General features: G+C 48.8%; 2 protein-coding genes across 4 annotated transcripts in view; one reads left to right on the forward strand and one right to left on the reverse strand.

Annotated features, from left to right (window-relative positions):
• The first annotated feature begins 24,389 nt into the window (after positions 1–24,389).
• Positions 24,390–47,692, forward strand: LOC103110047 (twinfilin-2). Of its 3 annotated transcripts, none has more exons than XM_060204560.1 (9): positions 24,390–24,537; positions 28,538–28,615; positions 31,978–32,156; positions 32,959–33,054; positions 33,203–33,307; positions 33,464–33,589; positions 36,278–36,428; positions 37,117–37,269; positions 44,553–47,678. In XM_060204560.1, exons 1-9 carry the CDS (start codon positions 24,513–24,515, stop codon positions 47,648–47,650), a joined length of 4,011 nt encoding a protein of 1,336 aa, XP_060060543.1. In that variant the 5' UTR covers positions 24,390–24,512; the 3' UTR covers positions 47,651–47,678. The 3 variants fall into 3 exon arrangements, with proteins under 3 accessions (XP_060060543.1, XP_016041943.2, XP_060060542.1); XM_016186457.2 differs by lacking the exon at positions 44,553–47,678 and adding an exon at positions 37,589–38,193 and having other exon boundaries at positions 24,394–24,537; positions 37,117–37,238; XM_060204559.1 differs by lacking the exons at positions 24,390–24,537; positions 28,538–28,615; positions 31,978–32,156; ... (3 more) ...; positions 36,278–36,428; positions 37,117–37,269 and adding an exon at positions 42,363–42,489 and having other exon boundaries at positions 44,546–47,692.
• A 16,097-nt stretch (positions 47,693–63,789) lies between these two features.
• Positions 63,790–70,380, reverse strand: part of ALAS1 (5'-aminolevulinate synthase 1) — a 20,309-nt gene continuing 13,718 nt past the window's right edge. Inside the window, exons 8-11 of the mRNA XM_060204563.1 lie at positions 69,928–70,092; positions 66,559–66,827; positions 65,567–65,729; positions 63,790–64,110 (exon numbers count right to left, since the gene is read on the reverse strand). Coding sequence (XP_060060546.1) covers positions 63,950–64,110; positions 65,567–65,729; positions 66,559–66,827; positions 69,928–70,092 — 758 coding nt within the window. The 3' untranslated portion in view covers positions 63,790–63,949. The remainder of the gene's footprint in view (positions 64,111–65,566; positions 65,730–66,558; positions 66,828–69,927; positions 70,093–70,380) is intronic.

Here is a 70,380-nt window from a genome sequence, read left to right on the forward strand (position 1 = left end):
TGGTAACAAACAAAACAAAAACAAAGCGCAAGGACCTGCGCAAGGATCCCAGTTTGAACCCCCAGCTCCCCACCTGCAGGGGGGTCACTTCACAGGCAATGAAGCAGATCTATAGGTGTCTGTCTTTCTGTCCTCCTCTCTATCTCCTCCTCCTCTCTCAATTTCTCTCTGTCTTATCCAATAAAAATTGGGGGGAAATGTCCACCATGAGCAGTGGATTCATAGTGCTGGCACAGAGCCCCAGCAATAACCCTGGAGGCAAAAAAAATTCCAACTATAACACCATCTCCCCAGACAATACCTTGGATCCACCTGCCTGTAAGCTGTCAGACTCAGAGGCAAAAACTAGTAAAGTCATGGACCCCCTGGAATATACCTACTAGCTTTTCCAAAACAGAGACCCCAAATCTTCATCTGCAATATTCTTGCCTTTAGGTTCATGATTAGTCAACAATTTGTTCTGCTTTATATCTTAACTCTTTTTCAGCCACCAGGTTCCAGAAGCTACCATGATGCCAACCTGACTTCCCTGGACAGCCAACCCCACCAGTGTGTCCTGGAGCCCTGCCTCCCCAGAACCCTGCCCACTAGGGAAAGAGAGAGACAGGCTGGGAGTATGGATCGACCTGCCAACACCCATGTTCAGCAGGGAAGCAATTATGGAAGTCAGACCTTCCACCTTCTGCACCCCATAATGATCCTGGGTCCATGCTCCCAGGGGGATAAAGAATAAGAAAGCTTTCAAGGGAGAGGATGGGATATGGAGTTCTGGTGGTGGGAATTGTGTGGTATTATACCCCTCTTATCCTATGGTCTAGTCAATATCTCTATTTTATAAAAAAAAAAAAAAATGTAATGGGCCATAGACACACACGCTGTGTTGATTCAGTAGGTGAGGTCTCCTCCTCATCTCCACCCAACACTGGCTCGGTGTCTTCTAAAGCCTAAAACTGGGAGTTGGGCGGTAGCACAGCAGGTTAAATGCAGGTTGCTTGAAGTACAAAGACCAGCTTAAGGATCCTGGCTCGAGCCCCCTGCTACCCAACTGCAGGGGAGTCACTTCACAGGCGGTGAAGCAGGTCTGCAGGTGTCTATCTTTCCCTCCCCGTGTCTGTCTTCCCCTCCTCTCTCCATTTCTCTCTGTCCTATCCAACAATGATGATATCAGTATCAACAACAATAATAACTACAACAACAACAAAAAAGGGCAACAAAAAGGGAAGAATATATATATATATATATATATATATATATATATATATATATATCCTAAAACTAGAGGAACCAGTGCAAAACACAGTCATTCCCCCGTGATGATCAAAACTGAAGGTCTTATAGGCAGAATTTAGAAGCAGACCAACATTTCTTCTTGCTTTTTTTTTTTTTTTGCCTCCCCGTGCCTGCACTGTGAATCCACGGCTCCTGGAGGCTATTTTTTCCCTTGTGTTGCCCTTGTTGTTTATCATTGTTATTATTGTTGTTGTTGTTATTGCTATTATTATATTATTGTTGTTGTTGTTATTATGTCGTTGTTGAATAGGACAGAGAGAAATCGAGAGAGGAAGGGAAGACATAGAGGGGGAGAGAAAGACGCCTGCAGACCTGCTTCACTGGTTGTGAAGCCACCCCCCTGCAGGTGGGGAGCCAGGGACTTGAACTGGGATCCTTATGTGTGTCCTTGTGCTTCGTGCCTGTGCACTTAATCCACTGTACCACTGCCCGGCCCCCTCTTCTTGTTTTTTAATGTGTGGGGGGGGTGTTGACAGTGTCTTTTTTGACACAGGGTACGATTTCTCATCTCCCAATGCATCATGCAACAGACCTGAACATTCCCTCCACTGCCTCCCTCCTTCTCCTCTCCCGAGTCTTGTGACTCGGTTTTTGGCTGTCTCTATCCAATAAATAAAGATAATTAAAAAAAAAAAAAAAGACTTAGAGGGAGTTCGGGCGGTAGCGCAGCAGGTTAAGCACACGTGGCGCAAAGCGCAAGGACCGGCGCAAGGATCCCGGTTCCAGCCCCCGGCTCCCCACCTGCAGGGGAGTCACTTCACAGGCGGTGAAGCAGGTCTGCAGGTGTCTGTCTTTCTCTCCCCCTCTCTGTCTTCCCCTCCTCTCTCCATTCCTCTCTGTCCTATCCAACAACGACAATAATAACTACAACAATAAAACAACAAGGGCAACAAAAGGGAATAAATAAATAAATATTTTTTAAAAAAGACAAGAAATCCGATGAAATAAAAAGCAGATAGGCCTTGACGCCCAGTTCCTCCACTCCTGAAGCTTTGCCCTTGCAGGTGGGCACTGGGGGCTTGCATGTGGGTCCTTGCTCGCGATGATGTGTGCGTGCTCCCTGGTGCACCACCACTCGACCCCTAAACGTTGTTGTAATTAAAATAATAATACTAGGGAGTCAGAAGGTAGTGCAAATTTGTAATAGCCAAAACCTGGAAGCAACCCAGGTGTCCAACAACAGATGAGTGGCTGAGCAAGTTGTGGTATATATACACAATGGAATACTACTCAGCTGTAAAAAAAATGGTGACTTCACCGTTTTCAGCCGATCTTGGATGGACCTTGAAAAATTCATGTTGAGTGAAATAAGTCAGAAACACAAGGATGAATATGGGATGATCTCACTCTCAGGCAGAAGTTGAAAAACAAGATCAGAAAAGAAAACACAAGTAGAACCTGAAATGGAATTGGCGTATTGCACCAAAGTAAAAGACTCTGGGGTGGGTGGGTGGGTGGGGAGAATACAGGTCCATGAAGGGTGATAAATGACATAGTGGGGGTTGTATTGTTAAATGGGAAACTGGGGAATGCTATGCATGTACAAACTATTGTATTTACTGTTGAATGTAAAACATTAATTCCCCAATAAAGAAATAAATTTAAAAAAAAGAAGAAGGTAGTGCAGTGGGTTAAGCGCATGTGGTGCAAAGCACAAGGATCGGCATAAGAATCCCGGTTCGAACCCCTGGCTCCCCACCTGCAGGGGAGTCGCTTCACAAACGGTGAAGCAGGTCTGTCTGCAGGTGTCTGTCTTTCTCTCCCCTTCTCTGTCTTCCCCTCCTCTCTCCATTTCTCTCTGTCCTATCTAACAATGATGACCGCAATAACAACAGCAATAATAACTACTACAACAATGAAAAAGAACAAGGGCAACAAAAGGGAAGATAAATAAATATAAAATAATAATAATAATAAATAAAGGCGGCCAGGTGGTGGCGCACCTGGTTGAGTGAACATGCTACAATGCGCAAGGATCTAGGTTCAAGCCCCCGGTCCCCACCTGCAAGGGGGAAAGCTTTGCAAGTGGTGAGGCAGGGCTGCAGGTGTCTCTCTGTTTCTCTCCCTCTCTGTCTCCCCCTTCTCAATTTCTAACTGTCTCTATTCAATAAATAAATAAAGATAGTAATAATAAAAAGAGGGCGGGGGTAGATAGCATCATGGTCTGCAAAGAGACTCTCATGCCTGAGGCCCCAAAGTCCCAGGTTCAATTCCCCGCACCACCATAAGCCAGAGCTGAGCAGGGCTCTGGTGAAAAAAAAAAAAAAGTGCTGGGAGGTCACTTGGCAGGTGGAGCACAGGGTTCGCACCCATAAGGCTCCAGTTCAATCCCCAGCACTGCATGTCGGAGTGACACTCTGGTCTCTCTCTCTCTTTTTTTTTTTTTTTTTCACAAAAATGCAGCCTCTAAATTGGTGCAATGGATGAGTGTTTGTTTGACTCGAAAGCTTGCGGTCCTGGGTTGGATGGTTGGCGGTGCATATTCCAGCGTCACCCTCAAGTTCTTTCTTCCTCCCTCCATTAATAATAAAAGTCTCTTTGTTTTATTATTTATTTATTTATCTTATTTATTTATTGGATAAAGACAGCCAGAAATCGAGAGAAGGGGGTGATAGAGAGGGAGAGAGACAGAGAGACACCTGCAGCCCTGCTTCACCACTTGTGAAGCTTTCCCCCTGCAGGTGGGGAGCCGGGGGCTTGAACCCAGGTCCTTGTGCACTGTAACATGTGCTCAACTAAGTGTGCCACCATCCAGCCCCTAAACAGTAGTTTATGGTTTTGTATTTTTCTCATTGATACACTGCCTGCATTCTAAAAATCTATGATAATATGATATTCTAGATTTTTCATTTTCACTTATGGTCCAATTTGCCTAGAAGATAAAGTCTCAAATTTTCTCCAGGATTTTTGTCTTTGGACTCACATCTACATTTCTGACAAATAAATCAAGGGAAACTTTCTTTTTCTTTTCTTTCCTTTTTTTTTTTTTTTTTTTTTTTTGCCTCCAGGGTTATTTCTGGGGCTCGGTGCCTGCACTACAAATCCACTGCTCCTGGAGGATATTTTTTTCCCTTTTGTTGCCCTTGTTGTCATTGTTGTTGGATAGAACAAGAGAAATCCAGAGAGGAAGACAAAAGGGGGAGAGAAAGAGAAGAGAGAAGACACCTGCAGACTTGTTTCACCGCTTGCAGAGCGACCCCCTTGCAGGTAGGGATCCGGGGCTCAAATGGGGGTACTTACGCAGGTCCTTGAACTTCACGTCACATGTGCTTAACCGGCTGTGCTACCGCCCGACCTCTGTGTAATTCTTTATAATGTACTCTTTAAATAAAAATAGAATTTTTATGAATATATTAATTTTTATTTATTAAAAAAAATAATAGCATAAAGATCCCAGTTCGAGCCCCTGGCTCCCCACCTGCAGGGGAGTCGCTTCACAGGTGGTGAAGCAGGTCTGCAGGTGTCTGTCTTTCTCTCCCCCTCTCTGTCTTCCCCTCCTCTCAAGATTTCTCTGTGTCCTATCCAACAACAATGACATCAATAACAACAACAGTAATAACTACAACAATAAAACAACAAGGGCAACAAAAGGGAATAAATAAAAAGATTTTTTAAAAAGTAAATAAATAAATAAACCATGCAGCTATTAAATAGAACAATGAAGCCACCTTCTCTGACACATCTTGGATGGAACTAGAAGGAATTATGTTAAGTGAGCTAAGTCGTAAGGACAAAGATGAGTATGGGATGATCCCACTCATAAACAGAAATTGAGAAAAAAGAACAGAAAGGGAAACTTGAAACAGAATCTGACTGACAGACCTGCTTCACTGCCTGTGAAGCGACTCCCCTGCAGGTGGGGAGCCGGGGGCTTGAACCGGGATCCTTAGGCCTGTTCTTGTGCTTTGTACCACCTACGCTTAACCCACTGCGTTACCGCCCGACTCCCTATTTATTTATTTTTAAAGCCTATTTTTAAAAAAAAATTATCTTTATTTGTTTATTTGGACAGAGATAACCAGAATAGAGAGGGAAGAAATGATAGAGAGGGAGAGAGACAGAGAGACACCTGCAGCCCTGCTTTAAGACTTGTGAAGCTTTCCTTCTGCAGGTAGGAACCGGGGGCTCGAACTGGGTCCTTGTGCACTGTAACATGTGTGCTCAACCAGGTGCACCATCACCTGGCCCCTCTATTTATTTATTTATTTATTTTTTTCCCTCTATTTATTTTTAACCAGAGCACTGATCAGCTCTGGTTTATGGTAGTACTAGGGATTGAACCTGGGACCTTGGAGCCTCAGGTACAGGAGTCTCTTTGCATGACCATGATGCTATCTGTCACCACTGTCTTTTTATTTTATTTTATTTTACTTATTTTATTGAGAAAAAGAAGTGACACTTCAATGACTCCCTTTTATTTTAGATAGAGGTGGAGATTATGAGAGAGTCCATAGCATTCAAACCTCCTTCAGTGTGGTAGGGGCCAGGGCGGGCCACTTCCCCAACCCTCAGTGACTCACTCTTGCTGTTGATAAGAGGCCTGCAGGGGTGGAGCACCCAGCCCGCCTCGTGCCACTCTGGTTCACCCCTACATTCACGTGAGGAGCCGGATGCTGCCGTCTCACTTTTCTGTCTGAAACTAGAGCTCTGTCAGAGATGGAGCCTGTTTGGACGCCGTCAGCCTTGGGCTCCATCTCCCAGGAAGCTGTCTTCTCCAGTTACACCTTCACCACTGAGCTGTGTGGTTCTAAGGGGAGCAGTGACGGTCACCGCTCAGCAGGACGTCTCCCTGTGGCTCTCTCAACTTCTCAGACAAAGGAGACTCAAGTTCTTTCTTTCATTTATTTATTTTAAATGTTTTTATTATTTTGTTAAAATATTTATTTATGTATTTAGATTTAATTTTTTTATTTTTTATTTTACCAGCGCACTGCTCAGCTCTGGCTTATGATGGCAGTGTAGAGGACTGAACCTCAGTCCCCATTTTCTCTCTCTCTGTCTTTCCTAACATGTTTTTGTGTCCAATAAAGTTTAGAATTACCTGGATAATCATGCTCTTCAATTCATTGTACAGATTATGCATGGCAAACTCTCAGAATGGGGGAGAGAGACCATCCCCCCTTATTTTTTTTAACAAAAGGATCAGGTGGTGAGTTGCCCCTGGTTGAGCACACATGTTGCAATCCACAAGGACCTAGGTTCAAGCCCCCAACTCCCACCTGCAGGCAGAATGCTTTGAGTGGTGAAGTAGGTGGAGACTTGAACCTGGATCCTTGAGCACTATAATGTGAGCATTCAACCAGGTGCACCACTGCCTGGCTCCTTAAGACATTTTATTTATTTTATTTTATTTATTTATTTGCCTTCAGGGTTATTGCTGGGGCTCAGTGCTTGCACTACAAATCCACTGCTCCTGGTGGCCATTTTCCCCCCATTGTTGTTGGTGCTTGTTATTTTATTTTATTATTTTTTCTTTTTTTAACATATTTATTCATTCATTCCCTTTTGTTGCCCTTGTTGTTTTATCGTTGTAGTTATTGTTGTTGACCTCATCGTTGTTGGATAGAACAGAGAGAAGTGGAGAGAGGAGGGGAAGACAGAGAGGAGGAGAGAAAGATAGACACCTGCAGACCTGCTTCACCGCCTGTGAAGTGACTCCCCTGCAGGTGGGGAGCCGGGGGCTCGAACCGGGATCCTTACGCCCGTCTTTTGGCTTCGTGCCATGTGCGCTTAACCAGCTGTGCTACCGTCGGACTCCCCAGTGCTTGTTATTAATAAAAATTAATAATAATAATAATAGGCTATAAAAACTGAACTGTATGTATTTATATCTATATATATTTATTTTTTGCCTCCAGGGTTATTGCTGGGGCTCAGTGCCTGAACCATGAACCTACTGCTCCTGGAGACCATTTTTCCTATTTTTTTGCCCATGTTGTTCAATTGTTGTAGTTATTATTGTTGTTGTCGTTGGATAGGACAGAGAGAAATGGAGAGAGGAGGGGAAGACAGACAGAGGGAGAGAAAGATAGACACCTGCAGACCTGCTTCACCGCCTGTAAAGCGATTTCCTTGTAGGTGGGGAGCTGGGGGATCAAACCGGAATCCTTACACCAGTCTTTGTGCTTTGCGCCATGTGCCCTTAACCAGCTGCACTACCGCCAGGCCCCCTAAACTATAGATTTTTGAAAACCTCACCTCAGTCACTTCATAGTTTATCTGAAGAGTCTGAAGGAGACCCCTAGAGATGGGAGGATGTTAGGTGTGGCACTGACTCTGTGCTGAGTGTTTACTGATAAAATCACATCGACAGGAACAGGAAGATCAAAGATGCTTTTAGGTAAACACAATAGGAACAATTGTTAAAGTACAAATTTCTTTCTTTTTCTTATTACCAGAGCACTGTTCAGCTCTGATTCCTTGTGGAGGTGGAGGGTCGTGGAACCTGGGAGTTTGCAAACTCGGGCGTGACAGTCTATTTGAATAACCATTATGCAATCTACCCCCCCCACACACACACACACACACACTACGTTCAAGGTATGGGAAACATCAAGAATATGTTAAACCTTAATTACAATAGACTCTGTCTGAATGCTATTACTCAGGTGCAATTTTCTGAGGCCTCAATAAATACTCAGATCATTCTACTGTGCAGAAACCCCAAGCCCTTCAGGGATGGAGCCAGAGGTAGGAGTTACAGACAAGCATTTTGCATAGAGAATCCCAAGGCCTGTGGGGTGCCACTCTGACATCCTTCATCCTTCTGCCTTAAGGGGGAGGAGGTTGGCAGTTGAGAATTCTACCACTGAGCCACTCATGCAATGCAGGGTAAGGGAGCTGGGACAAAAAGGATCAAGCAGACATGTTTTGTAAACATGGAAGCTTTAGGTAAAAATCAATAGAATCAGGAATTTGGGAGTCAGCGGTAGCCAGTGGGTTAAGCACAGGTGGCGCAAAGCTCAAGGACCGACCTAAGGATCCCCGGTTCCAGCCCCCGGCTCCACACCTGCAGGATAGTCGCTTCACAAGCGGTGAAGCAGGTCTGCGGGTGTCTTTCTCTCCTCTCTGTCTTCCCCTCCTCTCTCCATTTCTCTCTGTCCTATCTAACAATGATGACATCAATAACAACAATACAACAATAAAAAACAAGGGCAACAAAAGGAAAAATAAATATAACTTAAAAAAAATCAATAGAATCCCTACTAACAAACAACAAATGTCAAGAAATCTGGGATCAGAAAATTTCTTCAGGTTGGGAGGGTAGATAGCAAATGGTTATGCAATCAGACTCTCATGCCTGAGGCTCCAATGTCCCAGGTTCAATCCCCAGCACCTTCATAAGCCAGAGCTGAACAGTGCTCTGGTAAAAAAATTTTTTAAAAAATTGTGGTCTGGTAGGTGGCGAAGGCACCAGATTCTCAAGCATGAAGTTCGATCCCCGGCAGCACATGTACCAGACTGATGGCTAGTTCTTTCTCGCCTCCTATCTTTCTCATGAATAAATAAATTATAAAAAACAAAAAAAGAAGTGGTCCAGGAGGTGGCGCAGTGGTTAAGGCTTTGGATTCTGAAGCAAGAGGTCCTAAATTCAATCCCCGGCAGCACAGGTACCAGAGTGATATCTGGTTCTTTCTCTCTCTCCTATCACTGCTCATGAATAAATAAATAAAATCTTAAAAAATAAAATAAAATAAAATAAAATAAAAAAATAAGAAGAATGTGAAATCACCATTTTAGGGAGGGGGTAGATAGCATAGTGGTTATGCAAAGAGAGTGTCATGCCTGAGGCTCCAAAGTCCCAGGTTCAATCCACCACCACCACCACCATAAGCCAGGGCTGAGCAATGCTCTGGTGTTTCTCTCTGTGTCTTTCTCTCAAAAATAAAAAAATAAGTAAAGTACTTTAAAAAAATAAATAATAGTCTACTCTCCTCGCCTCTCCCGGATCAACTAGGATACCAAAGGAGACCACCTGGGACTGAAACAAGACAGGACTAGAATGACTTCAGGACCACACCAAATCACCTGTGAGTGCAAACACCTGTGGCTGGTGGACAGAGAGGAGCCTAGGGAGAGATTAAGTGGCTGGTAACAGTCCAGTGGTTTATCAGAGACACCACCTCCAGTCTGTTACACCAACAAGGGGACAGCTGAAGGGAGGAGAGGACTCCCCTGAGACTCACCAAATGCGACTCTGAGTCTCCATTGCTACTGCCCTCAGAATCTGGAGCAGTGGCAGGGAGGGACACCGGGGGACAGAGATCTAACCAGGAAACTCAGGAGAAGACCTATACCTCAGTGGCATAGCGGTGGGGCTGTGAAAGTCTCTTTCCATAACCACTGGATTATCTCTGCCACACCCTGCTTTATCTCTTGGTCAGGAGTCAGTGATTAAGCTAAGAAGCCTACCAATAGTTTAAAAGCCCTCAGGCTCCCATAGCTTATAAGGAAGAAAAAGCACAAAAGAGGCTTTCTTCTTCTTCTAGCGTTTGCCCTTCTTCCGTAGCCAGTCAACAGCATCAGGTTGAGCCTGATGTAAAGTTTCGAGACCTCCTTTGAATCTGGAGAGGTGGCAGTCGTTGACTATGTGGGTCATAGTCTGTCTGTAGCCGCAGGGGCAGATCGGGTCATCTCTGGCTCCCAGCGATGGAGGCTTTTAAGCCACTGAGCTCCAAATTAGGAATTAAGATACTACTGAAACAACTGTTAACTTCCACCACTGTGAACCCTTTAATTAACTTACTTAGACACAAGTCAATCCAGGCAGTAGTGATCAGTAATTTGAAAAGTACTAAGAGAGGGAACTAATAACATAATATATAAAATGGTTAAACCAACAAGAAAAAATATTGGAGAAATGAACCAGGTCAAGAGTCCAGCTAAAAGCCCCCCAAAAGATGAAGCACAAAATACTGAGGTCAACATCCAAACATTAGTTAAGGAAATAATCACAGGAGTGAGTAAAGAGTTTGAAAGAATTGTAATCAGAAATACAGGAACAACAAATGTTAGACTATGGAAGAAAACACTAATTGATCTCAAGGTTATTAGAGAGCTGAAAGCTGAAATAGCTGAGCTAAGAACACAACTAGCTGAACAAGCTAAAACAGTATCAGAATAGGGTAACAAAATAGATGAACTCCAGAAAAAAGTAGAGAGGAAGAGAATACAATCAATGAGGCTGAAGACAGAATTAGCAAGATCGAGGCTGAATTAGAGACAACTAAAAAAGAAGTAAGAGATCTCAAAAAGAGATTAAGAGATACTGAAAACAACAACAGAGTCTTATGGGATGACTTCAAAAGAAACAATATATGGGAGTCGGGCGGTAGCACAGCGGGATAAGTGCAGGTGGCACAAAGCACAAGGACCAGCATAAGGATCCGGGTTTGAGCCCCCAGCTCCCCACCTGCAGGGGAGTTGCTTCACAGGCGATGAAGCAAGTGTGCAGGTGTCTATCTTTCTCTTCCCCTCTCTGTCTTCCCCTCCTCTCTCCATTTCTCTCTGTCCTATCCAACGACATCAACAATAATAACTACAACAATAAAACAACAAGGGCAACAAAAGGGAATAAATAAATAAAATAAAATAAAGAGACAATATACACATTATTGGATTACCAGAGGACAGAAGAGAGGGAGAGAAAGAAAGCATTCTTCAGGCCATAATAGCTGAAAATTTCTCTAGTCTAGACAACATCAAAGACATAAAGATTCAAGAAGCCCAGAGGGTCCCAAACGGAATTTACCCAGACTTAAAGACACCAAGACACATCATATTTAGAATGGAAAGGAAAAACGATAAAGAAAGGATCCTGAAGGCTGCAAGAGAAAAAACAAAGAGTCACCTACAGAGGAAAACCCATAAGATTGGCAGCAGACTTCTCCACATAAACACTACAGGCCAGAAGAGAATGGCAAGATATCTATCGAGTACTCAGTGAGAAAGGATTTCAAGCAAGAATACTGTATCCTACTAGACTGTCATTCAGACTAGATGGGGGCATAAAAACCTTCTCAGACAAGCAATAGTTGAAGGAATCAACTATCACCAAGCCTTCCCTGAAAGAAGTTCTGAAAGGTCTCCTGTAAACAGTCAGACCACCATAAATAGGCAATATATCAGAACACTCTAAAACTCTACAAGAATGGCGTTAAAATATCTTAAATCTTTGATAACAATAAATGTCAATGGCCTGAATTCACCTATTAAAAGACACAGAGTAGGAAGATGGATCAGAAAATACAACCCAACAATAGGCTGTCTCCAGGAAACCCAACTAACTCAACAAGACAAACACAGACTCAGTGTGAAAAGATGGAAAACTATCATACAAGCCATAGCCCACAAAAAAGGGCAGGAACAGCTATTCTCATATGTGACACAATACACTTTAAAATAGATAAGATTTAAAAAGATAGGAATGGACACTACTTAATGCTCAGAGGATCAGTCAAACAAGAGGACTTAACAATTATTAACATCTATGCACCCAATGAGAAGCCATCTAAATACATCAAACATTTTCTCTCCTCTCCTCTCCTCTCCTCTCCTCTCCCAGATCAACTAGGAATACCAAAGGAGACCACCCAGGACTGAAACAAGACAGGACTAGAATGACCACAGGAACCTAGTAAGTCACAGGTGAGTACAAACACATGTGGCTGATGACAGAGAGGAGAGAGGAGCCTAAGGAGAGATTAAGTGACTGCTAACAGTTCAGCAGTTAATCAGTTGAGACAACACCTCCAGTCTGCTCCACCAACAAGGGGACAACTTAAGGGAGGAGAGGACTTCACAGAGACTCATCAAGTGCAACTCTGAGTCTCCATTGCTACTACCCTCAGAATCTGGAGCAGTGAAAGGGAGGGACACCAGGGGACAGAGATCTAACCAGGAAACTCAAGAGAAGACCTATACCTCGGTGGCATAGCTGAGGGGCTGTGAAAGTCTTTTTGCATAAACACTGGATTATCTCTGCCACACCCTGCTTTATCTCTTGGTCAGGAGTCAGTGATTAAGCTAAGAAGCCTATTGATAGTTTAAAAGCCCTCAGGCTCCCATAGCCTACAGGGAAGAAAAAAAAGAAAGAGGCTTTTAAACCACTGAGCTCCAACTCAGGGATTGAAACAACTGTTAACTTCCACCACTGTGAACCCTTTAATAAACTTACTTAGACACAAGTCAATCCAGGCAATAGTGATCAATAATTTGAAAAGTACTGATAAAGGGAACTCATAACATAATATATAAAATGGTTAAAACAACAAGAAAAAACATTGGAGAATCGAACCAGGACAAGAGTCCAGCTAAAAGTCCTCCAGAGGGTGAAGCACAAAACAATGAGTTCAACATCCAAACATTAGCTAAGGAAATAATTACAGGAGTGAGTAAAGAATTTGAAAAAACTGTAATCAGAAATGCAGGAACAACAAATGAGAATATGGAAGAAAATACTAATTATCTCATGGTTATTAGAGAGCTGAAAGCTGAAATCGCTGAGCTAAGAATGCAACTAGCTGAACAAGCTAAAACAGTTTCAGAGCAGGGCAACAAAATAGATGAACTCCAGAAAGCAGGAGAGGGCAGAGAGAATAGAATCCATGAGGCTGAAGACAGAATTAGCAAGAGTGAGGATGAATTAGAGACAACTAAAAAAGAAGTAAGAGATCTCAAAAAGAGATTAAGAGATGCTAAAAAAAATAACAGAGTCCTATGGGATGACTTCAAAAGAAACAATATACGCATTATTGGCATACCAGAGGAAGAAAGAGAAGGAGAGGAAGAAAGCATTTTCTAGGCCATAATAGCTGAAAATTTCTCTAGTCTAGACAACATCAAAGACATAAAGATTCAAGAAGCCCAGAGGGTCCCAAACAGAATTAACCCAGACCTAAAGACACCAAGACATATCATACTTAGAATAGAAAGGAATAAGGATAAAGAAAGGATCCTGAAGGCTGCAAGAGAAAAACAAAGAGTCACCTACAAAGGAAAACCCATAAGATTAGCAGCAGACTTCTCCATACAAACACTACAGGCCAGAAGAGAATGGCAAGATATCTATCGAGTGCTCAATGAGAAAGGCTTTAAGCCAAGAATACTATATCCTGCTAGACTGTCATTCAGACTAGATGGAGGCATCAAAACCTTCTCAGACAAGCAACAGTTGAAGGAATCAACCATCACCAAGCCTGCCCTGAAAGAAGTTCTGAAAGGTCTCCTGTAAACAGTCAGACCACCATAAATAGTCCATATATCAGAACACTCTAAAACTCTACAAGAATGGCGTTAAAATATCTTAAATCTTTGATAACAATAAATGTCAATGGCCTGAATTCACCTATTAAAAGACACAGAGTAGGAAAATGGATCAGAAAACATAACCCAACAATATGCTGTCTACAGGAAACCCACCTAACTCAACAAGACAAACACAGACTTAAAGTGAAAGGATGGAAAACTATCATACAAGCCATGGAATGGATGGAAAAAAGGGCAGGAACAGCTACTCTCGTATCTGACATGATACACTTTAAAATAGATAAGATTAAAAAAGATAGGAATGGACACTACTTAATGCTCAGAGGATCAGTCAATCAAGAGGACTTAACAATTATTAACATCTATGCACCCAATGAGAAGCCATCTAAATACATCAAACTTCTACTGAAAGAGCTACAGCAATATATTAACAGTAACACAATCATAGTAGGGGACTTCAACACCCTACTCTCTCAATTGACAGATCATCTAGGCAGAAAATCAATAAAGACATAAGGGAGTTAAATGAAGAGATAGATAAACTAGAACTATTGGACATTTTCAGAGTCATTCATCCCAAGAAACTGGAATACACATTTTACTCAAATCCACATGGATCATTCTCAAGGATAGACCATATGTTAGGTTACAAAGACAGCATCAGCAAATTCAAGAGCATTGAAATCATCCCAAGCATCTTCTCAGACCACAGTGGAATTAAACTAATACTTAACAATCAACAAAAGATTAGTAACAGTCCCAAAATGTGGAAGCTCAACAGTACACTTCTTAACAACCTCTGGGTCAAAGAGGAAATAAAGGAACAAATCAAAATGTTTCGAGAGTTCAATGAAAATGAAGACACAAGCTATCAAAATATTTGGGACACAGCTAAAGCAGTCCTAAGAGGGAAGTTCATAGCTATACAAGCACATTAGGAAACAAGAAAAAGCACAAATAAACATCCTGATTGCACATCTTAAAGACCTAGAAGAAGAAGAACAAAGGAACCCTAAAGCAACTAGAAGGACAGAAATCATTAAAGTTAGGGCAGAAATAAATAACATTGAGAATAGGAAAACCATACAAAAGATCAACGAAAGTAATTGTTGGTTCTTCGAAAGAGTAAACAAAATCGACAAACCTTTAGCCAGACTCACAAAACAAAAAAGGGAGAAGACCCAAATAAATCGGATAGTAAAGAGGAGATATCACAACAGACACCGCAGAAATTCAACATATCATGTGAGGCTTCTATGAACGACTATATGCCACCAAGCTAGAGAACCTGGAAGAAATGGACGACTTCCTAGATACCTACCAACTTCCAAAACTAAGTAAAGAGGAAGTGGATAACATGAACAGGCCCATCAGAGCTAATGAAATTGAAACAATTATCAAAAATCTCCCCAAAAATAAAAGTCTTGGACCAGATGGTTTTACAGATGAATTCTACAAAACCTTCAAAGAAGAACTAATACCTCTACTTTTAAAAGTCTTCCAGAAGATTGAAGACACTGGAATACTCCCTGCCTGCTTCCATGAAGCCAACATCACTCTGATACCAAAAGCAGACAGGGACACAACCAAAAAAGAAAACTACAGACCAATATCTCTGATGAACATAGATGCGAAAATATTGAACAAAATTCTAGCCAACCGGATACAGCAATATATCAAAAAGATTATTCATCATGACCAAGTGGGGTTTATCACAGGCATGCAAGGTTGGTTTAATATATGTAAGTCAATCAATGTGATCCACCACATCAACAAAAGCAAGACCAAAAACCACATGGTCATATCAATAGATGCAGAGAAAGCCTTTGACAAAATACAACATCCCTTTATGATCAAAACACTACAAAAATGGGAATAGATGGAAAATTCCTGAAGATAGTGGAGTCTATAGATAGCAAACCTACAGCCAACATCATACTCAATGATGAAAAACTGGAAGCATTTCCCCTCAGATCAGGTACTAGACAGGGCTGTCCACTATCACCATTACTATTCAACATAGTGTTGGAAGTTCTTGCCATAGCAATCAGGCAGGAGCAAGGAATTAAAGGCATACAGATTGGAAGAGAAGAAGTCAAACTCTCCTTATTTGCAGATGACATGATAGTATACATGGAAAAACCTAAGGAATCCAGCAAGAAGCTTTTGGAAATCATCAGGCAATACAGTAAGGTGTCAGGCTATAAAATTAACATTCAAAAGTCAGTGGCATTCCTCTATGCAAACACTAAGCTAGAAGAAATTGAAATCCAAAAATCAGTTCCTTTTACTATAGCAACAAAAACAATAAAATATCTAGGAGTAAACCTAACCAAAGAAGTGAAAGACTTATATACTGAAAATTATGAGTCACTACTCAAAGAAATTGAAAAGACACAAAGAAATGGAAAGATATTCCATTTTCATGGGTTGGAAGAATTAACATCATCAAAATGAATATATTACCCAGAGCCAACTACAAATTTAACGCTATCTCCATCAAGGTCCCAAGCACATTTTTTTGGAAAATAGAAAAAAGTACTACAAATGTTTATCTGGAACCAGAAAAGACCTAGAATTGCCAAAACAATCTTGAGAAAAAAGAACAGAACTGGAGGCATCACACTCCCAGATCTCAAACTGTATTATAGGGCCATTGTCATCAAAACTACTTGGTACTTACTCGAACATGAACAGACACACTGACCAGTGGAATAGAATTGAGAGCCCAGAAATGAGGCCCCACACCTATGGACATCTAATCTTTGACAAAGGGGCCCAGACTATTACATGGGGAAAGCAGAGTCTCTTTAACAAATGGTGTTGGAAACAATGGGTTGAAACATGCAGAAGAATGAAACTGAACCACTGTATTTCACCAAATACAAAAGTAAATTCCAAGTCGATCAAGGACTTGGATGTGAGACCACAAACTATCAATTACTTAGAGGAAAATATTGGCAGAACTTTTTTCCGCATAAATTTTAAAGACATTTTCAATGAAACAAATCCAATTACAAAGAAGACTAAGTTTATACTAAGTCCCATAGTATAAACCTATGGGACTACATCAAATTAAAAAGCTTCTGCACAGCAAAAGAAACCACTACCCAAACCAAGAGACCCCTCACAGAATGGGAGAAGATCTTTACATGCCATACATCAGATAAGAGTTTAATAACCAACATATATAAAGAGCTTGCCAGACTCAACAACAAGACAACAAATAACCCCATCCAAAAATGGGGGGAGGACATGGACAGAATATTCACCACAGAAGAGATCCAAAAGGCTAAGAAACACATGAAAAAATGCTCCAAGTCTCTGATTGTCAGAGAAATGCAAATAAAGACAACAATGAGATACCACTTCACTCCTGTGATAGTGTCATACATCAGAAAAGGTAACAGCAGCAAATGCTGGAGAGGGTGTGGGGTCAAAGGAACCCTCCTGCACTTCTGGTGGGAATGTCAATTGGTCCAACCTCTGTGGAGAACAGTCTGGAGAACTCTCAGAAGGCTAGAAATGGACCTACCCTATGACCCTGCAATTCCTCTCCTGGGGATATATCCTAAGGAACACAACACATCCATCCAAAAAATCTGTGTACACATATGTTCTTGGCAGCACAATTTGTAATAGCCAAAACCTGTAAGCAACCCAGGTGTCCAACAACAGATGAGTGGCTGAGCAAGTTGTGGTCTATATACACAATGGAATACTACTCAGCTGTAAAAAAATGGTGACTTCACTGTTTTCATCCGATCTTGGATGGACCTTGAAAAAATCATGTTGAGTGAAATAAGTCAGAAACAGAAGGATGAATATGGGATGATCTCACTCTCAGGCCGAAGTTGAAAAACAAGATCAGAAAAGAAAACACAAGTAGAACCTGAAATGGAATTGGCGTATTGCACCAAAGTAAAAGACTCTGGGGTGCGTGGGTGGGTGGGGAGAATACAGGTCCATGAAAGATGATGAATGGCATAGTGGGGGTTGTATTGTTAAATGGGAATCTGGGGAATGTTATGCATGTACAAACTATTGTATTTACTGTTGAATATAAAACATTAATTCCCCAATAAAGAAATAAATTTAAAAAATAATAATAATATAATAAATATATCAAACATCTACTGAAAGAGCTACAGCAATATATTAACAGCAACACCGTCATAGTAGGAGCCTTCAACACCCCACCCTCTCAACTTGACAGATCATCTAGGCAGAAAATCAATAAAGACATAAGGGAGCTAAATGAGGAGATAGATACACTAGAACTACTGGATATTTTCAGAGTCATTCATCCCAAGAAACTGGAATACACATTGTACTCAAGTCCACATGGATCATTCTCAAGGATAGACCATATGTTAGGCCACAAAGACAGCATCAGCAAATTCAAGAGCATTGAAATCATCCCAAGCATCTTCTCAGACCACAGTAGAATTAAACTAACACTTAACAATCAACAAAACATTAGGAATATTCCCAAAATGTGGAAGCTCAACAGTACACTTCTTAACAACCTCTGGGTCAAAGAGGAAATAAAGGAACAAATCAAAATGTTTCGAGAGTTCAATGAAAATGAAGACACAAGCTATCAAAATATTTGGGACACAGCTAAAGCAGTCCTAAGAGGGAAGTTCATAGCTATACAAGCACATTAGGAAACAAGAAAAAGCACAAATAAACATCCTGATTGCACATCTTAAAGACCTAGAAGAAGAAGAACAAAGGAACCCTAAAGCAACCAGAAGGACAGAAATCACTAAAGTTAGGGCAGAAATAAATAACATTGAGAATAAGAAAACCATACAAAAGATCAACGAAAGTAATTGTTGGTTCTTCGAAAGAGTAAACAAAATCGACAAACCTTTAGCCAGACTCACAAAATAAAAAAGGGAGAAGACCCAAATAAATTGGATCATAAGTGAAAGGAGATATCACAACAGACACTGCAGAAATTTAACATATCTTGTGAGGCTTCTATGAACGACTATATGCCACCAAGCTAGAGAACCTGGAAGAAATGGACGACTTCCTAGATACCTACCAACTTCCAAAACTAAGTAAAGAAGAAGTAGATAATATGAATAGGCTCATCACAGCTAATGAAATTGAAACAGTTATCAAAAATCTTCCCAAAGATAAAAGTCCTGGACCAGATGGTTTTACAAATGAATTCTACCAAACCTTCAAAGAAGAACAATTACCTCTACTTTTAAAAGTCTTCCAGAAGATTGAAGACACTGGAATACTCCCTGCCTGCTTCCATGAAGCCAACATCACTCTGATACCAAAAGCAGACAGGGACACAACCCAAAAAAGAAAACTACAGACCAATATCTCTGATGAACATAGATGCTAAAATACTGAACAAAATTCTAGCCTACCAGATACAACAGTATATTAAAAAGATTATTCATCATGACCAAGTGGGGTTTATCACAGGCATGCAAGGCTGGTTCAGTATACTTAAATCAATCAATGTGATCCACCACATCAACAAAAGCAAGACCAAAAATCACATGGTTATATCAATAGATGCAGAGAAAGCCTTTGACAAAATACAACATCCCTTTATGATCAAAACACTACAAAAAATGGGAATAGATGTGAAATTCTTGAAGATAGTTGAGTCTCTATATAGCAAACCTACAGCCAACATCATACTCAATGGTGAAAAACTGGAAGCATTTCCCCTCAGATCAGGTACTAGACGGGGCTGTCCACTATCACCATTACTATTCAACATAGTGTTGGAAGTTCTTGCCATAGCAATCAGGCAGGAGCAAGGAATTAAAGGCATCAGATTGGAAGAGAAGAAGTCAAACTCTCCCTACTTGCAGATGACATGATAGTATACATGGAAAAACCTAAGGAATCCAGCAAGAAGCTTTTGGAAATCATCAGGCAGTACAGTAAGGTGTCAGGCTATAAAATTAACATTCAAAAGTCAGTGGCATTCCTCTATGCAAACACTAAGCTAGAAGAAATTGAAATCCAAAAATCAGTTCCTTTTACTATAGCAACAAAAACAATAAAATATCTAGGAGTAAACCTAACCAAAGAAGTGAAAGACTTGTATACTGAAAATTATGAGTCACTACTCAAGGAAATTGAAAAAGACACAAAGAAGTGGAAAGATATTCCATGTTCATGGGTTGGAAGAATTAACATCATCAAAATGAATATACTACCCAGAGCCATCTACAAATTTAATGCTATCCCCATCAAGGTCCCAAACACATTTTTTAGGAGAACAGAACAAATGCTACAAATGTTTATCTGGAACCAGAAAAGACCTAGAATTGCCAAAACAATCTTGAGAAAAAAGAACAGAACAGGAGGCATCACACTCCCAGAGTTCAAATTGTCTTATAGGGCCATTGTCATCAAAGCTGCTTGATAATGGAACATGAATAGACAGACTGACCAGTGGAATAGAATTGAGAGCCCAGAAGTAAGCCCCCACACCTATGGACATCTAATCTTTGACAAAGGGGCCCAGACTATTACATGGGGAAAGCAGAGTCTCTTCAACAAATGGTGTTGGAAACAATGGGTTGAAACATGCAGAAGAATGAAACTGAACCACTGTATTTCACCAAATACAAAAGTAAATTCCAAGTGGATCAAGGACTTGGATGTGAGACCACAAACTATCAGATACTTAGAGGAAAATATTGGCAAAACTCTTTTCTGCATAAATTTTAAAGACATCTTCAATGAAACAAATCCAGCTACAAAGACTAAGACAAGCTTAAACCTATGAGAGTACATCAAATTAAAAAGCTTCTGCACAGCAAAATAAACTACTACCCAAACCAAGAGACCCCTCACAGAATGGGAGAAGATCTTTACATGCCATACATCAGATAAGAGTTTAATAACCAACATATATAAAGAGCTTGCCAGACTCAACAACAAGACAACAAATAACCCCATCCAAAAATGGGGGGAGGACATGGACAGAATATTCACCACAGAAGAGATCCAAAAAGCTGAGAAACACATGAAAAAATGCTCCAAGTCTCTGATTGTCAGAGAAATGCAAATCAAGACAACAATGAGATACCACTTCACTCCTGTGATAGTGTCATACATCAGAAAAGGTAACAGCAGCAAATGCTGGAGAGGTTGTGGGGTCAAAGGAACCCTCCTGCACTGCTGGTGGGAATGTCAATTGGTCCAACCTCTATGGAGAACAGTCTGGAGAACTCTCAGAAGGCTAGAAATGGACCTACCCTATGACCCTGCAATTCCTCTCCTGGGGATATATCCTAAGGAACCCAACACACCCATCCAAAAAGATCTGTGTACACATATGTTCTTGGCAGCACAATTTTTAAAAATATTTATTTTATTTATTTATTCCCTTTTGTTGCTCTTGTTGTTTTATTGTTGTAGTTATTATTGTTGTTGTCGTTGTTGGATAGGACAGAGAGAAATGGAGAGATGAGGGGGAAACAGAGAGGGGGAGAGAAAGACAGACACCTGCAGACCTGCTTCACCGCCTGTGAAGCGACTCCCCTGCAGGTGGGGATCTGGGGTTCAAACCGGGCAGCACAATTTGTAATAGCCAAAACCTGGAAGCAACCCAGGTGTCCAACAACAGATGAGTGGCTGAGCTAGTTGTGGTCTATATACACAATGGAATACTATACTACTCAGCTATAAAAAATGGTGACTTCACTGTTTTCAGCCGATCTTGGATGGACCTTGAAAAATTCATGTTAAGTGAAATAAGTCAGAAACAGAAGGATGAATATGGGATGATCTCACTCTCAGGCAGTAGTTGAAAAACAAGATCAGAAAAGAAAACACAAGTAGAACCTGAACTGGAATTGGTGTATTGCACCAAAGTAAAAGACTCTGGGGTGGGTGGCTGGGGAGAATACAGGTCCAAGAAGGATGACAGAGGACCTCGTGGGGGTTGTATTGTTATATGGAAAACTTGGAAATGTTATGCATGTACAAACTATTGTATTTAGTGTTGAATGGAAAACATGAATTCCCCAATAAAGAAATTAAAAATATATATATGGAAATAAATAAATAAATAAATAAATAAAATTTCTTCAACCAGAGATGACTTCCTTCCACTGCAGCTCTGTGCGGAACCCTGGGCCATGGCAGGGTTCTGTTTGTGTGGGTCGGGGCGGGGGCATCCCGACAATGAGCTGTTTCCCTGCGCAGGGCCACTCAGGGCGGCTTCCTTTGTGACTGCTGCGTGGTTTCGCACTTGCCCCACGCTCAGTACACAGTGGTGCAGTGGTCAACGCATTGGCCTCTCAGACAAGCATGGCTTCTTTACTTCTTTATTTTTATTTTTTGATATTTATTTATTTATTCCATTTTATTGCCCTTGTTTTGTTGTTGTAGTTATTATTGTTGTCGTTGTTGTAGGATAGAACAGAGAGAAATGGAGAGAGATGGGGAAGACAGAGAGGGGGAGAGAAAGATGCACACCTGCAGACCTGCTTCACCGCTTGCTTGTAAAGCGACTCCCCTGCAGGTGGGGAGTCAGGGGCTCGAACCGGGATCCTTATGCCAGTCCTTGCGCTTTGCGCCACCTACACTTAACCTGCTGCGCTATCGCCCGACTCCCTTCTTTTTAATTTCTTTAAATATTTATTTATTTTTTTATTCCCTTTTGTTGCCCTTGTTTTATTGTTGTCATAGTTATTATTGTTGTTATTGATGTTGTTGTTGTTGGGTAGGACAGAGAAAAATGGAGAGAGGAGGGGAAGACAGAGAGGGGGAGAGAAAGACAGACTCCTGCAGACCTGCTTCACCGCCTGTGAAGCGACTCCCCTGCAGGTGGGGAGCCGGGGGCTCGAACTGGGATCCTTCTGCTGGTCCTTGTGCTTTGCTCCACGTGCGCTTAACCTGCTGAGCTACCGACTGGCTCCCTCTTTTTTATTAAAAAAATACTTATTTATTAATGTACAGAGACAGAGAGAAATTGAGAGGGGAGGGAGAGACAGAGACAGAGACCTGCGACCCTGTTTCACCACTCCTGAAACATTTCCCTTGAAGGTAGGGACAAGGGACTTGAACCTGTGTCTTTGAGTACTCTAGTGTGGGTGTGCTTAACCAGGTGCGACACCACCTGGCTTCAAGCATGAAGTTTCTAGTTCACCCCCCCCCATTCATTAACAAGTAAATAAATAGACACTTTTAAAAAAGGGTGTGGCGGGAGTCGGGCTGTAGCACAGCGGGTTAAGCGCAGGTGGCGCAAAGCACAAGGACCGGCATAAGGATCCCGGTTCGAACCCCGGCTCCCCACCTGCAGGGGAGTCGCTTCACAGGCAGTGAAGCAGGTCTGCAGGTGTCTGTCTTTCTCTCCCCCTCTCTGTCTTCCCCTCCTCTCTCCGTTTCTCTCTATCCTATCCAACAACAACAACAACAATAATAACTACAACAATAAAACAACAAGGGCAACAAAAGGGAATAAATAAATAAAATAAAATATTTAAAAAAAAAAAAAAAAGGGTGTGGCGTATGAATAAGAAAACTTTTTCAATTTTGCAAGGTGGGAGATAGGAGAAGAGAAATCAGGAACTGGACCCACTGGGGAGGCCTGTGCTGTGGAGTCAGCGTGCGTGAATGGGGCCAGGAGCAGGGGACCAAAGCTGCCACCAGATACCAGGCCAAGCACTGATTCCTCATCTCTCACACCAGCCTCCAGCGGCACCTCCTTTTCAATCTTCTCTGCAGAAGTCCCAGGCTGGAAGGACTAGGATCATATGCTCACCCCTGGCTGAATGCCCACTGCTGGAAATTAGTGAGCTGACTGGCTGGTAGTGTAAACAGGGAATCAGTGAACAAAAGCCACAACACCCAGGGTGAAGGAAAACAGAGTTTATTGATTATATTTATTTATATATTAGACAGAGATAGCCCAGGAGTCGAGAGGGAAGGGGGAGATAGAGCGAGACACCTGCAGCACTGCTTTACCAGTCGCAAAGTTTTCCCCATGCAGGTGGGGACCAGAGGCTGGAACCTGGGTCCTTGCACATGATAACATGTGCGCTCAACCAGATGCACTACTGCCTGGCCCCCAGGAAGTTTATTGGCGCGACCCAGAATCAGCTCACAGTACAAGTTCTAGGCCCCGAATCTCAGCAGACTCCGCCAAGCCAGGTTGGCTAATGATTCACAGTTGGGCATGCAAGGACCAGGAGATGGGCAGAGGTAGTAGAAGGCTTAAAGCTCCCAGGGCCGTACCAACACCAGAAGATGGAGGGGCCCCTGTTCACACTTACAAGTTACAGCTGTCCTGAAAACCTGGTGCAAATATGTGCAATTAATTTTATAACACTTCTTCAGTAGAAAGCAAGGCTGCTGGGTAGAGAGCCACAAATCCGTGTAGGGTTGGGAAGCTCATCACTCAGCAAGCTCTGGCCCTCCAACCTCCGGCCCTCTGCACCTGCAGTACCTGGGGGCCTGCAAACCTCTCTTCCCGGCTGCCGGGCCCACCTCCAGCTCTGGCCTCGGGGCAGGTGGGCGTGGGCTCCCTCGTCGGCCAAAGGCTGCGGCCAGGACCCGCCCGCAGGTGCCGGTGGAGCGCAAACCCACCCCCGCCCGGCCCGGGGGCACTGGCACCGCGACTCGCGCATCCGGGTGGGCGTGAGCACGCGGCCGCGCGCCCTTGCGGGGAACCACAGGCACCGCCGCCAGACAGACAGACGGGCGCAGGCGCACCGACCCGCCGCCCGCTTCCCGGCCCCGAGCCCCCCGCCCGGCGCAGGCTGCGCGCACGCGCGCCCGAGTCCCGCCCCCGCCCCGCCCGGCCTCACCCTTGGGGGCGGGGCGCCCTGGGGGCGGGTCCTGCGGCACCGCCCGGGAAGCTGCGCGAGGCCGCCGCCGCCGCCACATCCCCCTCCTCCTCCTCCTCCGGGTCCCCAGCGGGTGGAGCCGAGCCAGGGCCGCGAGGGCTCCGAGCCATGGCGCACCAGACCGGCATCCACGGTGAGCGCGGGCGGCGGGCGAGCTGGGGGCCGGGGATCCCCGCAGGCGGCTGCGCCCCCTCCCCAGCTCCTGGCAGGTCTCCTCCCCGCCACCAGCCCCGACGCAGCTTCCTGTTCCCTTTTGCAGCTGCAGGTCTCCCGGGGCGGACACATCTGGGGGTGGTGTCAAAGGGGGAGATGGACATGCTCAGCTGGGTTGGCAGTGTCTCCGTGCCCCTCGGGGGTGGGCAAGTGTGCCCATCTGTGTGTTTTCGTTTCTTTCTGGAGGTGGGTGTACCCGGATGTGCACATCTGGGGAGTGTACACGCATGTGCACTTGTGTGTGGGGTCCTGTTGGCACATCTGGCCACGGCTGCTGGTGCATGGCTCCGGTCATTGATGAACATGCACGAATGACTGAATGGACCCTGTCACATGGAACCATCGTTAGCCATCCCCGTCTCGTGACTGTGTATGTACACAGGTCTGTGGGTGTCTCGCAGCTCGGGGTGCATTTGTGGCCATGGATGATGCTCGTCCCAGATGCGTCAGTGGGAGGCTTGAATGGGCTTGTGTCTGAGGACTGGACCCCGATCTCACCTTCAGCTCCCTCTGCCCAGGAGCCTCACACAGTTGTAGGTTTAGGCCTGCAGGCAGGCCAGGGACAGGGCCCCCAAAGTGGGATGGAGAGTGCTAGCCTGACCTTGGCCTCTGATTTCCTTTCCACTTTCTAGTCTGATCTCTTGAGTCTGTCCTTGTAAGGGTCGGAAGTCCCCAGCTCCAGGCAGAGGGTACTGAAGAGGCTCTGTCCAGATAAGGTGTTTGTGGGGAAGTATCTGGCCCCTAGAGACCCCAGACTAATGGTGGCCCCACCCTGCCCCCCAAGTTTGTGCATCCCACAGCACTAACCGCCCCCCCCCAAAGGCCCTGCTTTTCTCCTCAGGCTGGGAGAGAAGCAGTGGCCAGGAACCCGGTGTCTTGGCCACTGTCGAAGCCTCAGTGTCCCCTTTGTTGCTCATTTGTGAGGGAAGGCTCAGGCTGCCTGCCCAGACAGCGAGGCAGTTTGGCCACCAGCCACCGCTCACACCCATCCAGATCCTTGCCCAGGGCCACCATCATCGACCCTGCCTGACCGCTGGATCTCACTTGGGATCTTGGCTTGCGGTTGTGGCCATTCTGTGGCTGTAAGCTTCCTGAGAGGGTTTCCTTGGCCCAGCCCACACCCCCCAGGTCTGGAGAAGGCAGAGGTGTGGGTTGGGGGCCAGCCTTTCTCCTGGAGCTTCCTGGAAGGGGGAGCTTCAGGACTCAGCCCACAGAGTGAACAGCCCTGAGCCCGGCCTGCCCCTTCCTTCCCTTTGTCACAGCTGCTGCCCTCACTGGGAGGGGAGGGGAGTTGACAGGTCCTGGGGTGGCATCCTGCCTCCTGCCATGTAGGCAGATAAGCCTGTGTGGGAGATCACCAGGGATCGCCCTCCTTTCCCTTCCTCTGCCTGAGGAGGTGGCAGGGGAGATGGTTCTGGATGCCCAGGTGCCCACCTGGCCCTGACTGTAGGTGTGGGTCTTCTGACCTCATAGCAGAGAAGGGACCTGTAACCCGAGGCGTGGGGAGGGGCATGAATCTTTGATGAGGAAGGCTCTGGTGTCTCAGGCTGGCCTCTGGATTATTGATGGTGACTGAGGAGGCCTGGGGTGGGGGTGCAGGGGATGTCTCTGCCCCTGCTGGGGTGTCACTTTGCTCTGGTAACACTAGAAGGATGTGCGGCAGCCTTTTCCTTGTGTGTGTGTGTGTGTGGGGGGGGGCTTCTGTCCTTTCCTGGTAGGAGGTCTGAGCAGGGATGGGGGCGCCCCCAGTCAGGGCCCTCATCAAACTTCCTGATGTGCTGTTAGCTGAGGCCTCAGTACTGAGCACTTCCTCCTGGCACTGCTCTGTCTCTGCAGCTTGGGGACGTTAGCATCACCTTACAGGTGAGCTGGAGGCTCAGCGAGGTTAGGGGTCACACATAACAGCTAGAAGGAAAAGTGGGTTCCCAGTAGCCAGGCTCTTCCTCAGACCCTGCCTGGTGTGTGCTGACCCAGCAGGGCTGTGCGGGGACCCTGCCCACTCTTGATGGGGTGGGGAGCGGGGGATGGGGTGGGAGGGAAGGCAAGTGGACATGAGGTGGCCACCTGAGGACGTGACTCGACCTTGTTTTCCTAGAGGCCCCCGCCCCTGAGATGCCCAGCCTATAAATACTCTCTGACCTCAGCCCTCCAGCTGTGTCCTAGGGAATTCTCCTGACCCCTGAGCAGCCTCAAGGTCATACTGGCCTGGCTCTGCACACCCAGACACCCAGAGACCCGAGCAGGGTCTTTCTCCACTTGGGCCTTGGTTTCCCTGTCTGAGCCACTAGCGTGGCTGTGACTCCCTGTGCTTTACTAGCTCCGACCGCGAGCCTCACTGTACACCGGGACCTGTGACCACTGGCTGCCACCTTCCCGTTCTGTGTCTCTCAGACCGAGACAGGTCTGTTTGGGGGGTAGTTTCTTTCTGAGAGTTACCCCTCCAGGAAGCCTTCCCAATTGTCTGGGGGGAGGGGGGGATGGGAACTTGTTCCTTCACCTGACTGGTAGCCTCAGGCTGGGTATACATGCATAGGCTTGTTTTTTTCTTTTTTGATATACTTATTTATTAGTTTTAACTTTATTTTATTTTACCAGAGCACTGCGTAGCTTTGGCTTATGATGGTGTGGGTGGGGGGGTTGAACCCGGGACCTTAGAGCCTCAGGCAGGAGAGTCTGTTTGCATAACCACTATGCTATTACCCCATCCTATTTTTTAAAAAAATATTTATTTTCCCTTTTGTTGCCTTTGTTTTTTTTATTGTTGTTGTAGTTATTATTGTTGTTGCTATTGATGTCATTATTGTTGGATAGGACAGAGAGAAATGGAGAGAGGAGGGGAAGACAAAGAAGGGGAGAGTAAGACAGACACCTGCAGACAAGCTTCACCGCCTGTGACGCAACTCCCCTGCAGGTGGGGAGCCGGGGGCTCGAACCGAGATTTTTGCCCCAGTCCTTGCGCTTTGCGCCACGTGTGCTTAACCTGCTGCACTACCGCCCGATTCCCCACCCCACCCTATTTTTATTTATTATTAGATAGAGTCGGAGAAATTGAGAAGGGTGGGGGAGATAGAGAGGGATAGAGACAAAGAGACACCTGCAGTCTTGCTTCACCGCTCATGAAGCTTCCCCCCTACGGGTGGGGACCAGGGGCTTGAACCTGGGTCCTTGCACACTGTAATGTGAGTGCTTAACCAGGTGTGCCACCACCTGGCCCCATCCTGTATAGACTCTGTATATCCTCTTACCAGCAAAAGTCTTGGCTGAGCTCTGTGCCTGTGTGTTTATTAGCATCCTGGGTATAGTGTGTGTGTGTGTGTGTGTGTGTGTGTGTGTGTGTGTGTTTACATGTGTGTCTGTGCTTGACCAGCTGAGCGTGTGTTCACATACAAAAGTCTCTGCATGTGTGTTTCTCTGTCTCTCAGAGATGGTGGACCTATTGGCACACGTACCATATTCCATGCGCATGTGTGTGTTCATGGACCTGGTGGTGAGTGCCCCTTGGGGGAGGCCTTTGTTCACGTGTTTCTGTGATAGGATAGTGTTGAGAGTGGCCTTGGCCAGCCCAGTTTTGGCCTTTTTCTGGGGGGCAGGCCTGAGGCGTGTGGGGGACCTTTCATTTTGGCTGGTCCAGCTTCTCCCCTGTCCAGCCCTCAGTGGGCTTTCCCTTCCCCACCTTCCCTGTTGCCAGAACTGCTCCAGCCAACAGGCCACCCACCTGTCACCTCAGCTGACTAAATTTGGGAGGCTGCATTCATCGGCCGTCTCAGGTTTCTGGTCACATGGAGGGGGCATATTTAACCCGGCTCCCGGCTCCTCCACCAGAGACTCTGCGGAACACGGCAGGTTCTGAGTGTGTCGCTGCCCACACTGCCTGCCCCACTTGCCCAACTCCCCCATCACCATGTTTCTTGTTCTTGTAGCCACTGAAGAGCTGAAGGAATTCTTTGCCAAGGCCCGAGCTGGCTCTGTCCGGCTCATCAAAGTCGTCATTGAAGACGGTGAGTGACCCTGTGGGTGGGGGTGAGGGCAGGGGCTGGGGACTGTATCCAGCTACTTTTATGGGAGGTGTGTGTGTGTGGGGGGGGAGGGTTGCCCCCACTACTGCAGTTTCCTCATAGTAGAGTGTTGGAAGTGGGTATGATTGTTAACCCCATTATACTGAGCAGGAAACTGAAGCTGGGGAGAGAGCAAGGGAGAGTCCCAGAAATGCGAGGGGCCGGGGTCCTAGCCCCCCTCCCGCCCCCAGTCTGGGCAGGACGGGGTTAGATGGAGTGTCTGTGCAACTCTGTCAATGGCTAGTGCCTCTCACTTCCGTCTGTGGTGGGTGAGCCTGGCCTGGTTTTACATCTGACCAAAGGGAGACCTAAGAAACTGCGGCCATGGCCTTGGGAGTACCCCCACGGTGGGGAGAAGGGACTCTTGTCCAGTTTGCTTGGAGAGCAGGATAGGGAAGTATTAGGCTTGGCTGGGCAGGTTGGGGAGGTGGGTGAGTTTGAGTTAAATCCTTAAGTGGAGTGGGGGATTAAGGAGGCAGAGAATCAGATTGAGTCCTGAGGGGGCCAGGCTAGGGGATTCCTCCCCTTTCCCTCTGTACTGAGACCCTGCCCTTGGCTGTAAGGCAGAAAGACTCACATGCTTTAGGCTCCAGAGGTCCCAGGTTCAATCCCCAGTACTACTGTAAACCAGAGTTCAGTAGTTCTCTGGAAAAGAAATTAGTTGGGTCAGATTCCTTTTTTTTTTTAGATTTATTTATAATTTATTTTTCCAGAACACTGCTGAGTTCTGGGTTGTGGCGGTGCCAGGGATTGAACCTGGGAGCTTCATGCATGAATATCTTTTTTGTGTAATCGTTATGCTATCTTCTCAGCCCTTCTAAAGATTTATTAACACCAGTGAGAGGAGATAGAAGCAGACCAATACTATGTCTAGATGGAACTCAGTACCTCATGTTTTTTTTTCTTATTATTTAAAAAATTTTTTTAAAAAATTATTTATTTACTTATTCCTTTTTGTTGCCCTTATTGTCTTATTTTTTATTTTTTTATTTTATTTATTTATTTTTTTTAAAGAGGATTATCTTTTTTAATTTTTTTAATCTTTATTTTTAATACAGACAGAGAGAAACTGTGAGGGGAGGGGTAAATAGTGCGGGAGAGAGACAGAGAGACACCTGCAGCCATGCTTCACCACTTGTGAAGCTTTCCCCCTGCAGGTGGGGACCAGGGGCTGGAACCCGGATCCTTGCGCACTGTAATGTGTGCGCTTAGCCAGGTGTGCCACCGCCTGGCCCCTGTCTTATTTTTTATAACTTTTAAACATATTTATTCCCTTTTGTTGCCCTTGTTGTTTTTATTGTTGTCGTTATTATTGTTGTTGTCGTTGTTGTTGGATAGGACAGAGAGAAATGGAGAGAGGAGGGGAAGACAGAGAAGGGGAGAGAAAGACAGACACCTGCAGACCTGCTTCACCACCTGTGAAGCGACTCCCCTGCAGGTGGGGAGCCGGGGGCTCGAACCGGGATCCTTGCGCCGGTCCTTGAGTTTTGCGCCATGTGCGCTTAACCCGCTGCGCCACCGCCCGACTCCCTCTTCTTCTTCTTTCTTTGTTTTTAGATAGAGACAGAAATTGAGGGTGGGAGGTAGAGAAGAAGAAGAGGAGGAGGAGAGAGAGAGAGAGTGAGAGAAGGAGACCTGTAGGAGAGAGACCTGCAGCCCTGCTTCACTGCTTATGGAGCTTTCCCCAAAGTTGAGGACCAGGGGTTTGAACCTGGGTCCTTATGCATTGTAAGGTATGTGCTCAATTAGGTGCTACACCACCTGGCCCCTGCTTTTTAAGTTCTAGCCACCACCTTCTAGGCCACAAGGTCAGGGTCCTTCTAGTAGGTCATTAGTGAAGCCTTCCCGAGTCAGCAGGCCAAACCTCACCCCTCAAGAGACCAGCAAAACAGGTCAGTTGGATCGGGTACCTGCTCTGGCCATGTGCATGGCCAGGTTTGGGCCTGGCTCCTTCTGCACTTAAGAAAGCTCTGGTGCTGTGGCCTCTGTCTGTCTATTTATCATTACCTATTCTCTGAAAAAAGTCTGCTCCAAGCAGTGAAGCCCCAGTGATGACAAAAGAAATTGTTGGCAGCGGGAGTCGGGCGGTAGCGCAGCGGGTTAAGCGCAGGTGGTGCAAAGCGCAAGGACCGGCGTAAGGATCCCGGTTCGAGCCCCCGGCTCCCCACCTGCAGGGGAGTCGCTTCACAGGCGGTGAAGCAGGTCTGCAGGTGTCTGTCTTTCTCTCCCCCTCTCTGTCTTCCCCTCCTCTCTCCATTTCTCTCTGTCCTATCCAACAACGATGATATCAATAACAACAGCAATAATAACTACAAAAATAAAACAACAAGGGCAACAAAAGGGAATAAATAAATAAATATTTAAAAAAATCTTAAAAAAAAATTTGTTGGCAGCAAATTAAGCAGCCTTGACTAGTACTGTGGGTGTCTTCTCTAGCCTGTGACTGATGATTTTGAATCATGACCACATCTGAGTTCTGGGAGGGTGGGGGGAGGAGGCTGAGACCCAGAATTCCCTGGGTAGTCAGGTAGTCAGGGGCCGGGGCCTCTCAGCCAGGTGGTGATGGTTGCCTGCGTCTAGTTCACGCTGCAGCCTAGGTATTGGTATGTTTGTCATCTTTGCTGCCCAGTGAGGCTCGAGCTTGCAGGTGGAGACTTGTGGGTCAAGTGTGAGTCTAGTCTTGATGCTCCGTTCAGCCAGGGAGGTGGCAGGACTGTGTCTGGGTGTGCAGTTTGGGGTGGGTACGGAGGTGGGAGGTGAGTGCGTTGGTTGCTTTTAATTTGTTCCTTTGGGGGGAGAGGATTGCAGCTGGTGGGTGATAACAGGCTAATTAATGTCTACCCGGTACCTGGTAAGACCCATCGCCCTCTGTCCCACATGCCTTTCCTCCTGGGGGTTCCTTGTGGCCCGGTACACCTCCCTCAGCACGTTTATTCTGAGAAGGGTGTTGTGCTGGGGATTCTAGAAGTCCCTGGCTTGAGGGAAGAGGGCAGCGGGAGGTGATATGGTAGAGCCGTTCATTGGGATGGTATGGGATGTGGGCACCCCAAGAGGGCCACACCGTTAGCTTGTCTGTGCTGGGTCACATGTGGACATGACCCCAGAGGCAACTCTACATGTGTGTAGAGGAAGCCCAGAGCCAGCGGCTTTGATCCTTATGACTCACAAACTTGCTGATCCATCTACACCGCCTCCCGCTTCACGGGTTTGTTGGCCAGCCGGCCTGCGCCACAGCCAGAGGGAGGCCGGAGGTGGGTGTGGGCCATGACTCCTCCTCCCTTGGCTCACCCAGCCTCTGCCCCCAGAGCAGCTCGTGCTGGGCGCCTCACGGGAGCCAGTGGACTGCTGGGGCAAGGACTACGATCGCGCCGTGTTACCCCTGCTGGATCCCCAGCAGCCCTGCTACCTGCTCTACCGCCTGGACTCCAAGAATGCCCAGGGCTTCGAGTGGCTGTTCCTCGCCTGGTCACCTGATAACTCCCCTGTGAGTCCCAACAGCCCTGCCCGGCCTCAAGACCTGGGAGTGGGGACACAGGGTCTGAGCAAGATAACAAGGCCCCGAGTGTGTGGACAGCATAACGGTTGTGCAAAAGGCTCTCGTGCCTGAGATTCTGCAGTCCCATGTTCAATCCCTAGCACCGCCGTAAGCCAAAGTAATGCTTACGGTTTTTAATTTTTATTTTATTTTATTATTATTATTTTTTGCCTCCAGGGTTATTGCTGGGGCTCGGTGCTTGCTCCATGAATCCACCGCTCCTGGAGGTCGTTTTTTTCCCTTTTGTTGCCCTTATTGTTTTATCGTTGTTGATGTCATCGTGTTGGCTAGGACAGAGAGAAATGGAGAGAGGAGGGGAAGATAGAGAGGGGGAGAGAAAGATAGACACCTGCAGACCTGCTTCACCGCCTGTGAAGTGATCCCCTTGCAGGTGGGGAGCCGGGGGCTCGAACCGGGATCCTTAAGCCAGTCCATGTGCTCTTAACCTGCTGCGCTACCCCCTGACCCCCCTTACGGTTTTTTAACATTATTGAATCATAATAAAATAAAAATCATAAAGGTAAAAAGCCCTTGGCCTGAGTAGTCTGAGGGAAGAGACGAAGGGTGTTGTAGTGTGACAAGGCACAGCCTCCTGGGGTGGGGTGCTCCCCCTGTGGACTGCACTGCCCCACTGCACCCTGGGCTCAGTGCTCTGCCCTCTGCTGGCTGTATGGGCACAGCGCTGCCAAGGGCCTCCACCCAGAGGTGCAGTCGTGCCCAGGGGCCCCTCCCAGCACCCTCTGCCTCTCAGGTGCGGCTGAAGATGTTGTATGCAGCCACGCGGGCCACAGTGAAGAAGGAGTTTGGGGGTGGCCACATCAAGGACGAGCTCTTCGGGACTGTGAAGGTAGCCCCTCCCCAAGCTGGGCTCCCAGAGGGTGGGTGCTAGCAGGGTTACAGAGGAGTGGGGAAGCACGGCAGAGGGCGGGGGCTGTGGCTGGGATGCTTCTGTCAGCCTAAGGTGCTCATCTGGGCCCCTGTGTCTGCCCGGCCAGGACGACCTCTCGTTTGCCGGGTACCAGAAGCACCTGTCGTCCTGTGCGGCTCCCGCTCCTCTGACCTCGGCTGAGCGAGAGCTCCAGCAGATTCGGATTAACGAGGTGGGTGCCCGGGCCCTGGGGACAGGGTGGACGCATGCCCCCTCCCGAGGCCCTCCTCCCCCACCGCCCCCCCCCCCCGAGGTCAAGCCCAGCCTGGCAGGCAGACCCTGTGCCTTCGGCAGGCGAGGGTCTTGCTCATAGTAGACCCACCCTCAGGTGAAGACCGAGATCAGTGTGGAGAGCAAGCACCAGACTCTGCAGGGCCTCGCCTTCCCCCTGCAGCCGGATGCCCAGCAGGCCCTCCAGCAGCTCAGGCAGAAGGCCATCAACTATATCCAGCTGGTGAGTGCCACTCCGTGCCTGGGCACGGGTGCGAGCCCCACCCCGACCGCCGTGCACACGCCCCAGCGTGCCCGCTCAGCTCCATCAAGTACCGTCTGCCGTGTCCCCGCAGCCCTGCCTGCTCCTCTGTGTGCACTCACTCGCTGCGGAGGGTCTGGCTGTGTGCACGCCATCTGTGCTCACCTGCAGGGACACCTGGGCGACAGTGGTCCCGTCCTGCCCTCCACACTGCATACTCGTTCTTTCTTCTTTTCTTTCTTTCTTTTTTTTTTTTTGAAACTATTTATTTATTGGATAGAGACAGCCAGAAATCAAGAGGGAAGGGGGTGATAGAAGGGAGAGAGACGAGAGAGACACCTGCAGCCCTGCTTCACCACTCGTGAAGCTTTCCCTTGTAGGTGGGGGTGCAGGGCTTGAACCTGGGTCCTTGCTCATTCTAACATTTGCATTGAATCAAGTGCACCACCACCCGGCCCCACTGCATACCCTTCCTTCCTTCCTTTCTTTCTTTTTTTAAATTTTAAAAAAATATTTATTCTCCCTTTTGTTGCCCTTGTTGTTCTAGTTATTATTGTTGTTATTGATGTTGTTGTTTCTGGATAGGACAGAGAGAAATGGAGAGAGGAGGGGAAGACAGAGAGGGGGAGAGAAAGACAGACACCTGCAGACCTGCTTCACCGCCTGTGAAGCGACTCCCCTGCAGGTGGGGGGCTGGAGGCTCGAACCGGGATCCTTACACCGGTTAATGCTTTGCACCACATGTGCTTAACCCGCTGCACTACCGTCCGACTCCCCTTTCTTTCTTTCTTTCTTTTTTTTTTTTAGATTTATTTATTCCCTTTTGTTGCCCTTGTTGTTTTATTGTTGTTGTAGCTATTGTTCTTGTTATTGATGTTGTCATTGTTGGATAGAGAGAAATGGAGAGAGGAGGGAAGACAGAGAGTGGGAGAGAAAGACAGACACCTGCAGACCTGCTTCACTGCCTATGAAGCGTCTCCCCTGCAGGTGGGGAGCCGGGGGCTCGAACCAGGATCCTTCTGCTGGTCCTTGCACTTATTGGCTAGAGACAGAGATTGAGAAGGAAAGGGGAGATAGAGAGGGAGAAAGACACCTGCAGCCCTGCCCGGCTCCTTGTGTATTGGATATAATGTGTGCACTCAACCACCCAGCTCCAAGATTTTTAAAAAATATATTTATTTATATATTCCCTTTTGTTGCCCTTGTTGTTTTATTGTTGTAGTTATTATTATTGTTGTTGTTGTTGATGTCGTCGTTGTTGGATAGGACAGAGAGAAAATGGAGAGAAGAGGGGAAGACAGAGAGGGGGAGGGAAAGACAGACACCTGCAGACCTGCTTCATGAGGCTTTTCCTCAGCAGGTGGGGACCAGGGACTTGAACCCAGGTTCTTATGCACTGTAATGTGTGCTCTTAACCCCCACCTTGCATACAGTTTTTCAAGCCTGGGTTCACACTGTCCACTCAGCCCTGAGCCCCACAACTGCCTCTCTTTCCCAGGCAGGGCCCCTCTGTCCCAGAGGTTCAGATTGCCGTACCGCCCCCCCCCCCATTCCCAAGCAGAAGAGTGTCTCCCTTCAAAGATTTTTCTGTCCTCCCAGAGGTCTCAGCTCTGAGGTGGCCTGGCCCAGTTGTGGGGCCTCTCTGAGGTCAAGACCCTCCCTACTGTCCTGAACTCTGCCCTGGGTGAGGGTTTCCTCAAGCAGAGCTTCCTAAGGGGACAGCTTGAGGCCTGGGCCCAGGAGGCTCCAGCCTGGCTCCTACCTATCTGCCAACTGATGCCACCTTGAGGCATTCTTTTTTAAAGTTTGCTTTTTTTTTTTTTAATTGTCTTGATGTGGGAGTCGGGCGGGGAAGCACAGTGCGTTAAGTGCAAGGACCGGCGTAAGGATCTTGGTTCAAGCCCCCGCTCCCCCCCTGCAGAAGAGTCGCTTCACTTGCGGTGAAGCAAGTCTGTAGGTGTCTATCTTTCTATCCTCTCCTCTGTCATCCCCTCCTCTCTCCATTTCTCTCTGTCCTATCTAACAACAACAACAACAATAACTACAACAATAAAAAAAGAAAAACCCAAGGGCAACAAAAGGGAAAAGAAATAAATAAAAACAAATTATCTTGATTTATTTATTGGGTAGAAACAGCCTGAAATTGAGGGGAAGGGGGAGATAGAGAGGAAGAGAGACCTGTAGCCCTGCTTCACCACTTGCAAAGCTTTCCCCCTGCAGGTGGGGACTGGGGATTCAAACCTGGGTCCTTGTGCATTGTAACGTGTGCGCTCAACCAGGTGCGTCACCACCCGGCCCCCCTTGAAGCATTCTTTTTTTTTTTTAATTTTATTTATTTATTCCCTTTTGTTGCCCTTGTTGTTTTATTGTTGTAGTTATTATTGTTGTTGTCGTTGTTGGATAGGACAGAGAGAAATGTAGAGAGGAGGGGAAGACAGAGAAGGGGAGAGAAAGATAGACACCTGCAGACCTGCTTCACCGCTTGTGAAGTGACTCCCCTGCAGGTGGGGAGCCGGGGTTCGAACCGGGATCCTTATGCCGGTCCTTGTGCTTTGCGCCACCTGCACTTAACCCGCTGCGCTACAGTCCGACTCCCCCCCTTGAAGCATTCTTTTGGGCAGGGTGGGCCCCCTGTCCTCAAACCAATACCCCCTCTTGCCCTTCTGGCAGAAACTGGACCTGGAGCGGGAGACAATTGAGCTGGTACACACTCAGCCCACAGACGTGGCCCAGCTGCCCTCGAGGGTGCCCCGAGACACCGCCCGCTACCACTTCTTCCTCTACAGGCACACCCACCAGGGTGACCGCCTTGAATCTGTGGGTGAGCTACCGTGACGGGGTCCTCGACACAAGCCAGGAGCAGCCAGACTTGCGGCTGGGTGGTCTGGGGGCTGTGTGTGTGTGTGATGGGATATCTGATGTGTGTGTGTGTGTATGTGTGTGTGTGATCTGACATTGTGTGTGTGTGTGTGTGTGATGTGAGATCTGAGATTGTGTGTGTGGTGTGTGATGTGAGATCTGAGATTGTGTGTGTGGTGTGTGTGTGTGTGTGTATGTGATCTGAGATCTGAGATTGTGTGTGTGGTGTTTGTGGTATGTGTAGTGTGTTTGTGTGTTTGTGATCTGAGTTTGTGTGTGTGTGATGTGAGATCTTAGATTGTGTGTGTGGTGTGTGTGTGTGTGATTGAGATCTGAGATTGTGTGTGTGGTGTGTGTGTGTGATGTGAGATCTGAGATTGTGTGTGGTGTGTTTGTGTGTGTGTGATGTGAGATCTGAGATTGTGTGTGTGGTGTGTGTGTATGTGTGATGTGAGATCTGAGATTGTGTGTGGTGTGTGTGTGTGTGTGTGTGTGTGTGTGTGTGTGTGAGATCTGACATTGTGTGTGTGTGTTTGTGATCTGAGATTGTGTGTGTGTGTGTGTGTGTGTGTGTGTGTGTGTGTGTGTATGTGGTGGGCCAGCCTCTGCTTCAGGCCTTGGCCCTACCCCGTTGCCCACCCTCCCTGCAGTGTTCATCTACTCCATGCCGGGCTACAAGTGCAGCATCAAGGAGCGCATGCTCTACTCCAGCTGTAAGAGCCGCCTCCTGGACTCTGTGGAGCAGGACTTCCAGCTGGAGGTCGCCAAGAAGGTGGGTCCGCTTCCCCCAGGGCCCTGTCCGTGCCCACGTTCCATGGGGCACTGGAGTTCTGAGCCGGTGGCAGAACAGGGATCATTGTCGTCCTGCTGGGTGGGTGGGGGAACTAAGGCTCCTGGGCTGACATGCGCTGCCTAGGGCCCAGCGGACTGGTGGCACAGTCCAGCTCTAACCTTGGGCAACTAGGTATGTCCTTTCCCCAGTCCGGAAGGCAGTTAGCGGGTAGCGTGTGCTCTGTGTCACCGGAGCTGGGAGGGCACCTCAGGGCTGAGGTGTGAGAGGTCATGGCGGTGGTTGAGGGGACTGTGTCCTAAGCCCTGTGGCCACTGTTTCGCCCCACGCAGATTGAGATCGGCGACGGGGCAGAGCTGACAGCTGAGTTCCTGTACGAGGAAGTGCACCCTAAGCAGCATGCCTTCAAGCAGGCCTTCGCCAAGCCCAAGGGCCCAGGGGGCAAACGGGGCCACAAGCGTCTCATCCGTGGCCCCGGTGAGAACGGGGACGACAGCTAGGTGGCTGGATGTGAGCCACGCCAGCATGTGAACTGCGGGGCCACCTGCCCACTCCGCCCTGCCCCCTGCCCAACCCTGTTCCCGGTTGCTCCCTGATTCCTAGCTTGGGCTCCAGGAGAGGGTTGTTTTCTTGGGGACAGGAGGGCGGTGAGTGGACCGTTTTGTAGCTTCTAAGAGTCGCTGGGCTGGCATCTGTGTCCTCATCGCTGTCCCCGCCTCTCTTTTGTGTGCCCAGGGTGCCAGGGGATCCTACCTGGCTGGTTCAAGGGAACCTGGCATGAGCCTGACCCTCAGGGGAACTGAGGTGGGAGGCCTGTGTAGCCCTGGAGCCTTTGGCCACAAGGGTGGGATCAGGTGGGGCTTGACTGGGCAGAGTTCCCTGCAGGACAAGATGGTTAATGCTGTATTTTTTAAAGAATAAAATATTTTTAAATCAACGCTGGCGTCTGGCCCTGACGTGGGAAGACCTGTGTGTGTGACTTTCTCCTCCTGTGAAGGGGCCTGCTGGCCTGTCAGGTGGGGCCCTTGCTCTCCAGGTCCGTGTGTCTGCGTGAAGGTACTGCCTCACATGGGACCCCTCGCTTGCATGAGCTCATCTTTAGTGACAGCCACATCTCTGCCTAGAAAAAGGAGTTGGGGGAGTTGGGCGGTGGCACAGCGGGTTAAACGCATGTGACACAAAGCTCAAGGACTGGCTTAAGGATCCTGGTTCAAGCCCCCGGCTCCCCACCTGCAGGGGAGTCGCTTCATAGGCGGTGAAGCAGGTCTGCAGGTTTCTATCTTTCTATCCCCCTCTCTGTCTTCCCCTCCTCTCTCCATTTCTCTGTCCTATCTAACAATGACAACATCAAAACAACAACAATCATAACTACAACAACAAGGGCAACAAAAGGGGATAAATAAATAAATAAATATTAAAAAAAAAGAAAAGAGAAAGGAGTCAGGGAGTATGGCTGCCAAAACAAAGCACCTCAAACTTTGTGACTTAAAACAACACAATTTTATTTATTTGTCTTTACTTAGTTATGGATAGAGACAACTAGAAATCAAGAAGGAAGGGGGTAATAGAGAAGTAGAGAGACACCTACAGCCCTGCTTCACTTCTCTTAAAGCTTTCCTTCTGCAGGTGGGGACCAGGGGCTCGAACTTAGGTCCTTATGTATTGTAACATGCGCGCAACACCCGGCCCCCTAACACTTTTTTATTTTTTATTGTCACTGGGACTTCACCATTCCAGGTAAACTTTTTTTTAGGTGGGGAGAGAGAGAGAGAGAGAGAGAGAGAGAGGAAACCATAGCACTTAAGCCTCCTCCTTTGCAGTGGAAGTGGGGCTGGGCACACTAACCGGAGGGTGAGCTGTTTTGCCGACTAACTGCACATATATTCTCTTACAGTCGTTGTAAATCTAGCAGGGAGAAATCCAACTCGATGGGCCGCAAATCAAGACGCAGGCAGATTTGGTTCCTCCTGTAGACCTTGAAATAAATCTGTCTCCTTGCTTTTTCCAGCTCCTAGAAGCCACCTACTCCGCTTGGCTTGTGGCCCTCTCCTTCCTCTTCACAGAGCATCTTCCATGATTCTGTGTCCATCTGTTTCTTTCTTTTTAAAGGTTTTATTTGTTTAATTATTAATGAGAAAGATAGGAAGAGAGAGACAGAACCAGATGTCACTCTGGTACATGTGCTGACAGGGATTGAACTTGGGACCTCATGTTTGTGAGTCCAGTGCTTTATCCACTGTGCCATCTCCTAGACCACTGTCAATCTGTCCTTCCTTCCTTCCTTCCTTCCTTCCTTCCTTCCTTCCTTCCTTCCTCTTTTTTTGTCTACAGGATTATCGCTGGGGCTCAGTGCTTGCACTACGAATCCATTGCTCCTGGAGGCTTTTTTTCCCTTTTGTTGCCCTTGTTGTTTATCACTGTTATTATTATTATTGCTGTCATTGTTGTTGGATAGGACAGAGAGAAATGGAGAGGAGAGGGGGAGAGAAAGAGAGACACCTACAGACCTGCTTCACTTATGAAGCAACTTCCCTGCAGGTGGGGAGCGGGGGACTTGAACTGGGATCCTTATGCTGGTCCTTATGCTCTGCCGCCACGTGCGCTTAACCCACTGTGGTATTGCCCAGCCCTCTAATTGTCCATCTGTTTCTATAGTAACATGGCCTGCAATCAGTTTTCCTCTGTCCCCACATTGTAGAGACAAGTGGGAAAGTTCAGGATGCTCCCTCCACCCCAATACCATAATCCTACTTGCAAAGTCTGCTTTAGTATGGGAGGGAACCTCTTTACAAGTTCCCAGGGTTGGGATATGGGTCTGGGAGTGGGTAGGTTGGGGGGGGGGCTTCTCTAGCTCACTGCCTTGGTAAGTTCTGCCCACTGGGTTTTTCTGCTGCAGGGCTAAGGTGTGCTGAGTGAACCTCTGAGGTGTGGTGTCTCCAGTTTGTGTGTGCGTGTGCGTGTGTGTGTGCGTGTGTGCGTGTGTGCGTGTGTGTGTGCGTGTGTGTGTGCGTGTGTGTGTGCGTGTGTGCGTGTGTGTGTGTGCATGTGTGTGTGTATGTGTGTGTGTGTGTGCAGACTTCTCACCAGTCCCTCTTGGGTATCTGCACATCTGCCCTCCCCTCCCTGCAGCCTGGGTCCCTGGTCCCAGAGCCTTTGGGATAGTTGTCACTGGACCTGGATCTCAGTGGGACCCAGTCTCAGTCTCTGTCTCTGAGCAATGGCCTCTCCCGTTCCGGGTGGGGCTGTGTGCAGGGTGAAGATGTGTGGGGCCCACCGTGATGAGTTCAGTTGCTACAGAGACACTTGTCTTTTCTCCTGGGAGAACATCTTAAAGAGGGGATCAGGCCAGATGCCATCACTGGGGCGTTGCTGAGCCCTTAGAAAAGTAGGAAAGGGGGGTAGGTGGTGGCGCATGGAGTTAAGTGCACATGGAGTATGAAGTGCAAGGATCTGCACAAGGATCCCAGTCGGAGCCTCCAGCCCCCCCATCTGTGTGTAGGGGGGGGGCTGCTTCACAAATGGTGAAACAGGTCTGCAAGTGCCTGTATTTCTCTCCCCCTCTCTATCTCCCCCTCCTCTCTATTTCTCTGTCCTATCCAATAAAAAAAAAATGGTGTCCAGGAGCAATGGATTCGTAACACTGGCACTGAGCCCCAGTGAACCCCAGAGGCAAAAAGAGAGAGAGAGAGAAAGAAAGAAAGAAAGAAAGAAAGAAAGAAAGAAAGAAGGAACGGACTAGCCATGACCCAGAGAAGGAGGTCTGACCTTGTCCACTCCTAAGGCTGCCAGCTAGGGAGGCAGGAAGACGGCCATTGCCCGCCTCTGTTCAACACCCTGGGCTGTGTGCCAACTGGGTGCCCGACAGCTCGGAGCCTGTCTTGCTATGCCCAGGCATGGCCCTGAAGAAAGGGCGAGTGACGTCCAAGCCAGCCTCCTCCCAGCAAGAGCCCTATTCGTCTAGTCATTCAACCACTCAGCCGTCGCTCAGACCCTCTGCCTGTCTAGGGCTGACCACTGTAGACCCACGGAGCCAACAAATACTGTGGACTGTGTGCTGATACTCTCTCCATTCTAAGACCATAATGCTACTTCCAGTTAGGTGAGACAGCAGAATGGTTATGAAGAGAAACTCATGCCTGAGACTCTAAAGTCCCAGGTTCAATTCCTGATAGCAGCAGAAGCCAGAGCTGAGTAGTGCCCTGGAAAAAAACAAATAAATCCTACTTGCAAAGTCTTTTTTTCTTTTCTTTTTTTTTTTACATTTATTTATTTTCCCTTTGGTTGCCCTTGTTGTTTTATTGTTGTAGTTATTCTTGTTGTTGGATAGAACAGAGAGAAATGGAGAGAGGAGGGGAAGACAGAGAAGGGGAGAGAAAGACAGACACCTGCAGACCTGCTTCACTGCCTGTGAAGAGACTCCCCTGCAGGTGGGGGGCCGATAGGTGTGAGAGCAGAAACAGCAGCGCAGCCCATGAGGAGAGCAGGTTCTGACCCTGTGTTCACTCGGACTTGCTGATGGTCCTAGGCCATCCGAGGTCTCTAGTCTGAGTAACCCTGGAGTCTCCCGGGTCAGGAGGAGCATGGAAATGGCAGCTGGAGGCTCAGACACAGGGTCACGGGCACCTCACAAACACCTCCAAAGCACCAGAGAGGTGCTCTAGGAGGAAGTGGTGAGGTGGGTGGAGGTGGTGGAGCAGAGCTCCCAGCCTGCGGAAGGGGCTGGGTCAGGAGTCACTGGGCTGAGAGTGCTGCCTGTGGGGCAGGGGTGGAGGTGCTGGGTGCTGAGGCCTGGGGGGACGTCTGCAGGTCACCCCCTCCCCACCAATCCAGCACTCTTCCCAACTCCTGTCTCTTACTGGCCCTCTTGGGCTCCGGGCCTCCAGGCCTCCCAACCTCCCACCTCTGGGCCTGTTTCTCCCTGGGCTCCCCAGAGACAGGTGTGAGGCCCTCTGGGATGCTGGGGGGGGGGGGCAGAAGAGAGGAAACAGGAAGGTGTGGAGGGCTGTCTGCCATCTGCCTATGCAAATGGCCTGTGACTCACTCACGGTGCTCCCCTCACCCTCCCTCCAGTCTCAGGCAGGCAGGGGACAAGGGGGGGACAGTGTGAGTCTCACTTCCTCTCTTCTCCACAGCCTGCGACTTGGGGAGGGACAGGGGCTAGAAGCCGCCTGCCCTGCAGCTGCTGCCCAGTCGCCAGCCGGACCCTCTGGAGAAGCCCCCACTTCCCGTCATGGTAGGACAGCAGCCCTCAGCCCCCACTCCTCCCCCTAGGGAAGGAGACAGCCCGGGATGTGGTGGGAGAGATGTGGGCTAGATGGCAGGGGCTGCCCACACGTCCCCAGAGACCGTCACTGAGCCTTGCAGACCTAGCACCACCATGCCTCTCCCTCTCTCAGCACTGAGATCTGGGCACTTGATGTGGACCAGGAGGCTGAGGCTGAGGGGCCACACGCCAGGCTGGACTCTGCATCGTGCTCTGTCTGACCCTTAGTGCCCACCCCCCTCAACCCTGTCCACTCCGTCCCTAATAATCTCTTAGGTTAGGTCAGGTGGTTGTCCCTGCGCTAGCTGGGCCTCCGGGTAGCAGCAAGGGGCCCGTATTCCTGCCTGGTCTTGGCCAAAGGGAGAGAGCAACTCGAGGGAGAGGAGCCGGGTGCCCCCTTCCTCAGGGTGGGGGAGAGGAATGGCCTTGAGGAAGGGAAATAGAAAGTGGAGGAGGGGCTGGGCAGTGGCACATGCAGTTGAGCACACGCGTAGCAATGCTTAAGGACCCGGCAATGCTTAAGCACCCGTTCCCACTCCCCACCCCCGTCCCCATCTGCATGTGGGAATCTTCATGAGTGGTGAAGCAGTGCTGCAGGTGTCTCTGTCTTTATCTCCCCCTCTCAATTTCTCTCTGTCTCTATCTTAAAAAAAAAAAAAGGAGAATGTAAGACCATTGGGAGAGGTAGATTTGTCCCCTTAGTAACTCTGGTGACAATTTAAAAATAGGGGAGGGGCTGTGTGGGTTAAGCACACATAGTACAAAGCACAAGGACCTGTGCAAGCTTCCTGGTTTGAACCCCCAGCTCTCCACCTGCAGGAGGGTCGCTTCACAAGCCATGAAGCAGGTCTGCAGGTGTCTGTCTTTCTCTCTCCCTTTCTGTCTTCCTTTTTCTCTCTTCTCTCTGTCCTATCCAATTAAAAAAAAATGGCTCCTAGGACCAGTGGATTTGTAGTGCAGGCACCGAGCCCCAGTAATAACAATGAAGACAAAAAACAAACAAAACAAACAAAAAAACGGGGGTGGTATAAGGGGGTTGCATCGTGATCACGCAGCAGATCCTCGTGTTTGAGGTTCTAAAGTCCCATATTCAGTCCCCGACACCATAAACCAGAGCTGAGCCATGCCCAGGTTAAAAAAAAAAGTGGTGAAGTGCACACGGTGCAAAGCGCAAGGACCAGCATAAGGATCCCGGTTCGAGCCCTGGCTCCCCACCTGCAGGGGAGTCGCTTCACAGGCGGTGATGCAGGTCTGCAGGTGTCTGTCTTTCTCTCCCCCTCTCTGTCTTCCCTCCTCTCTCCATTTCTCTCTGTCCCATCCAACAAAAAGAAGAATAACTACAACAATAAAACAACAAGGGCAACAAAAGGGAATATATATATATATATATATATATATATATATATATATATAATTTTTTTTTAAGTGGGTGAGAGGCCATGAGACTCTCCTTTCTGTCTGGGACTTGGCTGGGAGCAAAAGGTCTAGACTGTGAATCTGGACTCCGGGTCTCAAGAGTCAGTACTTTTTTATTTATTTAAAAAAAGAGACATTAACAAAAGCATAGCTTAAGTGGGGTACAACTCCACACAATTCCCACCACCAGACCTCCGTATCCCATCCCCTCCCCTGATAGCTTTCCTATTCCTTAACCCTCTGAAAGTATGGACCCAAGGTCATTGTGGGTTGCAGAAGGTGGAAGGTCTGGCTTCTGTAATTGCTTCCCTGGTGAACATGGGCGTTGACTGGCCGATCCATACTCCCAGCCTGCCTCTCTCTTTCCCTAGTGGGGTGGGGCTCTGGGGAAGCGGAGCTCCAGGACACATTGGTGGGGTTAAGAGTCAGTTCTAAGTTCCCATTTTGAGGCAAAGCTTGGGTCTGAGACCCAAATCCAGGCTCCTCGTAGGGTGGGGGCCGGGCAGAGGGCATCATCTCCCTGCAAGGGTGTGGAGGGAGGGAGTTGGGAGGTCGGCCGGGGGCCCTCCTGCAAGTGGAGCTACTCACTAAGCTGGTCTCCACCCCACAGGGTCTAGGCATCCCGCACCCCCTGCCTCTCCTGGTGCAGCTGGCACAGCTGGCCGTGGCCCTGGCGCTGGGCACCCTGCCTGCCTTCCTGCCCTGTGAGCTGCAGAGCAGTGGCCTGGTCAACTGTGACTGGCTCTTCCTCACGTCCGTGCCCCACTTCTCGGCGGAGGCTTCGGCCCGGGGCAACATCAGCCGACTGTCCTTGGCCTCCAATCGCATCCACCACCTGCACGACTCCGACTTCATCCACCTGTCCAACCTCCGGCACCTGGACCTCAAGTGGAACTGCCCGCCCAGGGGCCTCAGCCCCATGCACTTCCCCTGCCTCATGACCATCCAGCCCAAGACCTTCCTGGCCCTGGCTGCCCTGGAGGAACTGAACCTGAGCTACAACGGCCTCACCACGGTGCCCGCCCTGCCCAGCTCCCTGCTGTCCCTGTCCCTGAGCCGCACCAACATCCTGGCCCTCGACCCCACCCACCTGGCCGGCCTGCACGCCCTGCACTCCCTGTTCATGGACGGCAACTGCTACTACAAGAACCCCTGTGGCCGGGCTGTGCACGTGGCCCCCGGCGCCCTCCTCGGCCTGGGCAACCTCACCCGTCTGTCGCTCAAGTACAACAACCTCACGGCCGTGCCCCGCGGCCTGCCCCGCAGCCTGGAGACTCTGCTGCTGTCCTATAACCGCATCGTCACCCTGGGGCCCGAGGACCTGGCCAACTTGACCGCCCTGAGGGTGCTGGACGTGGGTGGGAACTGCCGTCGCTGTGACCACGCCCCCAACCCCTGCGTGGAGTGTCCCAAGGGTTTCCCCCAGCTGCACCCCGACACCTTCAGCCACCTGAGCCACCTGGAGGGCCTGGTGTTGAAGGACAGTTCCCTCTTCACGCTGAGAAACAGTTGGTTCCGTGGCTTGGACAACCTGGTGACTCTGGACCTGAGTGAGAACTTCCTATACAACTGCATCACCTCCACCACGGCCTTCCGGAACATGAGCCGTCTGCGGAAGCTCAACCTGTCCTTCAACTACCACAAGAAGGTGTCCTACGCCCACCTGCGCCTGGCCCCCTCTTTCCGGAACCTGGTCTCCCTGCAGGAGCTGGACCTGCACGGCATCTTCTTCCGATCGCTGAGCTGGACGACGCTGCAGTCGCTGTACAAACTGCCGCGGCTGCGGAGGCTGCACCTGCAGATGAACTTCATCAACCAGGCCCAGCTCAACATCTTCGGGAACTTCTCGGGCCTGAGCTTCGTCGACCTGTCCAACAACCGCATCAGCAGCGCCGTGAATCCGGCGGCCGCCGTCGGGAGCGAGGCGGCGGACAACGACGACCACGACGACGGGGAGGCCTCCTGGCCGCCCCCCGGGGACCTGGCTCCCAGCCTGCTGTCCGCCCCGGGCTCCGAGCCCTTCACGCTGGGCTGTCGGAACCACAGCCTGACCCTGGACCTGTCTCGCAACAACCTGGCGACCGTCCGGCCCGAGATGTTCGAGCGGCTCCCGCACCTGCGCTGCCTGGGCCTGAGCTGGAACTTCATCTCGCAGGTCAACGGCTCGCAGTTCACGCCCCTGACCAGCCTGCGGGTGCTGGACCTGTCCCACAACAAACTGGACCTCTACCACAACCGCTCGTTCACCGAGCTGCCGCGGCTGGAGGCCCTGGACCTCAGTTACAACAGCCAGCCCTTCAGCATGCAGGGCGTGGGACACAACCTCAGCTTCGTGGCCCAGCTGCCCGCCCTGCGCTATCTCAGCCTGGCGCACAACGCCATCCACAGCCGTGTGAACCAGCGTCTCTGCAGCCTCTCGCTGCGGGCCCTGGACTTCAGCGGCAACGACCTGAACCGCATGTGGGCCGAGGGGGAGCTCTACCTCTACTTCTTCCAGGGCCTGAGCTCCCTCGTCCGGCTGGACCTGTCCCAGAACCGCCTGCACACCCTCCTGGCCCGCAACCTGGACAACCTCCCCAAGAGCCTGGAGTCGCTGCAGCTCCGAAACAACTTCCTGGCCTTCTTCAACTGGAGCAGCCTGGCTCTGCTGCCCAGCCTCCAGGCCCTGGACCTGGCGGGGAACCAGCTGAAGGCCCTGACCAACGGCAGCCTGCCCGCCGGCACCCGGCTCCGGAGACTGGACCTCAGCGGCAACAGCATCGCTTCCGTGGACCTCGCCTTCTTCACCCGGGCCACGCAGCTGCGGGAGCTCAACCTCAGCCGCAACCACCTCAGGACGCTGGAGGCCTCCTGGTTCGGTTCCCTGGCCGCCGATCTGAAGGTCCTGGACGTGAGCGCCAACCCGCTGCACTGCGCCTGCGGGGCGGCCTTCGTGGACTTCTTGCTGGACGTGCAGGCCGTGGTGCCGGGCCTGCCCAGCCGCGTCAAGTGCGGCAGCCCCGGCCAGCTGCAGGGCCGCAGCATCTTCACGCAGGACCTGCGCCTGTGTCTGGACGAGGCCCTGTCCTGGGACTGCTTCGGCTTCTCGCTGCTGGCCGCCGCCCTGGGGCTGGCCATGCCCCTGCTGCACCACCGCTGCGGCTGGGACCTCTGGTACTGCTTCCACCTGTGCCTGGCGCGGCTGCCGGGCAGGGGCCGCCGGAGGGGCGCGGACGCCCCGCCTTACGACGCCTTCGTGGTCTTCGACAAGGCGCAGGGCGCCGTGGCCGACTGGGTGTACAACGAGCTGCGGGTGCGGCTGGAGGAGCGCCGGGGCCGCCGGGCGCTGCGGCTGTGCCTGGAGGAGCGGGACTGGCTGCCCGGCAAGACGCACTTCGAGAACCTGTGGGACTCCGTCTACAGCAGCCGCAAGACGCTGTTCGTGCTGGCCCACACCGACCGCGTCAGCGGGCTCCTGCGGGCCAGCTTCCTCCTGGCCCAGCAGCGGCTGCTGGAGGACCGCAAGGACGTGGTGGTGCTGGTGATCCTGCGCCCCGACGCCTACCGCTCCCGCTACGTGCGGCTGCGCCAGCGCCTCTGCCGCCAGAGCGTCCTCCTGTGGCCTCACCGGCCCGGCGGCCAGGGCAGCTTCTGGGCCCAGCTGGGCACGGCCCTGACGAGGGACAACCGCCACTTCTACAACCGGAACTTCTGCCGGGGCCCCACCACGGCCTGACGGCCCGGCCATCTCCCCCCCCCCCCCCCCCCCCCCCCCCCCGCGCCCCGGCCTGCCCGCCCCGGCCGCTGCGCTCCCCCTCCCTGTGCGCGTCCCGGAGATGAGAAGAAGGCACTCAATAAATGCCACCGCCCCGAGCTCACTGGAGGTGTGATTTGGTGGGAAGATGGAAGAGAGAGGGAGAGAGAGAGAGAGAGAAGGAGGGAGGGAATATGAATGTGGGAGAGAGAGAGAACCAGTATCACTCTGGCACCTGCGATGCTGGGGATTGAACTCGAGATCTCGTATTTGAGAATCCAGTGTTTTATTCACTGCACCACTTCCTGAGCAGCCCTGGATGCTTTTAAAAGTGTGCTTGGACTAGGGAGACAGCATAACGGCTATGCAATGGACTCTCATACCTAAGGCACTAAGGTCCTAGGTTCCATCCCCAGCACCACCATAAGCCAGAGCTGAGCAGTGCTCTGGTATATATATATATCAATCACCATATATATATATATATATATATACACACACCATATATAGATATGGAGTGTGCTTAGGGCAGTAGCGCAGCGGGTTAAGCACACGTGGCTCGAAGCGCAATGATGGACATCAGAGGGAGAGAGAATGCAGCACACACTCCCCAAGGCTGTGAGAGTCTGTTCAGCTCCAGCCTTCCAGGATGGGTGGAATCATGCAAATAAAAAAAAAAAAACCTAGCTGGCAAAAAGTAAACAATAAAAAGAAAAGAAAAGAAAAGAAAAGGAGATTGAGGAGGAACAGCAAAGAGACTCTCGTGCCGGAGGGTCCAAAGTCTCAGGTTCAATTCCTCTGCACCACCACCATAAGCCAGAGCTGAGCAGTGCTTTGGTAAAAAGGGAGGAGAGGAAAAATAAATAAATAAATAAATAAATAAATAAATAAAAGGAGTAGTACGGGAGGTGGCGCAGTGGCTAAGGAACTAGACTCTCAACCATGAGGTCCTGAGTTCAATCCACGGCAGCACATGTACCAGAGTGATGTCTGGCTCTTTCTCTCTCTCCCCCTATCTTTCTCATTAATAAATAAAATCTTTGAAAAATAATAATAAAATGAGGAACCATATGTGAATGGAGGGAAAGCATCATGGTGAAAAACTAAAAGCCTACAGGGTGTGTGCCAAGCTCAGTACCTCTTTCTTTCTTTCTTTTTTTTTTGCCTCCAGGGTCATTGCTGGGGCTTGATGCCTGCACCACGAATCCACTGCTCCTAGAGGCCATTTTTTCCCCCTTTTGTTGCCCTGGTTGTTTTACCATTGTTGTGGTTATTATTATGTTTGTTATTTATGTCGTCATTGTTGGATAAGACAGAGAGAAATGGAGAGAGGAGGGGAAGACAGAGAGGGAGAGAAAGACAGACACCTGCAGATCTGCTTCACGGCCTGTGAAGCGACTCCCCTGCAGGTGGGGAGCCGAGGGCTCGAACCGGGATCGTTCCTCTGGTCCCACGCTTTGAGTACGTGCGCTTAACCCATTGCGCTACCGCCCGACCCCCTTAGTACTTCTTTCTTGGCCCCAGGACTTGTTTCCCTCAGCTTCTGAGCGGAACATGCCTGTGAGCAGAAAGCCCGCAGACGTTTCTGCCACCCGGCCCTGCCCGGTCCCCATGGGGTGAGCCCTCTCGCCAGTTCAGAGGGGGCGGTTGCGCCCTCTGGTGGCCACACCTGTGCTGCATCACGGATGGCGGCCCAGGTTAGGGAGAGTAAGGCTCTAGGAATTAAGAGCCACAGACGTTTCTAGAGGGAGCTCACAATTTGTCCCTTTGTTTCCACTGCGAGTGCATGCTGGGTGTCTCTGTTCTGACATCAAAGGGGCAGCTAGGTGAGCTGCCACCTGGCTGCAAAGGTGGGGGGGGGAGCTGCCCTGCCTCCCTTTGCAGCTCCCTCCCTCTTGCAGCTGATGGCGTTGAGGTAGTCGCATGGAACCGAGTGCATGTGTCTCTGGTTTTGACCCAGAGCTGCTTCTGGAAGGCCCAGTGATCAGTGTTGTAGGCAACCTGCCTAGGGCCGACATTCAGCATTTGTATGTGCTGTGGAATTCTTTCCAACTGCTTTTTTTTTTTTTCCCCAAGTTGGAAGTTTAAGGTCTGGAGCCCTGGGCCGATTGTTTGCACTACCCTACAACCAAAGCCTTCTGGAGCAGAGGGGTGGCAGGTGACTGTTGGAGCTAGCCCCTGGGGCAGCAGGAGAGCAGAGCCAGGTTGGCCGGTCAGGCCAGTTAGGATGAGCTCTGCTAATGGAGGCCCCGCAGGGGCTGGAGCTGAACACAGATTCTCACAGCCTTGGGGAGTGTGTGCTGCATTCTCTCTCCCTCCAGTCCACCTCCCTCTGTCCTGTGGCCCCTGTTCTTTGATTGCCTGGAAGATGGAACAAGAGTCTCTGTCCTTGTTTGAAGTCCCGTGTGGACGAGGGCCTGTTCCAGGAGGGCTCACCTGGCTTCTGGAAGCATGGGCCAGACTCCTGATTTTTTTTTTTTTAAGAAGCCATATGCCTCATTCTTTGCAGAAATATCAAATAAAAAAATTTTAGATAGAAATAGAGAGAAATCAATAGGGTAGGGGGGATAGAGAGGGAGAGAGAATGAGATACCTGCAGACCTGCTCCATCCTGCAGGAGTTTACCCCTGCAGGTGGGGACCGGGACATGTGTCTCCTGAGATTGCTTACAAGGCCCCCTCAATTCCCAACGGCCATCCTGTCCTCTGTCCCCTAACACAGAGCACGAGGAGACAGTGTAGCTAACAGTCTTGCTGAGGCCACTGAGCCAGTGGCTTGAGTAGGAAGGGAGTTGCTTGGCATGGGAAGGCTGGGAGGTAGGTGTGGGGGTATGAGGAAGAGCCTGTGTTCAGGGTCTGTGACAGCAGAGCTGGGAATGCTGGGAATGCTGGGCCTGTTTCCCAAGCTGAAGGAGCCCAGGATGGGTCTCGGGGGCATGTCTGTCGCATGCTTGGGCCATCTGCCCAGAATGTGCAGTTTTGTCTGAAGGTCCCAGGACTGCTGACCCTGGTAAGAAGCACACACTCTCTGCAGCCTCCCAGGAGGAGACCCCCCAGCACGACCTTGTCCAGAAAGGTGAGAGCAGCACTGCCAGAAGGACGCCTGGGAGTTAGCTTACCTGACAGAGCTCACACTTTACTAGGTCAGAAAACCTGGGTTCAAGCCCCCAGCACCACATGAAGACGCCATGAATGGCAACAGAGGAAGCTCCAGGAATGGTGGATCAGTGCTGTGGTGTCTCTCCTTTCTTCCCTATCTCTACCTGAAATGAAAAAAGATAAGAAACAAAAAAGAGGGAGCCGGCTGGTAGTGCAGCACAGCACAGGTGCTGAGAAGCTTAAGGACCCTAGCAAGGATCCCGGTTCGAGCCCCCAGCTCCCCATCTGCAGGGAGGTCACTTCACAGGCGGTGAAGCATGTCTGCAGGTGTCTGTCTTTCTCTCCCCCTCTCTATCTTCCTCTCCTCTCTCTATTTTTCTCTGTCCTATCCAACAATGATAGCAATGACAACAATAACAATAAATACAAGGGCAACAAAATGGGAAAAAATTGGCCTCCAGGAGCATTGGATTCGGTAGTGCAGGCACCGAGCTCTAGTGAGGGGGAAAAAAAAAAGAAGAATAAAAGAGTGGTCCAGGAGATGGCGCAGTGGATAAAGCCTTAGACTCTCAAGCATGAGGTCCTGAGTTTGATCCCTGGCAGCACATGTACCAGAGTGATGTCTGGTTCTTTCTCCTCTTATCTTTCTCCTGAGTAAATAAAGAAATGTTTTTTTTTTTTTTTTAAAGAAGAAAAGAAAAAGGAGGAGGTGAAGGAGAAGAAGGAGGAGGAAGAGGGGGAGGAGGGAGAGGAGACAGAGGAGGGGGGTGGGGGAGGAAAGGGTGGAGGGGAGGAGAAAGCCTATCTGCTGGGAGCAGTAAAACCACACAAGCGCAGAGCCCTGGAGCCCTGCCAAAGGAAAGCAGAACCAAGAGGGGACTGGCCAGGGAATTGTCTTTGTTTTCCAGCTGCTTAATTTTACTTCAGCTCAGCTCATAGATTTCCTTCTCGTAAAGCAGACTGGGGTCCCCGTAGTCCTCCCCACACCCCTTCCCCACAACATCGCCCACCCGATTTCTATGTTGAACCCACCCTAACCCCAAGATAACAGTACGTGGAGGTGGAGTCTCTAGGCAGTGCAGCTATAATTCACTAAAAAACAAAGATTTCAGGCCCAGGTGGTGGCTCACCAGGTTGAACGTACATGTTACTGTGCACAGGGACCCGGGTTTGAGCCCCTGTCCCTACCTGCAGGGGGAAAGCTTCACAAGCGGTGAAGCAGGGCTGCAGGTGTCTCTCTTTCTCCCTCTCTATCATCCCTTTTCCTTTTCTGGCTGTCTCTATCCAATAAATAAATAAATAAAAAAGATAATTTAAAAAGCTTTCTTTTATTTCATATGAGATATCGAGAGAGTGTCACAGGCTAGAGACAGAAGCCAAAGTTCCATTCTGGAACCTGTGACACCAGAGACACAAACCAGGAACTTCAAACCTGCCAAGTCCTGCGCTCCACCAGCTGAGCTATCTCCCTCAGCTACAAGGCTTGTATTTTTTAATTAACTAATTTTCCCTTTTGTTGCTCTTGTTGTTTTATTGTTGTAATTATTATTGTTATTGTTGTTGTTGGATAGGACAGAGAGAAATGGAGAGAGGAGGGGAAGACAGAGGGGGAGAGAAAGACAGACACCTGCAGACCTGCTTCACCGCCTGTGAAGCGACTCCCCTGCAGGTGGGGAGCCAGGGGCTCAAACCAGGATCCTTCTGCTGGTCCTTGCGCTTTGCAGCCACTTGCGCTTAACTCGCTGCGCTTCTGCCCGACTCCCTGAGGCTTGTATTTATGTATGAATTTATTTACTTTTGTCATAGCTGGGCCTCACCGTCTAGGTTAACAGTTTTGGGATGGGGAGAGGGAGAGACAGCACTGAAGCTTCCCCTAGCATTCCCACGTGGCATGCTGGGAGTCAGACCTGGGTTATACACACACACACACACACACACACACACACACACACACACACACACACACACACAGCCTTCCCAGGTAAGTTCTCTCACCAGCCCAGTGTTTTGCTTGATTGCATGTTGTAGATACAGTGTCCACCCCCATTGCACCTCCCTCACACAAACTGAAGGATTGTGACAAAAAGATCGTGACTCTCGGGAGTCGGGTGGTAGCGCCGTGGGCTAAGCGCACATGGCGCAAAGCGCAAGGACCGGCATAAGGACCCCTGTTTGAACCCCGGCTCCCCACCTGCAAGGGAGTCGCTTCACAGGCGGTGAAGCAGGTCTGCAGGTGTCTGTCTTTCTGTCCCCCCCTTTGTCTTCCCCTCCTCTCTCCATTTCTCTCTGTCCTATCCAACAATGACATCAACAATAATAACTACAACAATAAAATAATAAGGTTAACAAAAGGGAATAAATAAATGTAAAATATTAAAAAAAGATTGTGAGTCTCTGAAGGTTCAGATTATGGTTTGGGTTTTTAATTTAAAAAATATTTATTTATATTCCCTTTCGTTGTCCTTGTTGTTTTATTGTTGTAGTTATTATTAATGCCATTGTTGTTGGATAGGACAGAGACAAATGGAGAGAGGAGGGGAAGACAGAGAGGGGGAGAGAAAGACAGACACCTGCAGACCTGCTTCACCGCCTGTGAAGCAACTCCCCTGCAGGTGGGGAGCCGGGGGCTCAAACTGGGATCCTTATGCCGGTCCCTGCGCTTAACCCGCTACGCTACCACTCAACACCCACCAGTTTTTTTAATTTTTTTTTAATGTAAATATATTTAAGATAGATAGAGGATAGATATGTAGACAGACAGACAGATAAAAAAAATAGGCCATAGCCCATAGCACCAAAACTTCCTTCAGTGCACTGGGGGGGGGGGGGGCTCAAACTTTGTCCACATGCATAATAAGGCAGCACATTATTCCAAATGAGTTAATTTGTCAGTCTAGGTATTTCCTTTTAAAAATTTTTAATTATCTTTATTTTATTTATTGAATAGAGACAGTCAGAAATTGAGAGGGAAGGGGGTGATATAGATGGAGAGACAGAGACACTGAGACACTTGCAGCCCTGCTTCACCACTTGCAAAGTTTTTCCCCTACAGGTGGGGACCAGGGGCTCGGAACCTGAGTCCCCTCTTCCTTCCTTCCTTCCTTCCTTCCTTCCTTCCTTCCTTCCTTCTCTCTCTCTCTCTTTCTTCCTTTCTTTTTAAATATATATTTATGGGGAGTTGGGCAGTAGCACAGTGGGTTAAGCGCAGGCGGCGCAAAGCACAAGGATCCCTGTTCGAGCCCCCGGCTCCCCACCTGCAGGGGAGTCGCTTCACAGGCGGTGAAGCAGGTCTGCAGGTGTCTGTCTTTCTCTCCCCCTGTCTTCCCCTCCTCTCTCCATTTCTCTCTGTCCTATCCAACAACAACGACATCAGCAACAACAATAATAACTACAACAAGGGCAACAAAAGGGAATAAATAAATATTAAAAAAATTAAAAAATATTTATTTATGAAAAAGAGAAAGATAGAAGGAGGGTCAGGAAGTGGTTAGGAGGATGGAACCAGAGCATCATGGGACACATGAGATGCTAGGGATGGGACCTGGGAATTTATACCTGAATGTTCAAAGGTCTACCCACTGTGTCACCTCCCAGGCCACATTATAACGATTTCTATTTAGAAACTCTCCAGTGCTAAAAATTCTTCGTATCTACAACTTTTGGCCACTTCTTGGCACTCTGTGCCCTTGAATGATATAAATAGGAAGACTAAAAGGTTCTTCTTTTACCTTTTTAAGAATTGTTATTTTTTATTTCTAAAGATTTATTTATTAGTGAAAGCAGGAGAGTGAGAGAGAGAACCAGAGTACCACTATGGCCCTTGTGATGCCAGGGACCAAATTCTGGACCTTATGTATCTCTTCCCAGGTCACTAGAAGGATCCTTTCTACCACTGAGATTCAATTCAGATATTTAGACTTTATTTAGTTTTAGTTGTGTCTTAGTTTAAAATAAATCTTTGGGGTACTATGCTGGTCTATGAGTATATATTTAAGATGTTACTTTTGGAAACTGTTAGAGAATGAAATAGAAACTTGTGATTTTCCTTGAACTTGGCTTGAAAGTAAAATAAAAAAATATATTTTTTGCCCCCAGGGTTATTGCTGGAACTTCATGCCTGCACTACGAAGCCACTGATCCCGGAGGCTATTTTTTCCCTTTGTTGTTCTTGTTGTTCTTATTGTTGTTATTTATTTATTTATTTTTCCTGGGTGGTACATTGGTTTAACGCAGTTTTTTAATTTAAAAAAACATTTAATTTATTTTCCTTTTTGTTGCCCTTTTCTTTGTTGTGGTTATTATTGTTGTTGTTATTGATGTCGTTGTTGCTGGATAGGACAGAGAGAAATGGAGAGAAGAGGGGAAGACAGAGAGGGGGAGAGAAAGAGAGACACCTGCAGACCTGCTTCACTGCCTGTGAAGCGACTCCCCTGCAGGTGAGGAGCCGGGGGCTCGAACTGGGATCCTTACGCTGGTCCTTGCGTTTTGCGCCACGTGCATCTAACCAGATGCGCTACTGCCCAACACCCCCCCCCCTTTAAAAGTATTTTTAGTATTCTTTTCTTTTTAAATTTAAAAAAAATTGTCTTTATTTATTTACTGGATAGAGACAGCCAGAAAGCAAACAGGAAGGGGGAGATCTAGAGAGAGACAGAGAGACACCTGCAACATTGTGTCACCACTTGTGAAGCTTGCCCCCTGCAGATGACGACCAGGGGCTTGAACCTGTGTCCTTGTGCACTGTAGAGTGTGCGCTCAAACAGGTGTGCCACCACTCGGCCCCCAGTGTTATTTTCTTTCTTTTTCTTTTTAAATTATCTTTATTTATTTGATAGAGAGAGCCAGAAATTGAGAGGAAAAGGAGATAGAGAGACACCTGCAGCATTGCTTCACCACTCGTGAGGCTTTCTCCCTGCAGTTGGGGACCAGGGGCTTGAACCTGGGTCCTTGGGCACTGTAACGTGTGCTCAACCCGGTGTGCCACCACCCAGCCCTGCCCTTGTTATTTTCTTAAGTTTACTATTTGATAGAACAGAGATAAATTGAGAGGGAGGGGAAGACAGAAATTAAGAAGGAGAAAGCCAGGCGATAGCGCAGCAGGTTAAGTGCACGTGGCACAAATCGCACAGGTCGAGTGTAAGGATTCCGGTTCGAGCCCCCAGATCCCCACCTGCAGGGGAGTCGCTTCACAGGTGATGAAGCAGGTCTGCAGGTGTCTATCTTTCTCTCCCCTCTCTGTCTTCCCCTCCTCTCTCCATTTCTCTCTGTCCTAACCAACAACAATGACACCACCACCACCAACAATAATAAAAAAGGATAAAAAAAAAGAGCAACAAAAGAGGAAAAATAGCCTCCAGGAGCAGTGGATTCATAGTGCAGGCACGGAGCCCCAGCAATAATCCTGGAGGAAAAAAAAAAAAGAAAAGAAATTAAGGAGAGGGCAGGGCAGGGGTAGATAGCATAGTGGTTATGCAAAGAGACTCTCCTGCCTGAATCTCTGAAGTCTCAGGTTCAATTCCCTGCACCACCATAAGCCAGAGCTTAGTAGTGCTCTGGAAAAAAGAAAGAAAGAATTTGAGAAGGGGAGAGACATAGAGAGAGAAAGAGACAGAGAGAAGGAGAGAGAGAGACATTTGCAGTACTATTTCACTGCCCATGAAGCTTTCCCCAGTGCAGGTAGAGACCGGGGGCTTGAACCTAGGTCCTCGTGCGTGGTTATTCATGCACTTAACTAGTTGCACCACCACTTGCCCCCACTTTTTTCAATAAAGTTCCTCTCTCTCTCGCTCTCTCTCGCTCTTTTTTTTTTTTAACCAGAGCACTGTTCAGCTCTGGTTTATGGTGGCGCAGGAGATTGAACCTGGGACTTTGAAGCCTCAGGCATGAGAGTCTCTTTGCATAACCTTTATGCTATCTACCCCCCACCCATAAAGTCTTTTTTTCCAATTTTAATTTTTACAGTGAGAGCGTTTTAGGGGCTCAGTTTCATATCCCTTTCTGGTGTATGTTACATACCTGGCCCACCACCAACAGCCCTGCACTAAAGTATCAGACCTTCCCACCCCTGCCATTCTCCCCTCCCGTCTGGGGTCACCTCAGCTCTCTGCACAGTCTAAGAGCTTACTTCCCTTTGACTGTTCCTGAATATAAGTGAGATCACCGTGTTTGTTCTTCCTCTTCTGAGTGATTTCACTTAGCATAAACCACTCTGGTTCCATCCATGCTCTTGCAAATAGCCAGCTTTCAGCTTTCCTTAGGGCTGCGTGACTCTGGCTTGAGCCCAACCACAACTGTGTTAAAGGAAGTTTCAGTGCTGTGGTCTGTCTCTTCCCTCTCTCTCTCTCTCTCTCTCTCTCTCTCTCTCTCTCTCTCTCTCCCTGTCTAATATGGGTGGGGCAAGCGGTAGTGCACTGGGTTAAGCGCACATAGTGCAGATAAGTGCAGGGACTGGCCCAAGGATCCCAGTTTGAGCCCCTGCCTTTCCACCTGCGGGGGGGGGGGGGTTCACTTCACAAGCAGCGAAGCAGGTCTGCAGGTGTCTGTCTTTCTCTCTTCCTGGTTGTCTTCCCCTCCAGCAATGGGAAAAATATGGCCGCCAGGAGCAGTGGATTTGTGCAGGCTCTGAGCCCCAGCAGTAACCCTGGAGGCAAAAATAAATAAATAAATAAATAAAATAAAGACTTGGATATTAGACTTGAAGTCATAAAATACACTGAAGAAAATGCAGACAGAACCCTCCATGGTAATGGCTTCTGAGAAAACTTCAGAAATACAGAAGTAAGACTTTAAAAATAGTATTAAAGTCAAACTCAAAAGTCTCTGTATGGCTATGGAAACAATCAATAAAACTAAAAGACATCCTATTAGCAGGGGTGGGGGGTCCCCACGCAACAACCTAGCCAATTTCCCCCCCATCATCTTCTTTTTCCAAAGCCAGAGTGTCACCACTCTGAGCTGACCTTTTCAGAGAGAAAAAGAAACGAGGGATCCTCAAGGGTCCAGGTTCAAGACCTACTCTCTACCTTACTGGGGGCTCCGCTAGTGGTGGGGCAGTGTTGTCGGTGTGTTCTCTCTAAGGTTGTTCTCTTTTTTTTTTTCTTTTTTTTGCCCCCAGGGTAATTGCTGGAGCTTGGTGCCTGCACTATGAATCCACCGCTCCTGGAGGCCATTTTCTCCTTGTTGTTATTGTTGCCACTACTTTTGTCGCTGTTGGATAGGACAGAGAGAAATGGAGAGAGGAGGGGAAGACAGAGAGGGGGAGAGAAAGACAGATACCTGCAGACCTGCTTCACCGCTTGTGAAGTGACCCCCCTGTAGGTGGGGAGCCGGGGGCTCGAACCGGGATCCTTGTGTGGGTCCTTGCACTTCGCGCCATGTGTGCTTAACCCGGTGCACCACTGCCTGTCCCCCACCCATGCAATATTTTAATGAAGGTGTGTACATTTCTTTTCGCTTTTCTTATTTATTTCTTATTTATTTGTTTATTCATTTATGTATTTTTACCAGAGCACTGCTCAGCTGTAGCTTATGGTGGTGTGGGGGACTAAACCTGGGACTTTGGAACCTCAGACATGAGAGTCTCTTTGCATAACCATTATGCTGTCTCCCCCTACCCTGCACATTGCTTTTTAAAATATGCTGTCACACACTTAATACAGCATAGTGTAAACAGAACTTTGATATGTGCTGATAAGTCAAAACAATCATGATTTATTTTGCTAGAATGTTTGCTTTATGATAGTGGCCTGGAATTGAAACTGGCATGCCTCCAAAGTGTGTCTATAACTATGGGGCTTTCATAATGAAATCCTTTCAAAATACTCTCTTCCTTATGAAAGAGGAAGAAAGATGTCTTTTTGCATGTCCCAAGGAAAGCCTCTGTAATTCGCAGAAGGTGGATATCTACAAGCCAGGAAGTGAATCTGGCCTCACCTTAGTTTTTTTTAAAAATTTATTCTTTTAAAAAATAGTTATTTATTCCCTTTTGTTGCCCTTGTTGTTTTATTACTGTAGTTATTATTGATGTCGTTGTTGTTGGATAGGACAGAGAGAAATGGAGAGAGGAGGGGAAGACAGAGAGGGGGAGAGAAAGACAGACACTTGCAGACCTGCTTCACCGCCTGTGAAGCGACTCCTCTGCAGGTGGGGAGCCGGGGGCTCGAACCGGGATCCTTACAGCGGTGCTTGCGCTTTGAGCCACGTGTGCTTAACGCGCTGCGCTACTGCCTGACTCCATTTATTTATTTATTATTATTTTATTTTGTTTTATTTTACCAGAGCACTGCTCAGTTCTGGTTTATGGTGGTGCAAGAGCCTCAGACCTGACAGTCTCTTTGCATAACCATTCTGCATCTACTGCCCCCCACCTTAATGAAAGCCCAGAGAGAGGAGAGAGCGAGCTACTAAACTTTAGTTACCCCAGAGCACTGCTCAGCTCTATTGCTGGTGCGGGAGGACTGAACCTAGGACTCTGGAGCCTCAGGCTTTTTGCATAACCGTTTGCAGCTTAGACGTAGGAGTCCTCAGCCTCTAGAACTATACACAACGTCTGTTGTTGGGAGTCAGGTGGTAGCGCAGCAGGTTAAGTGCAGGTGGCACAAAGCGCAAGGACCGGCCTAAGGCCCCCGGCTCCCCACCTGCAGGGGAGTCGCTTCACAGGCGGTGAAGCGGGTCTGCAGGTGTTTATCTTCCTCTCCCCTCTCTGTCTTCTCCTGCTCTCTCCATTTCTCTCTGTCCTAGCCAACAACATAACTAACAACAACAATAATAACTACAACAATAAAACAAGGGCAATAAAAGGGAATGAATAAATAAATATAAGAAAAGTGTCTGATGTCTAGGCCTAACTCAGTCTATATTTTCCCTTCAAGGTTTTGTTAATGAGAGAGAAGGGGAAGGGGAGAAAGGGAGGGAGGAGAAGGAAGGAGAGAGAGAGAGAGAGAGACAGTGCAAAGAGAACCAGAGCATCACTCTGGCACATGTAGATGCCGGAGAGCCAGCCCTCCAACCTCTGTGCCACCTCCTGGGTTGCAAGCCTCCTAGTTTTATGTCGCTCTGTTACAACAACCTGCGCTAAGAGAGCACCTTTCTCTCACTCAACACACATTTGCTCAGCACCTACTGTGTTTCAGATACTTTGCTGGGGCACTGCGCTGAGGATACGGAAAAGAGGGCAAATGGTCTTAAATGCCCTTAAAGGGTAGCAGGGTAGGTAAGTGAGCAGGGCAGGAGGCAGGAAGGGCTGCCCCAGTGCAAGGAGCAGGAGTCCCTAAAGAGTAAAGGGTCTCTGATTAAAGGGAAGTAGCCAGGGGAGTCGGGCGGTAGCGCAGCAGGTTAAGCGCATGTGGCACAAAGCACAAGGACCATCATAAGGGTCCCGGTTCGAGCCCCCGACTCCCCACCTGCAGGGGAGTCGCTTCACAGGTGGTGAGGCAGGTCTGCAGGTGTCTGTCTGTCTCTCCCCGTCTTCCCCTCCTATTTCCATTTCTCTCTGCCCTATCTTACAACAACATCAATAACAACAACAATAACTACAACAGCAATGAAAAACAACAAGGGCAACAAAAGGGAAAATAAATAAATATAACTTTTTTTTAATTAAAAAAAATCAGGAAATAGCCATATCAGAACCCAGGGAAGAGAAATCAAGACAGAGAGGAGCCAGGCGGTGGCGCACCTGGTTAAACACGCACATACTACAGCGCGCAAGGATCCAGGTTCAAGCCCCTGGTCCCCACTTGCAGGGGGAAAGCTTCATAAGTGTTGAAGCAGGGCTGCAGGTGTCTCTGTTCCTCTCCCTCTCTAGCTCTCCTTCCCTCTCAATTTCTCTGTCTCTATCCAATAATAAATAAATTAAATAAAATAAGAGTTGAGACAGAGACAGTAGCTAGTGCCCATGGCCTGGAGAAGAGACAGTTTGCAGGCATTGGAGACCCAAAGTACGCGCCAACCCAACACATGAGCTGAGTGAACAAGTAAGGTAGATCGGATCTGAGGTTGGGAGGGTGAGGGAACCTTAATTCCACAGCTATGCTGCCAAGTGGCCTAAGGATTTTGACAAGGTAGAGGCAAGAGAAGACTGGCTTCTTCAAGGAACAGGTATGGAAAGTCAGGTGGGGCGGACTAAGCAGAACAGGAAGCGATGTGGCAATAGCTGTAAAGGAAGAACATGTTTATTTTTTTGAAAGACAAAGCCGACTGGGGAGAATGTCATCGCAAAGAAGGGATGATTGTCTGCAGTCCAGAAGGTGAGGGCGCAGTGGATGAAGCGTTGAACTCTCAAGCATGAAGTCCTGAGTTGCTTGTCTATTTTTTTTTTTTCCTCCAGGGTTATTGCTGGGCTCGGTGCCTGCACCATGAATCCACTGCTCCTGGAGGCCATTTTTCCCCCCTTTTTGTTGTTGTAGCTTCGTTGTGGTTATTATTATTACCATTGTTGATGTTGTTCGTTGTTGGATAGGACAGAGAGAAATGGAGAGAGGAGGGGAAGACAGAGAGGGGGAGAGAAAGACAGACACCTGCAGACCTGCTTCACCGCCTGTGAAGCGACTCCCCTGCAGGCGGGGAGCCGGGGGCTCGAACCGGGATCCTTACGCCGGTCCCTGTGCTTTGCGTCACATGAGCTTAACCCACTGCGCCACCGCCCAACCCCCCCCCCTTTTTTTTTTTTTAATCAAGAGCACTGCTCAGATCTGGCTTATGGTGGTACCAGGATTGAACCTGGAAACACATAGTCTCAGACATGGACGTTTTTTGTTTGGCTTTTTTCACCCTGGCATTGCTGTGCCAGAACGCTGCTTTACTTCTCTCCTCACCATTAATAAATCTGGAGAGAAAGTGAGAGGGTGAGGGCACACTTGGCAGAGGACATAACGTTTACCATGTTAGAGATCCCAAGTTCAAGTCCCCAGTCCATACCTACAAGGAAGAAACTTTAAAGGCAGGGCAGTGGTGCTGCAGGTCTCTCATTTCAGACAGAGGCAGAGGGGGGGGGGGGAGAAGACCAAAGCTCCCTCCAGTGCTGCGGGGGCCGGACTTCAACCCAGGCCGTGTGCATGGCGACACATCGTGACATCCACGAGGGTTACATCTGCCTGCTTCGGTCTGTTTCTCTTCCCCATTTCCTCCTGGGCTTTTTTTTTTTTACTTCTTCTTTTTTAAAATTTATTTATAAAAAGGAAACACTGACAAAATACATAGGATAAGAGGGGTACAACTCCACACAATTCCCACCACCAGATCTCTGTATCCCATCCCCCTCCCGATAGCTTCCCTATTCTTTATCCCTCTGGGAGTATGGACCCAGGGTTACTGTGAGGTACAGAAGGTGGAAGGTCTGGCTTCTGTAACTGCTTCCCCACTGAACATGGGTGTTGACAGGTCGATCCATACTCCCAGTCTGTCTCTCTCATCTCCTAGTGGGGTGGGGGTTCTGGAGAAGCAGAGCTCCAGGACACATTGGTGGGGTTGTCTGTCCAGGGAAGTCTGGTTGGCATTATGCTAGCATCTGGAATCTGGTGGCTGAAAAAAAGAGTTAACATATAAAGCCAGACAAGTTGCTGACTAATCATGAACCTAGAGTCTATAATAGTGCAAATGAAGAGTTGGGGGGGAGTCCTCCGTTTTGTAGATAGCTAGTAGGCATATTTTAGTTACATTCCAAAGGGCCTGTGGCTATACTAGTGGTTTTTTTCCCTGAGCCTGACATCTGATATGCAGGGGGATCCAAGTTATTGTCTAGGGAGATGATGTCATGGCTGGAAAAAGGACCAGAAAGCTGGATCAGGGAAGAGAGTAGCTCCCAAATATAGGAAAGGTGTATAAATACTGTTGACTATAAACCCCATCGATTTGGTGTGATCTGGGACCCATATTCAGCTTAGGAGCCTATGTGACCTCTGCAGGCTCTTTTTACTTCTATCAAAGCAGGAAGAAAAAAGAAAAGAAAAGGAGGGGGCTGGCGGTGGCGCACCAGGTAAAGCACACATAGCACGAAGCACAAGGATCCCGGTTCAAGCCCCTGGATCCCACCTACGGGGGGTTGGGGGGGGTCGCTTCACAAATGGCGAAGCAGGTCTACAGGTGTCTCTGTCTCTCTCCCTCTCTATCTCCCCTCTCAATTTCTCTCTGTCCTATCCTATAAAATGGAAGAAATGGCCTCCAGGAGCTGTGGATTCATAGTGCAGGCAGACACCGAGTCCGTGATAACCCTGGAGGCAAAAAAAAAAAAAAAAGCCAATGGAAACAGTGATGTTATGAAGGTATTGAACAATAACCCCAGTGACCAAGAAAAAAAAAAGCAGTGTGGTTGCAAGAATGTGCAAGACTGCCCACCAGAACTAAGGTGGGGGGTCAAGGCATGGAGCTGGCAAACGTACTGGGGAGTCTGACTACACAGTGAGGGAACATGGTCACAGGGGCAGGTGGGATGGCGGGTCTGGGGTGCATCCCAGATGAGTGCATCCCCTCCTGACTGCCCCACTCTCGCGGGAAGACGTGAGGGGAGTAGCTAAAATGGGAAGGAAGGGAGGGCGGGCTATAATTGCCAGGGCTGCTGCGGAGTTCTGATGACTATAAAGCAAGGTAAGAAATTTTAAAGTTAGGGCTGGGGGTGGTGGTGGAGGGGGGGGTAGCATAGTGGTTATGCAGAGACTCTCTTTCAGGCCTAAGCCCAGATTCAATCCCCTGTACCACTATAAGCCTGAGCTGAGCTGAGCTGAGCAGTGCTCTGGTAAAAATAAATAAATAAAATAAGAAAAGCTAACGTGAAACCAGCTGCCACCATGGTGTGTTATCAGACTGTTCAGATCTTGGGTGCGACCAGGTCAGCTCAGTGAGGCATGGAGGCCACAGGTGGGTTTGGAGACGTGTCATGTGATCCTGAGACGTCATCCCAGTGGGGTCTGAAGTAATCACTGGAGGACTAGCCTATTTGTAAACATTTTACAATACAGATCAGGTCTAAAGGGATGAAGAAGAAACTCAAGAAAAGTGGTGTGATTCAGGAGCCAGTAAGCAGCAGACCCATCAGGTAACCAAGAATTTATTATCAGGATTATACTTTTCCTATAGATTAACTTTAATATAATTTAACTCACATATAAAGACGGCTCTGGAGACTACGTGGATATGATATGGGGCTGGGGTGGGGTGGGGTGGGTGGGTAGCTGAGACGGCGACACCCTCAGGCCTGAGCAGATATCAACTTGCTCATCCCTGAGAAGTAGGACTTCTCTCTTTCACTCATCACTTCAAAATGCAGTGGCCTCCGGCAGAAGTTGCACTCGGCTGAAGAGTGCGGCTTGAGTTCCAGCCCTACTCGCTTCCACGCCGCCAACAGATTGTCTGTGAGGAGAAACAGTTTGAAACAGTCACAGGGAGCAGGCAGACCCGAGAAATGAAGACAGATGTCCACAGCACTACTGTACTGTTTTCACAATGATCAAGTAATGGGATTGAATTAAGTTATCCATCAAACATTTTGTTTTACCTAAAGGAAGATTATTTGGTAATAATAATAATAAAAAAAGGTAGGCTGGGGAGAGAACATAATGATTATGCAAAAGACTTTCATGGCTGAGGCTCTGAGGTCTCCAGTTCAATTCCCAGCACTACCATAAGCCAGAGACGGGCGGTGCTCTGGGTGGGGAAAATCATTCTGGCCCAGAAGACAATGCAGTTTAGGATAAAGTATTGGATTCTCAAACCTAAGGTCCTAAGTTCAATCCCTAGCATATGCCAGTGTGATGCTTTGGTTTCTCTCTCTCTCACTAATAAACAAATCCAAAACAATCAAACAAACACGGATAGTGTCTGACAGGATGAAAAGGGGGGTGGGAGCCGTTACTATGGGTTTTAGGGGGTGATGAATTTTTCTGGACTCAGATGGTGGTAATGGTTACATGACATTTTGATCTGTCTAAAAACCACTGAAATGGGTAAGATTTAAGATCTGTGAGTTATAGCTCAGTAAGGACGTTAGAAGAGACACACAAATCCAGGCTCTGGCTTTGTTACAGGGCTGCAGAGCCACGGCCAGGGGAGGGTCCTCGGGAAGGGGTCTGCACTAAGAACACACTGGCAGTCTACAGAAGCCTTGGGCTTCAGCGTGCCTCTGCTGCTGCCCAGACTGGCAAATAAGGAGTCGCTCTTATCAGGAGGGATTAGTTGTACGGCGGGTTCAGGGAACAGAGAGAAGTCCCTCCCCGAAGGGTCAGGGCAGACTGCAGCCATCAGTGGCCTTTCCCCTGAACTGCTCTCCAGAAATCACCCCGACTGGGACACTAGAGACAACAGGTGGGTTAGGAGGCTCCCCCAGAGTTTCCGAAACAACTCTGTCCCCTCCACGTGCTTTGTCTGGTGTTTACTGTTGGTGGTTTTTATTTTTTATTAATTTTTTAAAAATATTTATTTCCTTTTGTTGCTGTTGTTGTTGGATAGGAGAGAGAAAAGGAGAGAGGAGGGGAAGACAGAGAAGGGGAGAGAAAGACAGACACCTGCAGACCTGCTTCACCGCCTGTGAAGCGACTCCCCTGCAGGTGGGGAGCTGGGGCTCGAACCGGGATCCTTACGCCGGTTCTTGGCTTCGAGCCACTTGCTCTTAACCCACTGCCCTACCACCTGACTCCCTTGTTGGTGTTTTCTAACACTTGAGGGCATTCTTCATTTCCTGGGGGGAAAGGAGCAATCTGAACATCTGAAAGGCTTCAGTTATAAACGCAGGGGCATGGACAGCTTTTCTTTCCGCTGCTGCTCTCTCTCCAGGGAGGCCAGGGAGTCAGTCCTGTGAGCGCTCACTCACCAAGGAAGTAGCTCATCATCTGAGGAGTGTGGTGCGGGGTGGGGGCGATCCGCAGCAGCTCCTCCCCCCGGGGCACCGTGGGGTAGTTGATGGCTTGGACGTAGATGTTATGCCGGCTCATCAGCTCGTCGCAGACTTCGGTGTTATTAGCAGCGTCCGCGACCTGAGTTTGGGCATAACACAGGGAAGGTCAAGACAGGAGGGGCTGCCTCACGCCAGACCTGACACAGCACCCGTGGGTTAGGCTGGAGCAGCCTATGAAGGGCTGGGGAGACAGAACGATAGTTCCACGAGGAAGACCCTCATGCCTGAGGCGCCAAGCTCCTAGGTTCAGTCCCCAGCACCACCTTTGGGCAGAGCTGAGCAGTGCACTGGTATTTCTCTCTGTATTACTCTCATTAAAACATTTTTACAAAAAAGAAGAGAGAGAGAGAGAGAAAGGAAGAAAACCTGGTGGGGAGAGATGAAATGTTTCCTAAATACTTCCAGTTTAGTTATTATTCAACACAGGACAGAGAAATAAAGCCATATTCAATATAAATTTCTCACTGATCCCTCCCCCCCCACTTCCATAAGGAAAAAGTCGGTAGTTCGGTGGCCTCAGTCAATGTCAGCCAGCCTCTGACACCAGGGATGTGTGTACCCTGGGAACAAAGGAGCTATGAATACACGAGCTGTGTTAATTATACTAATCCAGTGACACCAACAAGACCACCACTTGCAGTGAGGAGGGCAAAACTTATTAGCTGAAGAGAAAGCTGTACTTCCAAGGTAGTTAAGCCCAGGCTTCCAGATGTTCCTAGAAACAAGGTCTACTGACATTGTCAAAACCAGTGCTCTCTGCTCCTGTCTGCTATGCTCAAAGGTTTCCTTCTCATGGTGAACTCAGTCAAAGGCAGAAACTTCGTCAACAGCCACTGAGTACAGACCCCGAGCCCTGCAGTCTGCCTGCCTCACCCCAGGCCCCGGCAGGTCCAGTCCTAGGCCATTACCCGAATGGGGATGATGTGACTGGGGCAGTGGACGACCGGCAAGCCGGCGTCCATTAACATCTGCCTCATGAGCTTGACGTTGCGCTGGTGCTGCCGGCGAAGCGTCCGGCCCTCGGCACTCTTCAGGATGCGCACAGACTCCAGGGCTCCGGCCAGAAGCATGGGTGGCAGGGAGGTGGTGAAGATGAAGCCAGCCGCATAGGACCGCACCGTGTCGACCAGGGCGCTCGTGCTGGCGATGTAGCCGCCCACACAGCCGAAGGCTTTGCCTGGGAGGAGAGAGTTTCATTTATTACAGCAGCAGCCTGTGCATGTGCGTGGCAAGATGCCACAGGGCTTCAAAGCATTTCCTGTTCTTTGTCTTCCTATTAAAGTACAGGGGTGGGAGTCGGGCGGTAGTGCAGTGGGTTAAGCACACATGGCACGAAGTGCAAGGACCGGCGTAAGGATCCCGGTTCGAGCCCCCAGTTCCCCACCTGCAGGGGAGTGGCTTCACAGGCAGTGAAGCAGGTCTGCAGGTGTCTGTCTTCCTCTCCCTCCTCTCTGTCTTCCCCTCCTCTCTCCATTTCTCTCTGTCCTATCCAGCATTGACGACATCAATAACAACAACAACAACTATAACAATACAATAACAAGGGCAACAAAAGGAAATAAATATTTAAAAAAAAAGTAATGGGGAAAAATTAGAGATTATGGAAGGGTTCTGTCCAAGGTCAAATAAGCAAAGCGCAGGGTCAAAATACAGGGCCCCAGAGCAGGCCTGGTACACAGGTGACCGGCCCCAGTAAACTCAATACCAAGTGGCCTCTCCCTCCGGGCCTGCTGCTCGACCAGTGGGCGAGGTGCCACCTCCATGGCTGGCACTGAGTGAGTTCTCTGGGCTGAGATTCAAGTTGTGGTGCTTATACTGTCTGACCTCTCGCTGTGAGCATTACCCTGGGGGACGGAATGTAATCTGGCTAAGACACTGCTCTGGTGTGACCGTTTTCTTTCTCAAAAAGTAAACACAACATTCAGGCTATTTTGTATTTGCCAAATAAATATGAGAACTCAGAACCTGTTAGGGGTGATTTCGGTTGCGTTTCTTTTTTTTTCTTGCAATCCTCAGTGGATCTGTTTATGTAATATGCATCTCAAATTTCGGGATTAAGGACTCTGGGAGGGTCCTCAAGGGCCCTCACACCGTGTTTGTTCTGTGATTAGCATTCCTGCATGAACCCCACGCGGGGCTGGGTTGCTGTAAGCTCTCACAGTGGAACATTTTTTGTCCGGTCTTTTCCATTTCAGGGTTCTCACCTTCAAAGAGCCCACACTTGAGAGCCCTTTAAGAGCAGAGAGCTGCCAGAAGGAATCTGGACACCCAAGCCAGGGCTTTCCTCTTGGCCGGGCTGTGCTCAGAGAAGTGCCAGGCTTCTTGGTCTGCAGGGGGTTCTCAGGACCCTGGGGAGCCTGCTCCCCTTGCCTGCCTTTCCTTGCTCAAGCTCAGGCTGCGAGCCGGCATCTTGGCTGACTGCTCATGGGTCTCCACCTGCCTGACCACCCTCAACCCCTCGAATCTGAACAACTTCTAGCCTCACCCTTTTAGACTCCTCACGGGCAAAGAAAATGTCTACAGCGATTATCTGCACACAAATCATTTTTTCCTCCACACAAACTGAGGAAGGACTTATTGTTATCTCCATTATCTTGGTAAGAAAACTGAAATTGGGAGCCGGGCAGTAGCGCATCGGATTAATGGCTCGTGGCACAAAGCGCAAGGACCGGCGTAAGGATCCCGGTTCGAGCCCCCGGCTCCCCACCTGCAGGGGGGTTGCTTCACAGGTGGTGAAGCAGGTCTGCAGGTGTCTATCCTTCTCTCCCCCTCTCTGTCTCCCCTCCTCTCTCCATTTCTCTCTGTCCTATCCAACAACGATGATGACAACAATAAAACAACAAGGGCAACAAAGGAAATAAATATTTTGAAAAATTAAAAAAAAAAAGGATTAAAAAAGAAAAGAAAACTGGAGTTCAACACCTGCCCGAGGCCACACAGCTAGCTGAGTCACGCAGCAGTATCTAAGCCCAGTGGGCAGAGCGGCTCTGAAGGCTGGCTCTCTGACTTTGCCTCCCGGTTGGTGGGAGCAGGGGAAAAGATTAAGTAGCCGAGCGAGTGAGTGAGTGAGTGAGTGAGTGAGCTGGAAGGGCTCCCATGCGACAAGTTTAGGGCTCAACACTTCACACGGCACAGACTTGAGGGTTTGAGGAACTGCTCTGGGAGATTAGCTCTATTACACACAACCACCCTGAGACCAAAAGAGTTCAGGCCACTGTCATAGCACACAGCTAAGAGTCAGAACCATGCTTGAGGGGCTAGATGGCGGCGCACCTGGCTAAGCGCACACGTTACAGTGTGCAGGGACCTGGGTTCAAGCCCCTGTTCCCCACCTGCAGGAGGAAAGCTTCACAAGTGGTGAAGAAGCACTGCAGGTGTCTTGTCGGCTCTCTCCCTCTCTGTCTCCACCTCCCCTCTCAATTTCTCTGTCTCCAATAATAAACAGATTTAGAGGAAGATTTAGAAAAAAAAACTATGCTTGCAGATTGGGTGGCATCAAATGACATTTCTATCATGCTAGGCTCTGAGCTTTATTTTGATTCTGTGACCCACACTTCCACGAGGAATTCTGTGAAGCTGTCTCCACTCACTGAGACAATAAAGATGCAACCCCCCTGGCAAATGGCTTAGGGATGCCAGGAAATGGCTCGCCTGGCAGAGCACACGTTACCATGTGCTGAGTTTGCCCAGGTTTGAGCTCCCCCCCACCCGGCCCCTATGGGGAAGCTTCAGGAACGGTGAAGTGGCACCATGGTGTCTCTCTTCCCACCTCCCTATCTTTCACCCTCTAACTTGAAAAAAGAGTATGTGGAGGAGTGGTAGAATTGTGCAGACACTAGCCCCAGTGATAACCACGCTGGGGAAAAAAAAAAAAAAGCAGAGGCCGGGTGGTGGCACACCAGGTTAAGCGCACATAGTACAAAACACAAGGACGGGCACAAGGATCTGGGTTTGAGCCTCCAGCTCCCCACTTGCAGTGGGGTTGCTTCACAAGTGGTGAAGCAGGTCTGCAGGTGTCTTTCTTCCTTTTTTATCTTCTCTCTTCTCAATTTATCTCTGTCCTGTCTAATAAAAACAGACAAAAATGGCCACCGGGAGTAGCAGATTCATAGTGAAAGCACCGAGCCTCAGTGATAACCCTGGAGGCAAAAGAAGAAGAAGAAAAAAAAATCGATTCAGGCTTTGTATGTGCTGACGCTGTGCCTTCACGTGGTCCCAGTTAGACCAGTGAGTCCCTGGCCTTGTGTCAGGATACTGTGATTTTCAAGTTCACATACCCAGTGTCCCAGAAATGATGTCCATTTTTTGCATGACTCCATCCCGATCGCCGATCCCTCCTCCGCGTGCCCCGTACAGCCCCACTGCGTGGACCTCATCCACAAAGGTGATGGCTCCGAACTCATGGGCCACGTCACACAGCTCTTCCAAGGGGCACACCGCACCTGAGGGAAGGACACACAGTACTCCAGGCACCTGGCCGGCTCCACAGGCTCCTCTCTTAGTGAGAGTCATTACAACAAAGGAATGTGTTTGAAGGTAAAATTTTAATGTGTGTCTGTGGGGGGGGGGGGGTGGAGTTCCTCGAATTTCTGTCCTGGAATCTTAAGAGCTCATAATGGTTATGCGAAGAGACTCTCATGTCTGAGGCTCCAAAGTCCCAGGTTCAATCCCCTGCACCACCACTCAAATCTGTGTAATGTCTGCCAATCACAAGATCCTGGGAGAGAATG

The sequence above is a fragment of the Erinaceus europaeus genome, chromosome 12 (assembly GCF_950295315.1).
Source record: "Erinaceus europaeus chromosome 12, mEriEur2.1, whole genome shotgun sequence".
NCBI classification, from domain to species: Eukaryota; Metazoa; Chordata; class Mammalia; order Eulipotyphla; family Erinaceidae; genus Erinaceus; species Erinaceus europaeus.

Excerpts from the sequence above, each read along its gene's own strand:
- LOC103110047 (XM_060204560.1), top strand. The coding sequence starts at position 24,513 with ATGGCGCACCAGACCGGCATCCACG. Across the intron at positions 33,055-33,202 it reads AGCTCTTCGGGACTGTGAAG|GACGACCTCTCGTTTGCCGG; the intron begins GTAGCCCCTCCC and ends CTGCCCGGCCAG. Across the intron at positions 36,429-37,116 it reads TGACCGCCTTGAATCTGTGG|TGTTCATCTACTCCATGCCG; the intron begins GTGAGCTACCGT and ends CCCTCCCTGCAG.